Source organism: Physeter macrocephalus, chromosome 2 (assembly GCF_002837175.3).
Source record: "Physeter macrocephalus isolate SW-GA chromosome 2, ASM283717v5, whole genome shotgun sequence".
NCBI lineage: Eukaryota > Metazoa > Chordata > Mammalia > Artiodactyla > Physeteridae > Physeter > Physeter macrocephalus.
The window spans coordinates 11,324,751-11,395,166 of record NC_041215.1 but is presented as its reverse complement, the minus strand read 5'-3'; the positions used below and the strand labels follow the sequence as shown (position 1 = coordinate 11,395,166).

Sequence of the window (70,416 nt, the reverse complement as noted above, 5' to 3'; positions counted from 1 at the left end):
CCCTAGGCCCTGCGAGCCAGACCCTGCCAGTCCCCTGTCTCGAGACCCAGCCTCCCCCAGACCTCACTATGGATGGAAGAACTAGCCTGTGCTCTGCACCTCAGCTGCTGCCCCCCCAATGCTGTAAACACATCACAATGCTCACTCAAAGCGCCTTCAGGGGTTATATCTCCAGAGAGGGGCACAGAACCTGCTGGTGGTGCTGGCTCTCTACCCCCAGAGAACTCACCCACAGCTGGATGTCTGCAAATGATTATTGTGTCCTCAGAGCTTCCTTTAAAAAAACAAACAAACAAAAAATAGACAGGAAGGAGCATGTGAAAGATACATGCACAGTTTAAAAAATAAGATGGATTCCTGTGTAATCCCCAGGTCACCGAATTTTCCTTCCTCCTGATTCTGTTCTCCTGGTTTGGTGCCCCCACTCCCTTGGGAAAAGGAGGCATCTTCAGGCCAGACAGGTATGGGAGGCCCAGGGTGGGCACCTCAGGGGAAGGATCCCTGCCCTTGGCAGGAGACCTGTTAGCCAGGAGGTGTCAGGCAGTTGCCTAGAGAAAGTGAGGCCCCAGTGCCCACCAGGACCTCCCTGCCCCCTTCGCTGGAGTCCAAGCGATGGAAACACGGATGGACAGAACAGGGTGCCTACCCAGCTTTGGCCAGGAGGGGGCGAGGTGAGCTGGCTAGAGGGCTTGCCAGTATCCATGGCCACCTCCATTGTCAGGCTCAAAGCCCCCAGCCCAGATCCTCACCTTCAGCTTGACCCACGCCAGGGGCCTGGCTGGGGTCTGGCGTCAAGTTCCTCCCCTCTGGGGGTCACTGAGTCCAAAGACAAGGTCAGACACAGGGATGCTGAATAAGAAGGCCCCCTGGGAAGGGTGGCTAGAGGGACAGAAGTACCAGCAAGAGCAAAGGGGCAGAGGCAGGAGAGAGAGGGAATAGGAAAGGCCAAGACCCCAGGCCTGGCAGGTACCTCATGCAGCTTCTGCGTGTGGCACCTGTGAGGTGGACAGCATTTGCGCCAGGTTATTGGCAGTCAGAGAGGTTGCAAGCCCCCCCAAAGTCACACAGCTAGGATTGAGCCCCTGGAACTCGGACCCCAGCATGCCTGTTGCCAGCACCTTCACTATTCCTCTGGCCCTACCCTGCCTCTGGAGACATTGGAGCTTCAGTACATCTGCAGGCTGCGACATTATCTTGGACTCCTCCAGTGATGGGGAGCTCACTACTTATGAAGGAACTCAACGTCCAGGACCTGACTGCAGAACTTTATCCTCTTATAGAGTTCCCTGGATGGGGGTGGGATGGGGATGGGAGTTCTCTGCCTACTTGCACTCCCCTACCTGCTCCTGGCTCTGTTGGGCTGGCCTCTATAGAATTCCTGAGCCCAGAGGGGACCCTGAGATAGGCTTCTGTCCAGATAGAGGTGGGGTGTGGAGAGGGCCACACCCTTCCCCCTGCTCAACTCAGATCCCTTCTTCTCTAGGCGCACTCTCCAAGCCCACCCTCCTACATGTCCCTCCTGGTGCAGATGCAGGGATTATTACAGCTATTCTGATGGTGTGAGTCACAGGAGGGGACTTACACACCCCCCATGCCCATTTTCCTGCCCCACCCCTGGGCAGCTCTGCCCCTTGTCCTGGGCCTGGGCTGGAGTCTGGGGGTTGCCAGGTCATGTGGGAAGCCTGTGGTTGGCACAGGGGTGGGCTCACCCAGAGCCACACAGCGGTCAAGGGGCAGTGTGAGTACCCCCATAGCCCAGTTCCACACATGTGAGAGGGCTGGCTCTGGGGTCTCTCTCACCTTCGGACCCTTTGAGCATTCCTGCTCCTGCCTCAGTTTCCCCATCTCATGCAGGCCCCTCCCTCCCTGCATCCTCACTATGGCCCCCTCACTCTGGCCCAGCTCACAGGGACAGGCCAGGACCATTCCCCACCCAGGGCCTTTCTCCCTTTGCCTGGGGCACTGTCTGGGAATGGGCGGTTCCTGCACGCTCACCTCAGCTCTCCTGGGCACCATGGTCCTCCCTGGAAGCCCAGCTCCACTGGGCAAGGATGTTTCTCACCTGGTTCTCAGCCTCACTCTATGCCTGGGCAGACAACAGGTAAGGCGCATACAGGGAGCCCCGCTCAGTGAGCCTCTCACAGGGATGCCAAAAAGCACGTCTTTTTTTTTTAGGACCCTCTAACTAACATTTAGCTTTTCCTCCCATTTTGAATATAGGTGACATTCCCAAACATCAGTATGTGCTGGACCTATGACGTCAGCAACAGAAACCTCAAGACATTTTCATGTTGTGTCATAGCTGTCGCAGGAACCATGAAATCTTGTTTCTGTTCCCTGCTCAACTGAAATTACAGAGGTTGTCAACCTGCAGCCAGTCTTTTCATCTCTGGTGCTGGTGACAATGCTGCATGCCGTGCCCCTTTCTGCACAGCGCTTCACTTCCATATCTTCTGGCTTTATGGAGGTGAACACAGTTAGAAGGACACACTGGAGGTGTGTGGTCTGGGAAGTTCTAACCACACTTAGTACGTCTTGGAAGCCATCCCCCTTGTCAAGGTAATGGAAACCTGTTGCCCGTGAAGTCACATGCCACAAAAGTCTTAAAGCTTTTGATAACTGGATCTGTTTCTTTTGTGATGGTGCATCATTTATTTTAGGCAGTAATAAAACCTTGTTCTGAGAAGGAGCCCATGGGCTTCACCAGCCTGCTAGGAGGTCCCTGGTGCCTACCTAGCCTCTCTGCTCTAACCTCTGGATGAGGTCAGTAGGGGTGGGAGAGAGGCCCCACTTGGGGATATGTAAGACAGGCTGCAGCGCAGGGGGCCAGCAGAGATGTCTGAGCTGGAATTTGAGGGTCAGGAGGAGCCCCAGTGACCCGGGGGCTTTCCCTGGTGGCTCCTGCAGTGTGGCCAGGGAGGGGCTGGAGGCCAGGGAGTCAGCAGGAAGAGGTCACCAGGACCAGGCTGACCAGGGTGTGGAGCCACAGCACCCAGCAAGGTGGTGGGTAGGGGAGGGAGGAAGGGTGGGGCCCTCATGGGTCTGGGGGTGGGGAGACACAGATTGTGAGGGAGCACGCAGCACTAGTCTGCACCTGGACCAAGCTGTTCTCTTGGGACTCACCCCTAGGTTTGAGGGGGCTGGTGTCTGTGCCTCTCTCTGGGGGCCCTTCTCCCCTTTCAATCCCCAGACAGAAGACAGCAGGAGGGAGGGACCCCACCTGGCCTGGGAGGCATCTAATGAATTCAGGGTTCCAAAAACCCTGGGAAAGGGAAAAGTTGGTCCCCGCCCATTCTGCGGTCTGGTGACAAGTTCCACAAGTTCCACAAACTTTAGTGGCTTAAAATGACTGTCCTTATATATGCCATCTTCTTGGGGGTTAGGACCTAGCGGCATCTTGGCGACATGTACTAGCATGAAGTCTTGCGTGAAGTGCAGCCAGACAGCGGCAGTGCCTGGGTTTACACCACAGGCTTTGCAGGGGGTTAGAATTGCGTCCCCCAAAATCACACCCATCCAGAATCTCTGAATGGGATCTTGTCTGGAAATGGTATCTTTGCAGTTGTAATTAGTTGAGAATCTTGAGATGAGATGACCCTGGATTAGGGTGGGCCCTGAATCCAATGACAAGTGTCTTTATAAGGAGATTTGAGACACAGACAAGGGGAGATGGCCATGTGACAACAGAGGCAGAGATTAGGGTGATGCAGCCATAAGCCAAGAGACGCCTGGGGCATCAGGAGCTGGAAGAAGCAGGAAGGATCTGCCCCTAGAGTCTCTAGAGGGTGCACACTCTACCTACACACTGATCTCAGAGTTCTGGCCTCCAAACCTGGGAGAGAATAAATTTCTGTTTTTAGCCACCACGTTTGTGGAAATTTGTCATGGCCTCCCCAGGGCCTCATGTGGGCTGGTTCCTGGGGCTGAAAGGATGGGGGCCCCTTGGACACCCCTCTTTCCTTTCACCTGCCTGTCCGGGTGGTATCTGCACACATCAGCCTGAGGGTGGCCGACTTCTAGCAAGTGGCCACCTAGCCTGCCCAGCTGGGTATGTGTCCCCACGGGGCATGTGTCCTCTGCTGAGACCGCCACACCTTGAAGTGGTTCTGGGTCTTGGGGTCAGACCAGTCCCTTCCCAGGTGCTCCCTGTCCTGCAGCCCTCAGCAGGACTAAGGGAAGGACTGGAGGCAGTCCGTGCTGATACTGAAAGACACTCCCTCACCCTGCTTCTTTCACTCATCGCTCCCAAAGCCCCGTGTCTGGAGGAAGCCAGGTGTGGAGAATGTCAGCCCCGTAGCTGCAGTTATTGCAAAACTGCCCTGAAGAAAGATGGGCAGCTGTGGGGGCGGACTCATGTGCCTGCCTGCCACCGCCTCCTCCAGCCAGCTCCAGGCCCAGGCCCAGGTGTGGATTATCCTCAGAAGAAGGAGTCAGGATTCACAGAATCTATCAAGGACTCATGAGCATCTTGCTTGCCATCCCACTGAGCAAGGCTAGGGAGCCTGGACAAAAAGCAGATTGGCATCTGGGTTATGGAGGGCTCAGGCACCCTGGTTCCTGGCACCTAGCAAGTGGCCCTGCTCAGAAGCTGCATGTGGTCCCTGTCTCCCTGAGTGAAGCTGAAAGCCCCCCATGCCCACGGCCTTCTGCCGTCTGGCCCCCTCTCATTCTAATTTGCAGGTATCAGGCAGCTCAGCTGTGCCCAGTGTCCTGTCCCGGGGCCTTCGCACTGACTGCTCCCTCCCAGGTGAGCTCGCTCCCTCCTTCCTTCCTCCTTCCGAGGAAGGAGGTGCTCCTCTGTACCCCCTCTCCATTTGAAGCAGCCCTCCCTGGTTCTCTCAGCCCTTCACTCCACTCTCCTCCATTGCACATGAACATATGTAATACATTTGTTTCATTGTTTTTGTCTATCCTCCACCACCCAGCAGGGCCTTTGCAGTGGACACACCATAGATGCTCAAAGATGGGAAGGAGAGCAGGGGGGCAGCCGGCAGGGAACAGTGGCTCATAGAGGAGCTGCCTGATCTTGGGCCACACGGACTGGATAAGAGGTCACAGGCTCTGCAGGCGCCATGCTGTGTCCTGCCTGGCCAAGGGCAGGCAGTGCTCACTCTTGCCATCTGAGGTGTGCCATCAGCCTTTGGAGCGAGATTGGAGCTCAGGCGGTCAGGCGGGGGCGCTCCTGCCTAGGCAACTGCTACCCTGGTGGGAACCTTCTGTGCTTTAATTAAAACTCATCTCTCTGCCTGACCCCACTCTGCCATCACATTCTCCATTTAATTGGGGCCGTTCGGAGTGGCCAAGGTTAATTAAAAAGCCCAGCCAAAGGCATCACGGTGTCCCAGCATCTGCTGCCAGGGTCTGCCCGCGTGCACCCTGCCTCATACCCCAGAGGGCTGGCCTCACACCTGCCACCCCACCTTGGGGTGCAGCTCCATGATCCCCACTCTGGTCTCTCCAAGAGTGTGAAAATCCCTCAGGGATCCTGAGGCTCTGAAGTGGCTTGCTGTCCCCCCCAAGTGAGGGCAGCCTGGCTCTGGGGACACCAGCCTGTTTGTGCCAGGTCCTGACTCCAGCCTGTGGGGCTGGGTGCTGCTTCTGGCTCCCAGGTCGTGGTGGGCCGGCCCTGCCCTTTTCAGCACCCCATCCCTACCTGCAAGCCCAGCTGGGCACCTGCCCTGGAGAGCCCCCTTCTTGGGAGGGTGTCTCAAGCCTTTTCCTGCACAGGCAGCTACCTCCTACCACCCCTTGTTAGGACTGTCTGTGAAGGACAGGCCAGGGTCTCTCTGGAAGGCACCTGGATCCCCAGGTGTGCTCAAGGGGGCAGGTGCCCTGTGAGGGAGGCCAGTGGGCAGGCAGAGGCCTGCCAGATGAGAAGCCAGGGACATCAGGATCTGGGATCTGATCCTTCAAAGGCCTGGCTCTAGAGAGGGAGACATGGATAGGCCGAGGAAGGTGAGTCCCTGACAAAAGCAGGCCTTGTTCTGCCATAGACGGGAATAAAGAAGGCCTGAGTGTCTCACCGCTGCCTAGAGCCTGAACATCAGGGCAGCAGGCAGAGTCCAGGCCCGGAGGCCCAGCAGAGCTAGGCTGAGGGCTGGGGGAGCCTGAGCAGGTGGGCCAGGTGGTGTGAGGAGGCCCAGCATTGCTTCTGGGCCTGGAGAGAAATTATTCCTCATAACTGAACAAGGAAAATATAAAAAGAACACCTGACACTGGGACAGACCCAGAGCTGGAGACTGCTGGCCATGCTGGGGTATCAACTGGGCCGGTGCTGCTGCCTGCCAGCGTGTCAGGCCAGGCTGGGTTCGAGCTGCAGCTGGAGAGCTGCAGAGGTACCCCTGGAGAGGCCTCTGGTCCTATTCCAGGGCCCAGGTGTGTCCTCATGTCCCTCAACCCAAGGGCCTGCTTAGGGACCCCAGGCCCTGTGGTAGGGGAAATAGGAAGTGGTCGCACCTGCTCCTGAGCCTGCTGGCTGAGGAAGCATATCAGAGTGGATGGTGGCCTGTCCCACTTGTCATGTCAGCCTTGGGCTGGGTTGCAGGATCTGGACCCTGTGGGTCAGCCCCGACTGGCTCACAGTCGAGGGTCAGCCCAGGGGAGGGGCTAAACCTGGGATCAGGAACAAAACTCCTCTCTTGGGCTTCCCTGGTGGTGCAGTGGTTGCGCGTCCGCCTGCCGTTGCAGGGGAACCAGGTTCGCGCCCCGGTCTGGGAGGATCCCACATGCCGCGGAGCGGCTGGGCCCGTGAGCCATGGCCGCTGAGCCTGCGCGTCCGGAGCCTGTGCTCCGCAACGGGAGAGGCCACAGCAGAGGGAGGCCCGCATACCACAAAAAAAAAAACAAAAAAAAAAACTCCTCTCTTTTTGTCCACCATAGGGCAGGCCGTGTGACAGGGAGAGGCAGAGAGCGGGTCTGAACCACCTGTGAGTGTGTCCTAGCCTGAGGTATCCCACCTGTGCTGTGTACAACCCCACCTGTAGTATGCTCCCTCGTATTGTCCCCACCTGCAGCATCCACACCAGCAGGGTCCCCATTTGTATCCTCCCTACCTGTACTCTCTCCTTCCCACCTGCATCCTCCTCACTTGCAGTGTCCTTCTCACCTGCAGTGTCCCCAGCTGCACTACCCTCACCTGAGTCCCCACCATACCTGTTACCCTCGGCTACTCTGGGGCAAGCTGAGCTGAGCTGTCTGGGGGAGGAGGCCACACTGTCCTCCTAGTCTGAGTGGGTGGGTGCTGGGTTGGAGCCCTACCAGCTTTCTCACACCAGCTGTGGGCTGGGGTGTCCATCCTCCCCATCTGAGAGGCTAGAACTCTCCAACCTCCACAACCCCCAAGAGTAGTTGCCAAATAAGCACTGGCAGGGCTGTGGGTCACTGGGAAGTGCCAGGGCAGCTCCCCAGTGGTCCAGTGGGTGGGAGACTTGGAGCTGAGGCTCTTAGGCATAGGTTGGGGACCAGGAAGCTGTTGCTGCACCTGCAGGGGTGTCCAGGAGCCTGGGTGAGGCCACCCATCCCCCATACCGTGGGGGACATCCATGAAAACCAGCTCTCTGGAGACAGGCAAGGGGCAGTCCCAGACCCAGCTCTGAGCTGCCAGGCTGACTTCTGACCTCAGACTGACCCTGATCCTGTCCCAAGCAACACCTGTCCTTCCTGGACACTTGCCCGGCTGGAGCTGCCCACGCTGGATGCAACCCCTTCCTGGTGGGCTTCCAGGGCAGGGGTGACCCAGTGTATGGATCCTGCCTATCCTCAATGTGCCGTTGACTCTGAGAGGATGGGACAAGGCCTGCCTCTTTCCCAGCCTCAGTTTCCCTGTTTACAATGTGACCTGAGACCTGGGACACCTTTCCTCACGGCCACCTCCTGGGGACCCTGATATGGGAGCTGGGGTGAGGCTCCATGGTGGGCATGCACACAGGGACCCCCTGGTATCTCTGCAGAGACAGCTGATACTGACGCCACATGTTGTAAGGGTGGCCCATTGCAGGTGTCCCAACCACTCCCAAATCTCCTCCCAGATAAGGGGCATTCCCCTCAGGCATTCTGATAATCTGGCTTACTCAGACTGGCCTGTGTGAGGGCTGGAGCTGGGGAGGGTGGATCTGTTGGGAGCTGGGTCTAGAGCTGGGGAGATAGCTGAGCCCTAGGAGCTGGTCAGGGCCCCTGCACTGGCCTGTAGCCCTGGGGACGGGCCAGCTTGGCATCAGATCCCCCCACCGCCAACCCCCACATGCAACACATACACAGCTTCTCCTCTGCCTTGCATGGGCCCCTGAGGTGTGGCTGGCACTGACCTTCCATGTCCCCAGGGGACAGTGATACAGGAACCACAAAGGTTATGGCAGTGAGGTGGTGAGAAGGCTGCAGCAGAGGCCAGGGGATGCTTGAGACTGGAGGGACGGAGGCAAGGGTGAAGGAAGGTGAGAGTGAACTGTCGGTGGGACCAGAAGGTATGATATGAGGTCTCAGTTTTCCTTAAGACTCTGTCCTGACTAACGTGCTGAGTACCCTTGGTCTAGTCATGTCTTGCCCAGGTCAGTTTCTCCATCCATGGATTAGAGGTCCCCTTTTAGCTCAGAGTGGAACCAGTTTGTGATGGGTGCAGGCTGAGGCACTCCAACTCCAACTCATGGGCACTGGGGAGCCATGGAAGTTTCTTGAGAAGAGGAGGGGGCTGGCTTGGGGATGTGCGACCCATGTTCTCTGTTCCTGAGGTTCCTGTTCTCTGGCCCAGACCTGGGAACTAAAAGCACACTGAGGGAAGAAGCACATGTGATCTATGGGGCTCCTTCCAAAATCCAAACATCAAACAGCCTTCCCCAAGGCTCCCGGCTTTGCCTCTCTGTAGGTTGCAGGCTGACAGGCTGGGCGAGCCAGTTGAGGTGAAATGAACCCCTGTAACCTATAGGCAGCACAGGGAGCTAAGGAGCCGGGAGGGCTGTTGAGCCCTGCTGGAGATTCTGCATGGGCCTGCCTGCCTCTCTGCAGTCTGGTTGTTAGGCAAGGGGCAGACAGTTTGGGAAGTCCCCCTTCTCTCCCAAGACCTTCCCATTGCTGTCCTGGAATTCCACCATTCAACCTCTTGCATTAAGGCCTGGGCCTCCCCACATTCCTGTCTTTAGTTCTGCAGATGGCCTCTGGGGTTGGGAGGGGGTGTGTGTGTAGAGGGTCCTGACATCTGCCATAGGGACTTGGAGAAAGTTGAAGGAGATGGAAGCCTGAGAGGAGCTTGGACAGGAGCTGTGATTGGACACAGAGCCCTGCGGAATCTGAGGGTGCTGGTGAACCTTTGGAGCTCCCCTTGGAGGGTCCTCTCTTTCACAGAAACTCACCTCCTCCTAGAAGCCCTCCTGGATTAATGGCAATTCCTCAAGTGTTGGCCACCTCCAACCACACAAGTGCCCAGCTGGCAGGATTCTGGCCAGTGCTGGCCCACTGCCGGTGGGTGAACTAGCTGGGTCCTCACCTCAGGCTGGGATGCAGGCATCAGGGGTTGCCAGAAGCAGGCCTGCCTCCTCCTTTAAGAGTGGAGGGAAGGCCCTCCCAGCGCTGGGCCTCCATGGGCAGGAGGGCGTGCCACCCCTACCAGCCCAGCACCTCCCTCCCAGCCTGCCGTGTTTGGGTGGACGACTCTTGGTCCTTATACCATAAACACCAATTTGCAGGGCCCTGAGAGCCAAATGACTGTTTACTGTGTGCTCCAGAGACTCAAATAAAAAAAAAGAGAGAGGGAGAGAGAAAGAGAAAGACTGTGATTGAGGAGCCAGCCTGGATCTAAACATCAATTAGCACCTTCTGACTAGCTCCTGTCCCAGCTGCCAGGCCAGGCGGTGGTGGCTCCCAGGCTAGGGCCCTCCCCAGGGTTTCCCCAGTGCCCTGGGCACCCCCCCTCATCCTGGCATCTGTAGGGATGGACTTCTCAGTAGTATAGGATGCCTAAGGGGCCCAGACTGAGGATGTCAGAGCCATAGAAACAGCACCACATGCTCGCCTCCTCTTGGGAGCCCTCCCAGATGACCCAGAAGATATCAAAGGGGCCGTCACCCAAATCTCTGGGGCCAAGGTGAGGGGGTAAGGCGGGATGAGGGGTGTGGCAGGTGGGAGTGCCCTCTGTTAGCTGCTCCCCGTCCCCCTACCTTATGGTGGGAGAGGGAGGGAGAAAATGGGGTAGTTTTGCCTTCGTAAACTCACACTGGGGAGAGAGACCTCACCCAGTAGGTCTCAGTTTACCTGTCCGTGCCTATGAACAGAAGGGCTGACAGCGTTCCCACCCCTGCAGGGATGCTGTCTCATTCCTCCAAGCCTTGGACATCACCCTGGGAGGCTGTCCCCAGGGACAACTTCAGGCCTCAAGTCCAGCTTCAGTCTGTTCAGTCCAGACTGAAGCTGGACTTGAGGTTGGAGGCTGGAGGGCAATGTGGGCGGGTAAGGTGTCCTGTTCCTGCTCAGGCCAGGAGGCCAAGGGGCTGCTGGAGAGGAAGCTGCTGACTGCCAGGATGCCTTGTCCTTGGGTGTCCCAACCAGAGGTTTCACGAAGGGACACAGGTTTCTAACAGGGAAATGAGTCACAGGCAAGAGGGCCAAGCAGCTTGGGGAGGCACAGGAGGCTGGAGTAGGGGTAGGCCCCTGAAGGGGAGAGCTGAGGGACTGGGGCAACCCCAGGCCATCAGGCCAGACCCCAGGATGGGCTGTGTCGTGTCCCCCAGACCAGACCCTCAGGACAGGGGCAAAGGCCTGGCCAGTAGGACCTTAAAGCCCATCCAGCCCAGGCTCTGCTGTAGGCAGTGGGGGCCATCACTGTGTGGGACCAGGGAACCTGGCCAGGGGTCCTCAGCCCTCTGTACCAGGCTTGGTGATCCAGAGCTGGCCCGGCACCTGTTGCTCTGGGGGTCCCAGCCCTGGAGGTTCTGGCCCAGCATAGGGGTGGGGAGATGGGGTGCTTCAGAGCATTATTGAAGTGTGTGGAAACTGAGGTCCTAGGACCCAGAAAGTGGGAGTATGGGGAGGAGGGGGGAGGGGAGGGCCTGTGGGGGCCCCAGGAGGAGGGGGCTGGCCACACACCCTCCAGGACTTCAAAGCTGCTGCCCTGGGGGTGTGAGATTTGCAGGGGGCTGGGCCAAGGGGGGCCCTGGTGGGATGAGGCCCTACTACCTCCGGGCCTTTAATATGGTTATTCCTCTCCTATCTCAACTACCTGTGAACAGGCCCACCAGGCCCATTTCCTCCTTCTTCAGGGCTGGCGGGAGGGGCTGTAAACTCCCTGGAGAGGTGCTTCTGAGGCCCAGGCAGGCTGCCCTGTGTTCTGCCCTCCCTCTGAGTTGAGGGTAAAGGGCAGGGGCTGAGGGGCTGGGCCAGGGTTCATGGGGACATGCTGATCTTGGCAGGTGAGGGGGGCCAGCTGGGCTCTAGAGGGGGCTCCGGATAGAACATCCCACGTCAGCAAAAGGCAGGAGCAGAGAGGCCCTGGGGAGCCCCCTCATCCCACTTCCTCTGGCACTGGAGGGAAACTGAGGCCCCGGGTGGGGCTTGCTCCTGGCCAGCAGAGAGTTGAGAGTTTTGCCTTCTCATTCACACAGGCTCTTGCTAGCTCCCCTCGCCCATGTACTGGGGCCTGTCCTGTAGATCTATGGGCCTCTTCTGGTGGGGTTCTGCCCCTCTCTGCCCAGGAGCCGTGGCGATGGGGAATGGGAGGCTGGTGCCTCACCTGGTAGACAGCTGAGACCAGGTAGGCAGAACCTACCTCTGCATCAACTCCCAGTGTAGCTCCTTTCTTGTTTCTGGGTATCTGGGCTCTGCTCCCTTAGGAGGCCCAGCTCTGTCCCTGCTTCCTCTCTTGGCATCTCACCCTTGTGACCTTGTGGCTATGCCTCCACCCTCTGCCCAACCTGTCTCCCCTACCCTTTCATCTGAGGAGCCCCTGGCACCTGTTTCCCAGCAGGTACCAATTAGGGCAACTCCTGCCCGTACCCTAACTTAGAGGTGCTGCACCATTTGTACTGTCTGTGCACTGTGGATGTGGCCCATAGGCAGCTCGAGTGGGGCACCTGTCACCCCCCACCTCCAGGGCCGACCCCCTGTGTGGAGTGTCTGACCTGGCTCTATTGCCTGGTGGGCTGTGAGGGCTTGGGGGGTCCTCCCTGCTGGTGACTCACACCCGTGGATGAGATTGGCCACCTGCACTCCAGTCTCGGACACTGTCCTGTGCGCTTAATCACTGTCTCCCTCTTTATAGAGTGTCTGCCTGCAGTCTGTCTGGACCCAGCCAACCCCTTGGAGCCCCATTTGGGAATTGCTGGTGGTCAGCTACAGTCCCGGAACAGTGGGTGACCTGGCCTGAAATGGGCCTGGTGGTGGGGGAGCAGTGAGCCCTGAGCCAACAAGGCCGTGGGCTTGGGGCAGGACGTTGGTGTGCTAGCCCAGGAAGCTGATGCGTGATTTGGAGTGTGAAAGCAGGGGCTTTGGGGGTCCAGAGCCCTGCGTCTCTCTCTAGTCCCTTAGCCTCACTGGGCCTCTTCTGGCTCTGTCTTCAGTGGCTTGGAGCCTCCAGCAAAGACCACTGCGGCCAGTAATGTGGTGGGGTTGGTGTTCCCTGAGTCCTGTCTTGGGGGATGAAGCCATGTTTCCTTCTCTCCTCCCTCCCTCCCTTGATGGGCTCCCACTCCATCCACTAGGCAGCTCCCCATACCCTACCACAGCTCTCTCCCACTGCAGGGCTCTGTGTGGAGTGGACATTCTTGCCCACTATGGGTCTGCACAGCCCTGTCCAGGACCCCTGCCCAGCCAGCCATGACTCTCTGTTGACAGAGGGTGGACCTTCATTCCCTGCTCTCAAGGACACCATGTGGCCCTGATGTCTAGCCATGGAGCCAGCTGAATTGGGCTTCCATCCCTCTGCTCTCAGCAGGCACAGGCCTCCAAATTACGAGGCTCCTGTCTGTTCCCAGCCCCCTCCCTTCCAGCATATGGCTCATGCAGGGTGGCTATGCTGGGCCTGACCTTTGAGAGGGTGGGGCTAGGCCTCCTCCCCCTCTCAGCTCCAGCATCATCCCCCCACCCCCGGTCCCCACCTGTCCTAGCCTGTCCCTCCACCCCTGCCTCCTCAGCTTTCTCCCTCCTTGTGGGTCTGGCTGGATATCAGGGCAGGGTTCAGAGGTGGTAGTAGTAGTGGGGAGGGGGGCATGGAAGGACACAGAGAGAAGCAAGGACCCTGCTCCTGGCTTGGAGAGATGAAGGTGTGGCCTTGAGAAAGCCACTCCTTCACCCCCTGGCTCCTGCAGCCTAAGTTTGCAGAGGCCCACCCAGCTCTGCATACCCCATACCCCGAATACCCTGGACGGATGGATGTAGGCAAGAGCCATGGAGGGACAACGTGAGGCTTCTGCCAACAGAATGCCTCGTTTGTCCCTGAGGCTCTCCCTGTCTGCCTTGGAGAGATCCCCATCCCAAGGTTCTGAGCATGATGCCAGGATTTGGCCAACCATACATTGAGAGACTGCTGACCCCTGCCAAGACTTGCACTCCTGAGCTATGCCCTGTGGTGGAGGGGAGGCAAGGGGTCCAGTGTCAGCTCTAGCCTCTGGCCTGAGGATGGACAGAGGCAGGAGGGAGCCCCTGGGAGTTCTTGGGTTCATGCAGCAGCTCTCTGCCAGTGAGGGATGTCCCTCATGACCTCCCAACTGGATTCCATCTGCATGAGCTGGACTTCTAAAGTGGCCTTTGCAGGAGGTAGAAGGAGGCCAGGCCCAGAGAGAAGCGGCTGCCTGATTTCCAGGCTTCAGGCTGGTGAGCCTCAAATTGAGGGAACATGTCTGGCCTCCCAACCAGACTGGGCTCCTAGAATGCCCCCTGGTGGGCTGAGAAGGGGACCCCACACAGGGGCCATGTCCCCAAGCCCAGGGAGCATGGCCACGTAGCTGGTGCTCAAATGTCAACTGAATGAAGCATGTTGTGGATGTCTGGGGAAGTGGCTTTCAGCTGACTTGGTGGATGTCCTGCAGCACCACTGACTTGTGTGGGGTCTCCCCCCTGGGGCTGCCATGGTTCCCTGCTCACTGCACTGTACATTCCCTGCAACAGGCAGGCCTCCTTTTCCCTTTCTCTGCACTTCCATTGGGGTCTTCTGCCCTGGTCTCTAGTCTACCCCGCCCCAGACTTCAAGACTACTAGCTGTTTCCTCCTTTCTTTGGAGTGACCATCCTTCTTCTTTCCCCTGGAATTCTGGCTCTGGAGGCCATTGCAGAGGCCCCAGGAGTCTCTGAGCTAAGCCTGCCCACCCCACCTCCCATCGTGGCCCCTCCCAGAGGGTCACGACCAATCCAGGCACCATGCCTTGCTGACCCACCACCAAAAATCCAGCACAATCCACAGGTTTGTTTGGTTGTTTCTTCTTTTCGTTTTTGTTTTTTGTTTGTTTGTTTTTACTTTCCCCATAGTTTGAAACTCACAAGCTATGACTAAAATAATTTCTTTCATAGAAAGAAAAAGAAAACAACAATAACACATCTGTTTGTCTAGTTCCTATGTATGGTGGATATAGCAGCATCGGAAATAAAATTAAAACCAAAAATGCAAAATTCAAGGCAGAGGAAGGTCGTATCCCTAGCGAGCCGTGCAGCTTGTCCTCCCCACCCCCTGCCCCAACTGTCTCTTCCCCCTGCCTGGAGGGTAGGGCCTCAGGGACAGGGGGCTGGGCAACATTTCACAGTGGCAGAGGCTGAGGAGGAGAGGTCTTGGCATGGCAGCACCTGGCAGGAAGTCCCTGTGGGCATTGGTTGAGAGGTCCATCAGTCTCGCTCTTCCCAGACAGGATGGATGAGTCAGACGTGAGAAGGGCCAAGTCAAGCGGCCAACCAGAGGCTCCACAACAGTGGCCAGTGGCAGGTAGGTCTGGTGTACCATAGCCACAGCAGCAGGACCTGGGGGTCCGTCCTGGCTACAAGGGGCTGGGAAGGAGACCAGTCCGCTGGGGTCTTTGGGTCCTCTGTCTGTAGCACCAGTGTGGGATCATCCCGCGACTCCAAATCTCCCAGACAACCCAACCCAAAGTGAGCCTCCAAGGCAGGGTATGGAGCTGAGTACGACCTGGACAGCAGTACAGGCCAGTGGCTCCCTTCTTGCCTTCCCCTTACAAGGGGCTGTGAATGAGGGAGGTGGAGAGAGGTGCTAGGCCAAGAGGGAGGCAACAGCAAGACTGGAACAGGAGGTTTTGCTCCTCTTCTGTGGATGCGATGGGGTGCAAGTGGGAATGTGAAGACAGGGAGGAGGGAGAGCCAGGCGCAGGAGTTTCTGTCAGCTGCAAAGTAGAAGGCACAGCAGACCAGGCTGAGTGGCACCTTGCCGGGGCCTGGGTGACAGTAGGACGCCACTGGAAAGAGGGCCTGGGTGTCTGATGCCCAGCACAGGGCAGCCAGGACAGAGCCAGGCCTCGTGTTCCAGGCCCTTTCTCAGCCTACTGCCATCAGGCCCTATCTCCTTCACCCAAGCCCAGGTGGTTCTTGCGGTTCTGCACAGCAAAGGCTCTCCCTGATAGGGTTCCTGGTTGAGAGCGTTGGCAGGTATCAGACTGAGGGAGGAGAGCCACAGGACTCCAGGCACCTGGATCGTTGTAGGATGGGCCTCAGACCTTAGTGGGAGGGGTAAGGGGACAAGATGCCCCCCACAGGTTCTCCACAGCTCATTCTGCCAGGAGATACTGCTCTATACGACGAGGTCAGGTGGAGGGAAACATGGTCTTTGGAGGAAGGTAATGGCAGGCTAAATCCCCACCCCTGGAGCCCCGCCCCCAGAGAGGACCCCGCCACCCTCCAGGAGCCCCATCCCTGGAGTTTCACCCCAGGAAGGGCCCAACACCTCTCGGGAAGAACTCCATCCCACTCATGAGCCTCACCCCTGCCCTACCACGGAGGACCCCGCCACCCTCCAGGACCTCCATCCCAGAGCCCCGCCCCATCCATGGAGGAGTCCCCCCGCCGCCGCCGGGAGGACCCCCAGCCCGGTGCGGCGTCCGCTACTTGCAGGTGTGCACGTCGTAGATGCGCGCGCACTCCTGGCAGCTCACGTAGCAACACCAGTGGAAAACGCAGTGGCACTTCTCCCTGCGCCGCTCGGTGCGCGCGTTGTGGCCGCGACCGCAACACAGCAGGTCGCAGCCGTCTATGCCGTGCGAGCTCACGTTGCAGGTGCGGTCGCGCGTGCCGAAGGATCCCGTCTCGGGGTTGGGCTCACAGAAGTTGGGCGAGGCCTCGTAGTAGACCAGGTCGCGCTCTGTGGGCACCTTGAAGTAGGTGTAGCGTGGCCGCAGGGTCTCCACCCAGCCGCGTGACTCGCGGTGCTTCTCCACCACCATCTCCGAGGCGCTGTCATACTTGTCCTTGAGGAAGTCACCAATGGCACGGAAGTCGGGCTGCGACCACCAGCAGGTCTTCACCTCACAGCTGCCGGAGAGCCCATGGCACTTGCACTTGAGGTGCATGTGGCTGGCGATGGCCTGCAGGAGCGCGTGAGCGGGGGCGTCAGGGCAGGCCCTCAGTCTCCCCACCTCCCGGAGGATGGCTGTACTCCTTGCCTGTAGTCCCACTCCGCTCACCTGGCAAACCCAGTCCCCCCACCTGCTCCATAAAGCTCCGGGACTCCCAGGTGGAGCAGGTGCCCTCTCCCAGCACCACCCTTCTGTGTGGTGCTGCAGGTTCTTGTGCCATGTGGCTCCCCTGGTAGACCCAAGATCCCTGGAGGGCAGGGCCTGGGAGGCCCCCTCCTGGGCTGGGTCTACTTCTAGGCCATCTATGTTGAGTGAAGGAAAGAAGGGGCTGTAACGTGTGAGCTGTAAGTGCCGGAGTGCAGGAGGGAAGTCGTTCATTCTGGCTGGGGAAACCCAAGACCTCCGTCTAGAGGAGATGTACATGGGCTGGTTGGCAAGGCTAGGGGCTGACTTGAGCACGGATAATGGTAGTGGCTTGAGCAGGGTACCTTCAGGGCCCAGGAAGCTGGTTTTATCGGATTGTAGGGGAGTTGCTGAGGATTGTGTGTGTTTCTCCTGTGGGCATCCCAACGTCAGGTCGTCTTCCCTTCTCTCTTTGGGGGAAGGAGTGGGGCTGGGGGTGAAAGGTCCTGTGGCATAATCAGAACTAAGGCTGAACTGGCCACTAAGATGGGCACTGGTCACATGTGATGTCCTGAGATGCGGCTGGTGGTCCAAACTGAGAAGTGCTGTTAAGTGCAAACCACATGCTGGGTCATACTAAGTCCCCAGACTTCGTAAAAGAAGAGGATGTAAAATATCTCATTCAAAATTTTAATAGTGATTGCATTATTGCAATAACATGTTGGCTATATTGGGTTAAATAAAATTCATTATTAAAACAAATTTCACCTGTTTCCTTTTTAAATGTGGCTACTAGAAATTGATAAATCTAAGGCTTCATGTGGGCTCTGTGTCCAGATGCTGCCTCTACCCTGTGCCCCTCTGCCTGCTCTTTCTTCAACCCTTCCCTCTCATACTGGCACTTTTTTAGGGCCATCTGTAAATTACATTCCCCCACTGCAGTCCAGTTCTGTCTAATCTCCATTCTCTTCTCTTTTGTGACCAAGCTTTTCCAGAGAGGAGCTGCCACTTCCCATCTCTGCCTCCTCAGTCTCTTGTTTTAGTTTTACTTTTTTTTTTTTTTTTTTTTTGCGGTACGCGGGCCTCTCACTGTTGTGGCCTCTCCCGTTGTGGAGCACAGGCTCCGAATGCACAGGCTCAGCGGCCATGGCTCACGGGCCCAGCCGCTCCGCGGCATGTGGGATCTTCCCAGACCGGGGCACGAACCCGTGTCCCCTGCATCGGCTGGCCGACTCTCAACCACTGCGCCACCAGGGAAGCCCCCTTAGTTTTACTTTTGATCAAAGTTATATATGCACATACTTTGAAAAGTCCAAGAGTTCCTAAGACCTATTAAGAAAAACAGGAGTTCTGCCCCCACACTCTCATTCACAGCACTTTCCTGACCACTTGAGGCAGCACCTTGTACCTCTACACCTCTGATAAGATGCTTGTCTTGCTACTTCTTGATTTTTCAGTGTTTGGCATTGTCTATGGACCTCTCACCATGGAGGTCCCATGGGACCTCACGCCACAGCTCTGATGCACACTTTTCCCAACCCCCTTCCTACACTAAAAACTATAGCATAATTCCAGTTAGATCAAAATTTAGTGCTGACAGTATTGGGGCTGTGGTAAATGTCATACTTAGTTGAGCCACGTGCCATGATAGCTTTTCCTTTTCTACAAAACGTTTTGTTGTTGCTGTTTTTAATGTACTTATCACAGGTTCAGTAACCCGTGTCCCCTGCATCGGCAGGCCGACTCTCAACCACTGCGCCACCAGGGAAGCCCCCTTAGTTTTACTTTTGAGCAAAGTTATATATGCACATACTTTGAAAAGTCCAAGAGTTCCTAAGACTTATTAAGAAAAACAGGAGTTCTGCCCCCACACTCTCATTCACAGCACTTTCCTGACCACTTGAGGCAGCACCTTGTACCTCTACACCTCTGATAAGATGCTTGTCTTGCTACTTCTTGATTTTTCAGTGTTTGGCATTGTCTATGGACCTCTCACCATGGAGGTCCCATGGGACCTCACGCCACAGCTCTGATGCACACTTTTCCCAACCCCCTTCCTACACTAAAAACTATAGCATATTCCAGTTAGATCAAAATTTAGTGCTGACAGTATTGGGGCTGTGGTAAATGTCATACTTAGTTGAGCCACGTGCCATGATAGCTTTTCCTTTTCTACAAAACGTTTTGTTGTTGCTGTTTTTAATGTACTTATCACAGGTTCAGTCTCACTAACTCCTTTCGTTGTCTATTCTCTTCAAGACTTTCAAACACACCAGCTGATCTATGGATTTCATCTTCTTGGAGACATCTTTTTCAAAGGACTTCTGGTAAATTTTGTGAAATGTGCATGTCTGAAAACAAATCTTTTCTACTTAAAGTTGAAAAGATGATTTAGCTGGGTATAAAAGTCTTGGCTTAAAATAGTTCCCCCTCTCAGGATTCTGAAAGCATTACTCTATTTTATTCTAGCTTTCACTGTTGTTCTTAGAAACTCTGATGACATTTTGATTCCTGATCCTTTGCGTGAAACCAGAGCGTTTTCTGGGAAGCTTGGAAGGCTTTTCTGTGTCATAGGCTGTGAATTTCACAGCGAATTTTGATGTGGGTCTTCCCCTTTCTTGTGCTAATCACTTATGGGGCCTGTTTTGTCTGAACTTCTGCTCTTCAGCCCTGGGAACCTTCTTGTCTTATTTCTTTACCAAATTCTTCATCTTCATGTTCATCATTGTCTTTCTTGGACAGACCCTCCATATTTTCTATTCTTTCCTATTTTCCATCTCCTTGTCGTTTTTTCTCTACTTTGTGGGAAGGGTGTCTCAACTATCTTCCAACCTTTCTGCTGAGAGTTTTGTTTTTGCTGTCCTATTTTTAATCTCTAAGAGCTTCTTTTTTCCCCTGAATGTTCTTTTAAATTAACATCCTGTTCCAATTTTATGGATGCAGTGTTTTATCTCTCTGGGGATACTGATGGTTTTTTGAAGTTTTCATCTCTCTTTATAATGTCTCTTGCCCATAAGTTTGGGTTTTTTTTTCTTTATTTTGGTCTTTACCTTTGTGGCTGCTGGAGGCCTTCCTCAGATGTTCAGTGATCCTTGGCTGCCTGCTCATACTTGAAAGTGGGGCGCCAAAAATCTTGTTGGAACCTCCTGTACATGGGAGGGACTCATCTACTTGGGCCCTCGCTGTAGAGTGATCTGGCCACATTGCTTTTGGGGGAACCCCCACCTCAATATCTTCAAGTTTCTCCTCTTGGGTTGGTCTGATTCTCAGGGGAGAATCTTCCATTTTCCTGCCTAGAGCATAATCAAGCTTCACTGTGGCACTAGGACATTAGGAAGACAAATGTGTATGTAAACAGACTACTTTCACTTGGGCAGCCTCACCCACAGCAGTCCAGACACCTTCTGCTTTACCCTTTTTAGGGAATAAGCCTCCAGACTTCTGCCATGGTGATGGAGGGGTGCTGTCTGGATGCAAGAGGTTGGATAGAAGAGCTGGTACATTAAAAAGTGCTTTTTAGGGCTTCCCTGGTGGCGCAGTGGTTGCACGTCCGCCTGCTGATGCAGGGGAACCGGGTTCGCGCCCCGGTCTGGGAAGATCCCACATGCCGCGGAGCGGCTGGGCCCGTGAGCCATGGCCGCTGGGCCTGCACGTCCGGAGCCTGTGCTCCGCAACGGGAGAGGCCACAGCAGAGGGAGGCCCGCATACCACAAAAAAAAAAAAAAAAAAAAAAAAAGTGCTTTTTAAAATAGACTTTAAAATGAAAACGCAGCTCACCATGCACACTTTTTCCCCAGACAAGCAAATGACCAGTCTTTCTGTTTTGAGCCCCATAACTATCTCTACTTCTCAAGATATCGGATACTAGAAATTCCTTGGTTGATTCTTAGAGTTCTCTACTGCTTAAGATTCAGCTTTCTTGAGTGTACTAAGATATTGAGTATTCATCTATCTGCTTTTTGCTTTCAAAATTTTGTTGCCATTGTCACCTTTTCTGTTTTCCATGTTCTCAATAGTTTATTTATGTATCTTAAAATTAACTCATTGTCATTTTAGTAGAGTTCTAGGAGAATGCAGAGGAAAATATTTGTATTTTGTTTGTCATCTTTAAATGGAAACTCCCATTCATTCTTCAGGTCTACAATTTCTATGGGATTCTTTCCCAACTCTTACATTTTAGCTTTGTGAACATAAGTAAGCATATTTTTTCTCATAATCTATGTCTAATAATTCCAGTATTTGAGTCTTGTTTCTGTTTTTTGTTGTTGTTGTTTTGTTTTGTTTTGTTTTGCTGATTATCACTCATTTAACAGGTTATCTTTGATTACGTGTTGAACATTGTGTTTGAAAAGTTGTTTGTAGAAAAGAATTTCAGGCTGGCATAGGTTATCATCCTCCAAAGAGGATTTATCTGCTTTCTCCAGGTACATGGGGATACCAGCAATTTGGGATCACCTTAATCCATTCAGTCTAGAGATTTTACTAGCCTGTACATGTGCATAAGGGCTTGTCTACTTCTGATTTTCCTTTACTCCTCAGGATCCCAGCCTAAACCGAGGAGTTTTTTCCTAGACATAGCACCTTTGGTGGGCCCCTTTTAGCTCTGTGAGGCTGCTGGAAATGCAGCTCAGTATACACACTTTTTTCCCAGACCAGCAAATGATCCCTGGACAAAAGCTGCCCCAGGCACCAGGTTCAGAGTCTTGTCTTCTCCTGGACTTTGGACTGCTAATTCCTCACTATATGGTTAGTTATTTGACACTTACCAATTATTATATGGAAGTGTAATATACATGCAAAAGTTTATATATCATAAGCATGGAATATGACAAAATTTCACAAATTACCAGCCTCAGAACACCAGCTCCTCAGAAACTCCCACCATGCTCTGTTCCAGTTGTTATACCCTCCCCTCTCCAGGGCATATATTCTAACAGCATCTCCTTTATAACTAATGATATTGATCACCTTTTCACATATTTATTGGACATTTCTAGATTTTCTTCTGTGAAGTGGCTTTCCATTTTTCAGCCAACTTTTCTATTGGGTTATCAGTCTTTTTGTTCTTTTGGTACGAGAACTTTCATATACTTGTTGGGTGTACATATTGTGAACATCTCCTCCTGTGTGGATTGCCTTTTCAGTTTCATGGTGGTGCCTTTTTATAAATTTTAATATAGTCCACATTATTACATTTTTCTTTCATTGTGAGTGCTTTTTTGGCCTGTTTAGGAAATCTTTGCCTACTCCAAGGTCACAGAGATGTTCTTCTATGTTTTCTCCTAAACATTCTTTGTTTACTCTTTCCCATTTGGAAATGGGAAATTGATTTTTTATGAGATGCGAGGTAGGGGGTCAAGATTAATTTTTTTCCACATTGTTATCCAATTGACTGAGAACGATTTATTGAAAAGACCATTTCTCCACCTGCTGCACTATCTTCCCTGTGATAAATCAGGTAACTTATACAGGTGAGCATTCTATACTTTTAAAGGGTACTTTTTACATTTCATCCTACATTTGTACCTGTCTTTAGCCGGAAGATTAATGTGAGTCACCTAGTTCCCTGTTGCTGGAAGTTAAATGTTCGCTCTTCAGCTCTCTGCAGTGCCCTGGTTCCACTGGCCAAGGCCAGGGCCAACTCTGTTGAACACTTTTCAGTCCCTACACATATCACTTCCTATCAGCAGTGCCCCACTGAACCTCTGACTAAGTTCACTAAGCCCCCTTTTCAGAAGGGCTCACAAAGCCCTGTACAGCTTGGTCTCTGCCAGCCTTTCCATCCCCCAAATCTTTTTCTTCCTCTGTTCTCCATATTCTACCTGGACTAACTCACATGCATTCTTTCACCTCTGAGCTACCCAGAGGCTCTCTTGGCTTCCCTTCACCTAGATAACTGCCAATTATTCTGCTTGTCTCCACTCACCACCTCTGCGAGAAGTCTTTTTTGAGACTCCAGCCTGGGTCTGACCTCTCCACTGTGTCCAGATCAACTTGTGTGTGTGCATTTCTTCATCGTAGAACTTACCACACTGTGGTGTAGCAGCCTGGCTGTCTCCCTCCCTGGATGTGCAGGAGCTCCTGCAGGGCAGGCCTTTCTCCCATCCCTCCTTCCTTGCGACCCCAGCTGCACAGGTGGACCTGCCATACTGTGGGAATGCCCTAGACCTCGTGGAGCAACTGGACAGCCCTGTGTTTCAGACACCACTGGGCAGGAGGTGAGCAGACCCCCAGCCTGGCCACCATATACATCCCTCCCACAGCCCACCACCCTGCCTACACCATGCCATACTCCTCAAGGGACCAGAGCACATACCCTGCTCAGAAAGCTTCTATTTCCAGGGACCCGCAGGGGTGTGGTCTCAGGGCTCTCGGGTTCACAACCCAGGATGGGGGCGGGGGCCGCGGACGTACCTGGCGCCCAGCCTCATTGTTGTGGCGGTTCATGGCGGAGCGAGCGTCTGGTCGGTTCTCCCGCGCGTCTGCGAACTCCCGAGACACCATCCCTCCGAACTCGATGTCCTCACTGCAGCCGCCCCACTTCCAGCCCTCACCCGGCGAGCCCTGGTGGCGGCTGCTGCAGCCGCAGATGGCAGCGGAGCCCTCGGCGCACGAGCGTGTCACAGCGAAGGCTACGCCGGCGGAGGCGATGGCGTGCACAAAGGCGGACTCCCGGGTGGCTGCGGAAAGAGGCGACGTGGTTGGCAGGACCCGGCAGGGCTGAGGTGGTGGGAGTGGCGTGGGGGCGTGGCTGCCTCTTCCCGGGCTGGGTCCTGGGTACCTACAGTGGGCGTGGGGTGCTAGACTCGCAGCACGGTAACCGCGGTACAGTAATCGGAGTCGGGGAGGCAGGGCTGCGGTGGGACAGGAGCGCGCGTCCCCGAGGGAGGACCCAAGGAGGAGGGAGAGCTTCCCCAGAGAAAGTATACGGAGAGCTAAGGAGCCCAAGGCAAGATGCTGGACATAACTTGTCATGGAGAACAGCAATGACGGCTGAAATCAAAAAGTCAGATCATAACCAGTGCTGGTGAGGATGTGGAGAAATCAGAACGCTGTACACTGCTGGCTGGAAGGAAACTGGTGCTGCCCCTTGGAAATGGGTTTGGCAGCTTCTTGAAAACATACACCTACCCTATGACCTGGTCATTCACCTCTGAGGTATTTACCCTGGAGGAAACCTGTGTCCCTGCAAAGACCAGGAAGCAAATGCCACTGCAGCTTTATTTGTAATAGCCCCAAACTGGCAGCTCCAAAATGGCCATCCACAGGTGAATGGATGAAAAATTGTGGCATAAAGTAAATAAGTCGTGGGTATGTGATGTACAGATGGTGACTAGAGTTAATATTGTATATTGGAAAGTTAAGAGCGTAGATCTTAAAAGTTCTCATCATAAGAAAAAATCTTGTAACTGTGTGGGGTAATAGATGTTAACAAAACTTATTGTGGTGATTGTTTCACAATATATACAAACATTGAATCATTATGCTGTACACCTAAACTAATATAATGTTATATGTCAATTATATTTCAATTAAAAATTGTGGCACATCCATGAAATGGAATTCTATTTAGCATACCAGGAAAGAGAGCATGGATGAATCTCAAAGCAATCATGCGGATTGATACAAAAAAGGCATACAAAAAAGGCTCCTTCTAGTGTCCCACCAACCCACGGTGGAGCCCCCGTGCCCAGATGTCCTGGTTGGAAGCTTCCCACAGCCCTGCCCAGGGTATGGCTCCTGGTCCACATGCTGCCCACTTGTGCCTCTTTTTCTTCCTGCACACCCTTCCCCTCTTCCACTCCGGACACCAGGTACTGAGAGGCCCAGCTGAAGGGCTGCCTCTTCTGGAACCTTCCGAAGGTCAGTGCCTCCATTTGCACCTTGCCTCCTGCTGGCCCCACGTGCTTGGGTCTGGAACTGAATGCCTGCCAGGAACCACATCCAGGCTGCCTCTGACCTGGTATTGGAGCTGCCGCCTGAATGCAGCCTTCTCTTTCTACACATGGAGAAAATGAGTCAGGGGATGTGGCATTGGTTTTCAGAATGCCAGTGGGGGATGGCTGGAGCTTGGGAAGGAAAAGCCGGTGGGGCCGAACTGGGTGAGACAGGCATGTGAGGGAGTCTAGGGAGGCCTGCCTTGGCAAGGCCAGCTGCAGGGGGTCGCTGGGTGTGGGAGGCCTAGCCTGACCCTGGTAGACAGAAGCCTAAAGGAGCTGGTCTCAAAGGACAGGCAGGAAATCGACAGAGGAAAAGCAGGGGGCAGGGGTATTCTGCATGGGGAGGCCCACAAGGGCAGGGCCTCAGGTGGGCAGGGGTTGGGCTGGCAGGAACAGAGGGAAGTACAGGGCATGTGGGGGACAGCCTGGACTTTGCAGAGGCTGGACTCCCAGCCAGGCTTCCCCAGACGGGATGAATGAATGCGTCATGCCTCCTGAGTGTGTGTAAACATTTCTTCAAGGGCACCAAGCCACGATCCGCTCCAGGTGGAGGACAAGGGCCTGGGGGTGCCCTGGGTCCCGCGTGAGCTGATAGGACTCACTCCTCGACTCGCCACTCCACATGTGTGTGTGGGAGTAGCTGCTGTTTGTCAAGCCCTGCTGGAGAAACATCAGGGAGCAAGATGACCTCGTGGAGCTTACCTGCTGATTAGCAGGAATTTTAAAATCCTAGGTTAAAAAAAATGCTATGGGCTGTGGAGTGAGCAGGAGAATGTAGGAACAGGACCATCTAGGACCTTCTGTGCCAGGCAAGGGGTGTGTGCCCTGCTGTGTCCCTGAGCTCCTCGTGGGCAGAGGCCCCACCGCAGGCCTGGACACTGCTAGGGCTCCAAGTGGCTACAGGAGAGTTATCAAAGGGGGCTTCTGTCTCCTCACCCCACATCAGTGCCCTGGAGGCTTTTTTCCCGGGAGGGGGAGGGACAGGTGGGTGTCACCCTGGGGAGTGAGTAGAAGTTTTGGGTTACTCCCCACACTTCCTCCAGCTGCATGGTCTCGCCTGCTCCCAGGTTTGCATCTGAGCATGTGTGTCCCAAAGCTCAGGTGGCAGAGGCAGGAAAATGGTAAGATAGAGTTCCAGCCAGCAATGTGCACACACTCAGACTCATCCACACAGCTTCGTACAAATCCACACACACCTGCCACTGCAAAAAGCACATTCACTCCTATACCAAGAACACAGAGAGTGAGATGTGTCTGAGGAAGTGCCCTCTGCACGAGCCTCCCGATAGCTGTCAGGCCCCACCCTGCTTTTGGTGACTCTTTCTGTGGATTTGCCAACAGTTCTGGATGGTCCTCTGCAGGCCCCGGCCAACCTGTGTACTCCCCATGTTTTGCCCAGAGCAGGAAGCACCCAGCCACAAACCCAGAAAGGGACTCCCCATTCCTGGCCCATCCTGCCTCTCCTGGCTCTTCACCATGAGTCCAGCCCGCAGTATCTCCCAGTTGCACCAGAAGAGGTTCCTAGTTGGGACAGGCACCTCCAGCTTCCAGCTTCCCCCACCCATCCACATACATGTAACACACACACACACACACACACACACACTCACTCTCTTATCAATATATGTATGCACACACACACAGACACACATGTAGGCACACACTCTTACACAGGTATGCACTCACATGCCCATACACACACTCACACATACTGTAGGAGGAGCGCTTTGTCCAGCGCCCATCTGGCCCTGCCCAGCCCTTCTCCGGTTCTTGCCACTGTATCCTTGCTTGACTCATACACAGGTTGACTCTGCCCCACCTCCTGCCCTCTCAGCTCTGTCCACCACTCCCTGGCCTCCAGCCACACTCAGCCCTCATCTTTCCCTTGGGTTCTTTCCAACTGCTTCCCTGCTCATGTGCATCTGCCATGTCCCCATCCCTGCTCTTCGAGGCACACGCCAGGGTCCTGACCCTGCAGTCTGGGTTCGGTCCACGCCTGGCCCTGGAGCCCCCGGGCTCCCCAGGTACTTCAGGAGCGCCCTCTTACATCCATTCTGCCTGAAAGCTCCCTGAGCTGGGGGCTGTGTCCTGTTCACCTTTTGTTTCTAACCTGGAGTCCCAGCCCATCCCACAGATGGTTGTTGGGGAGTGAGAGCCTGGTCAGAGGAGAGGGCACGGGCCCTGGGCTGGGGCAGGGAGTCCACGAGGGTCTGAGCCCACCTGGGCAGGCCTACCCCATGGGACCTGGCTCTCTGCCCCTCCCTACTCAGCTTGTTCTTGAATGAATTCAAGACAGCTCCCCTCACCGTTCCCTTTCCCAAATGTCAGCCAGGCAGCTGCCTCCTCAAGACACTTGAAGCCCCTGCCCCGTTCTCCTTTTATAATACAACTGATTAGTTACAGGCCAGCCTGGAGCCACCTTCTGCTGACTCAAAGCACCATGAATAAACAACTGCATGGACACAGACCCCTTTCCTTCTTGTCCCTCCACTCAGAAGAGCCCCTGCCCTTATTTTGTCTTCTCAAGGACTCAGGTTGTCCCCCACCTCCAACTCCTCACAGGGTGGGTTCAGATCCTGATTCTCACCCTTCCAGGGCCCTGGTCTGGTATCTGCCCTCCTGCCCGTGCAATGACCCTGGGTTAGGGGCTGTGAGCTGGTGGCCTGGGGGTTCCTTACCACCCCTCCCAGGGCAGGGTAGGGCCAGTATGTCCTGGGCTTTCCTGGAACCCACTGCACCCTCTCTGGTGGCCCTTCTCAAGGCTCAGATTCTTCAAGCCTTGAATATGCTCCCCCAACTCCCTCTGAGTCTGCCCCCTGAGGGCCCAGGGCTAGCTCCTACAGGAGGATCCTGCCTGTGTCTCTGCCTCTACTCTGCCCCCTCCTCTAGCCCCTCCTCACCTCCCCTTCTCCAGCTTCTGAGATAAGGGGAGAGAAAGCAGGCCTGGGGCTTTGCTCTGCCCTGAACAGGGCTTGGAGATCTCTGCTTATCGAGCTCAGGCAAACAGTCCAGGGCTGCCAGACACACTTGAGGGGAAGGGTGTGCGGGGGTTGGGAGGGGTGTTCCCCCTTGAACTTGGAGGAAAAAGAACTCATTCCTGCCCTGCTCTGTCACCAACTAGCTGTGTGACCCTGCACACTTCTCTTTCCTTTGGGGGCCTCAATTTCCTCTTCTGCTAAATGAAGAGAGGGCCTCCTCACAAATAAAGTCCCGAGGGCCAAGGACACCTTGGAGCCGGCCTTTAAATTGCTCATGAGGAAAAGAAGCCTTTACGAAGACCACGAGCCAGAAAAACTTTGAGGTGGTTCATTCTGGCAAAGAAAGTCCCTTTTAAAATTGAAGACACAGGTCTTTAAGTAGTTCCCCGAGATACTCATCAATCACAAAGGGAAAAACTGAAACTCTGCATTGGAGAAATCGGACAGACCCCCGCCTTACCAGAGAAATTGGGGTTGTGGTCACCAGCAACGGGACAGAAGACGGATGGATGCCACATGCCTCCTAAGAGGAGGCCCCCACCAGGACATTCCACCTCCTTTGAGACATTCTAACCAAAGAATGGTAACTTGCATCTAATTATCAGGAAACATCAGACAAACCAAACCCAAAGGCCTAACCAAGCTCCTCCCAGTCTCAAGGGCATGAAGGGCAGGGCTGGGCTGAGGAGGAGCCTTGGGACCTGGGATGGGATCCTGGACAGATAAGGGACATTGGTGGAAAATTGGGTGAAATCTGGGTAAAGTCTGGAGTTTAGTTAGTAGTGATGGATCTTAGTTTTGATGGCTCTAGCTGGGTTTGTGTAATGTCAGCACTGGGGAGGCCTAGGAAGAGATCTGGACTCCTGCAGTATTTCTGTAAGTATATAATTATTTCCAAAGAAAAAGTTAAAACACACCCTGAGACTGTGCAGAAGGAAGACCCCCTGAATGACCAGATGACATCCCACAGTGGTGGGGCTTTTAACCCAGGAATCCATGGGCAGGCTTTAGGGGGTTCATACCCTGCCAAAATCATGAGCTGGAATTCCAAGGCATGTCTGAAAACTCATGTGTTTTTCTGGATAGATTGCTTTTATCAGATTTCCACAGGGGTTTGAACCAAGAAGGTCATGACTGACTGGCTGGAGTAGCCTCAGTTTACAGAGGAAGGGGGACAGGGCTCCCGTAAGGTCATGGGTGGGGCAGGCACAACCCAGACTCAGACCAGGGTCTGAAGCCCAGCAGCTGCCCCAGTTACAGCAAAGTTTTTAGCCACAGACAGCAGCCTTGTCAGAGATTATACAACAGAGGCAGCTAGGGAGGGGGAGAGAGAACCATCCTGCCTGTGGGAAGAGAATTGCATCTTGGAGATGAGATTGGAAATACCTCTGTCACCAGCAAAATGTCTTCTTTTGAATGGGCTATGGCAGGTCAAGAGAGGAGGAGGGGACACGGGCTATGAGAAGGGGGTGCTTAAGGACCAATGTTGCCAATTTACCAAGTTGCTGTGGTAGAGGCTGCATGAGCTTTTTTTTTTTTTTTTTAGTGGTATGCGGGCCTTCCTCTGCTGTGGCCTCTCCCGTTGTGGAGCACAGGCTCCGGACGCGCAGGCTCAGCGGCCATGGCTCACGGGCCCAGCCGCTCCGCGGCATGTGGGATCCTCCCATACCGGGGCGCGAACCCGGTTCCCCTGCATCGGCAGGCGGACGCGCAACCACTGCGCCACCAGGGAAGCCCCATGCATGAGCTTTTTGAGCTAACTCAGTCCTGCTCTGTTCCAGCCCAGGACTCTTATCCCACACTGCAATTAGGGCTTGGGAAAAGGAAGAAGAAAGGGAATCTTGTAACAAAGTCTTTCTGTAAGACAAGCATCTTCCATCGAGAAAACCACCTTCCCCAGAAACTTGATGTTGTCTCATTAGCAATTATTTACTGAGTTCATGAAAAGTATCAATGTTATACCCTTCCTTTCATTCTTCTACCATCTAGCCATCCATCCATCTACAATCCACCCATCCATCCATTTATTCTTCTACCATCCATCCATCCATCCACCCATCCAGGACCTGAGAGTCTATAATGATCCATACACTAGGAATATAAAATAAGTAAGATGCAAGGTGCCCATTCTCAAGAATCAAGGTAAGAAGTCTGCAAGAAAGTGGATTGCTGCTCTATCTGATGAAATGTCTAACAACCCAGGCTTTCTGAAAGGTTGAAGGAGCTACCTGTTCTTGTGGTAATCAAGCATAAACTGGGATGACCCACTGTTAGGTGGAGGGAATCCCTGCACTGGGAAGGAGGAGGGTGAACCAGAGGAATCCTTGCATTCCTTTAGTGGGAGGCCCTGCTATTGCAAGTCAGGTTCTTTGCTTTGGGCTGTGCTGAGTCACCTGCCTTTGGGAGCTTACAGTTTATGATGAAGAGAGTAAGGGGAACAAGGACACACAGTAGGCTTGGCAATGTGAGCTGTGGGGCCGGCCCGGGATGGATGGGTGGCTGAATGGATGGATGGTGGATGGGTGAATGGATGAATGAATGGGTGGATGGTGGAGAGTGGGTGGATGGGTGAGTGGATGGATGGATGGGTGGTGGTGGACAGAGGATAGTGGGTGGATGTTGGCTGGATGATGGATTGATGGAAGGGTGGATGAATGGTGGATGGATGGAAGGGTAGAGGTAGAGTCTGGGGCAGGTGAAGGAGTACTATGTGGCAAGAGCTGGGAGTCTGGGGAGGGCAGGGTTAGTCGCCTGGCAGGGCTGCATCATCACTGAGGCCAGCCCAGCCCTGGGTATGGGGGTTGAGTGTCACATGTGAGATGGGCTTTGGCAGTTACTTCACTTCCCTGGGTCTCAGAACTTTAGAACTAGAGGGATTTTAACAAATCTTGTCTCCAGATTTGGATTTCATAGGCTTGGCAAGTACTAGAAATTACTTGGGGACTGAAATAGGACTGCAAAATGTTGTTACTTTTTTGAGAGAATAAGACACATAAGAAATGACTATCATAATTTCAGGAAAGGACCTTTTATCATTAAAAAGGGATACAGTTCTAAAGTCCTATATGCTGAAGAAAGTTCAAAAAAATTATTCCAAGGGCCTCGGCTTTAACATTTCACCATGAAGCTGGTGGTTGGCAACTACTTGTTGAGCACTGACTGTGTTCTAAGCGGACAAGAAGGCTGCAGCCTCCGTCCCAGAGCTGATTTTCCCTCTGGGAGATTACCCAGAAGGCCCTTTTATCAGGGATTGATAGAAGAGCACCGCCCAGAGGCCTTCCTGCCCTGGGCCCTGCGCCTCTTTTTATAACTGCTGAGAGGACTGGTCTGGACAGAAAGAGAGGGCTCCTCTCTGCTGAGCCACCACCATGGGCCCTGCAGGCCCTCTCAGTCCCAGTGATGTGTGAAGGCTCAAAATGGGTCAGCTCCGGTCCCAGGCTGCCCAACAGTGAGTACTGAGCCCAGACAGGGGTCGCAGGAGAGGCTCCTGCACGCCCCAGCAGTGGGTCCCATGACCACCAGGCTGTTTCCGTAGTTGCAGCTTTCAGGAGGTGAAGGGCCCACCTGCCCTGCTGGGCCCTATACTTCACAGCCACAGGGAGTGAGGAGAGGCCCACCTGTCCTCTCCTGGAAGGGGAAGGCTATGGGGGCGTGATACCAGATGAGAAGGAGGGGATGGCCAAGGGCTCCTGGGATAAGCCCGTTGGCCTGATGGGGCGCTGGAGCGCTTTTCGGAGGATAGAGTGTGACCCCTGGCAGTGGAAGTTCCTGGAAGAGGATTGTGGTTCAAATTCGACCACTGACCAATGAGATCAAGCTCCTGGGTGCTCTCTCTGTGGAGTCCACCCGTGGACCCTTTGAGAAGCTATGCAGGTAACCAGGTGCCCCAGAAGTGGTCACTGCAGACCTACCAGTGGACCCAGGCCCACTGTTCTGGGTGGGGGGCATCTATATCTGTAAGGAGTCCTCTAGTGATTCTGATGCATACCTGAGCTGAACTCAGCCTCCATTATGGTATCAGATTCCTAAGCCCCCTCCTCTGGAAGTTGGCCAGACCCAGGAGGTGTTTGGGAGGGAGGTCCCAGGACAGGATTCTGCAGGGAGAGGGGAGGAGTTTATCGTGGCAAGGGTGTCTCTGACACACTCGCCCCCATTAGAGGGACGTGGAGGTGGCTAACACAGAGGGTCTCACATACTCCCCCTGCTGCGAGCTCCTGCAGTGGGCTGTGCATCTCTGGCCTGGCTCCTATGTGAAGTGAGGCCCCGGGTCCGCTGGGGCCTGGCTGCTATCATCTGGCGGCTGGGTGGGGATTCAGCCTGGGGCAGGGTGGGGTGTGACCTCCTCCTTGGGCACTGTAGGACCTGCCTGTCAAAGCCTCCTCCTGGCTGAGTTCTGGCCTGAGGGACAGCCCTCTCTCTCCTGGGCGTGCCTGCCCTGTGGCCCCTGGAGACCTGGGGCTCCACTACTCCCCTGGGCAGTGTTGACTTTTGGGTCAGACTCCGTGCCTTGGTGCTGGGGTTGGTCAGCAGAGAGGGTGCAGCCCTAAGGCAGGCTCCCTTGTCTCCATGGAGACCCCCCTCCTCCCTGTCAGGACCAGGGCTGCAACCACAATCACCTGCCCAGGGTGGGGAGACCTGGACCCCAGCCCCACCACTCTACTGCCCTGCAGGGAAGCTTCTCTCTGGCCAGGTATGTGAGGAGAATCCCCCATCCTACAGGCTTGTCCCCGCTCCGCTGGGGGCCCTCTGTGAGTCTTCCCTGGCGTTCCAGGTAAGGAGAGAGGCCAGGTCAGGGCAAATGGCTCCTGTGGGCACTGGGCCTCCATGGGAGCCTCTGTGGGGGCCTCTCTCTGCTCCTACCTGCCCACAGAGCATCACTGGCAGGACACAGAGAGAACTCAGTGCCCTCACTCATGCCGCATCCTTAGCACACACTCAAGGGCAGCGACTGTGGCTCCCTGTCAGGCACCACTCAGCCTCCTTGGGCCAGGCCTGGGCCTCTGCACACCTGGCAGGTGAGAGGCTGTAGGAGGGGGAGGATGCAGAGAGGGTGGTCCAGGGATGGCCACCCCCCAAAAGACAAGCAAGCCCTGCAGTGCCTGTGCAAGTGCAGAGAGGTCAGCAAATGCTCGGTGTCTGTCTCTCTGGCCCATGAAGGCCTCAAGGGCACTCTTAGAGCATTCAGAGGTTGGCACCTCTTCCCCCTACCAATGCCCCAACATGAGGGAAGGAGAGATGGGAGACTGGCCTGAGCCCCTGGCCGGCAGTTTGCTCCCTTCCCACACAGCCCACCTTCCTTGGTCTCAGAGCTAGCGGGGCGGCCAGGAGGGGGTGTCGCAATGGGCAATGGCATTTGGTAATCCTGTCGGCCCGTCCTGCACAAAGGATGGAGCCACCTGAGAGCGGAATGCAGCTTGCGCCCCACTATAGCTGCGGCCCCTGACACTGCCCGGCCGCCAGCACGGCCGGCGTCCTGATTACCTGCTGGGGCTAATGAATCTGGCTTTGTGAGCCACTGTCACGCCGCGTTAGGCCCACAATGGCTCTCGATATTTTATATGAATTTCCCCCCTCGTCGGCGATTAGGCCATAGCAAGCCAGTCATAGCAACCGGGAGGTATGCGCAGCCCAGGGGCCTGGGGCGCGAGGGGAGCTCGCTATTCACACGCTTTAACACAGCACTCCCGAGGGCGTGTGAATCGCCAGCAGCATTTTCACTTTTCTCTTGTGCTTAATCTTGTCGTCGTCGTGGGGATATTGTTTTCTGAGCCGGGCGCGGCAGGGTGTCGCCGGGGTCTCTCCTGGCCCCTTTACACACACCCCCAACTGGGGAGAGTTAATGATATACGGGGGAGGCCGCAGAGACAGTCAGGAGCTCCCCAACCACCGTGAACCGAAACACTTTCCGATGAGGGTCAGGGGTTGCAACCTGGATTCAGGGATGCCGGTTCCCTCAAGGGCCCCTTCTTCTCTCTGACCCCTCCTGAGCCCTGTGGCTTGTGCCGTCCTGGCTGTCCTGCCCCGGCCCCGTGCCTGCACGCCGGCCCTCCGCAGATCAAGCCGGGACACACAGGGAGGTGGACAGACCACCCCCTGGAGCCTGGCCAAGGGAAGGGGCTCTGCTGGGGAGGGGACAGGCCACGCTGTCCCCCCTCCTGCTCCTCCACAGCCCAGCCCCCAAGGAGAATGGGGAAGAAGGCAGGCAGACATGGGTGCTTGTCCCAGGGCTGTCCAAGGGCACGGGCGGAGGGTTGCGAGGGGATGAGCACTGTCTGGGGAGCCAGAGAAGGCAACAGGCACCCGGAACACACTTGCAGAGACCTTGATTGGCACCCACAGACCCTGCCCCTAGGTAACCAACCAGGACTCTGACATGATGTGCTTTGAGGGGGTCAGCCAGGGCCCCCAACTCAGCTGCCCAATGGGTGAGGTCCAAGTGCAGACCCCACAGTGAGAGTCGGCCCACTTCTACCAGCAGCAAGGCTCCTCCTGCCAATGGGGATGCCTCACCTGGAATGCAGATGTGCAGGCCCTGTGTCCTCCAGGTCCTGAGACCCCGAAGGGAGCTTTGGAGGCACATATGCTGGAATCAGAGCCAGGGTTGGGTGGCTCCCCCAGTCTCTTCTTTAGGGAAGCCATTGTAGCCCAGGCTTGGGGGTGCCTGGGAAAGCCACTGCCAAGGGCACTATACTGAGGGTACTAAACTAGTGGAGGATCACAGGCTGAGGTCCGGTTTCTAGAGGTCACTGATGATGGAGCTGGGGACCATGCCCCACCTGTTCGTGCTGACGAGCTGGGACACTAGCGGGAGAGGCATCAAGGGTCCTGCTCCCCGCTGTGTATGACTCACCTCTTTACGGCCCCTTCCATTTCTGTAAGTTGCAAATGCCCCACCCAGCTGAGACCCAGGTCCCCCCAAAGTCATGTGCCACCCACAAACCCACTGGCCTGGACCTTGGACCGGCTGCACCCACTGTGCTTCCCTAGGGGCATGGCCCTGGCTGGGCTTCCTCCAGGAGTGTCTGCTAAGGCACTGAGGTCTGGGACCTGCCTTCCCTGCCTTTTGGCCTCCCCACCCCTTCACCTCACTGGGGGTCAAGAGTGGGTGTCGGCCAGCTCTCAGGGAAAGCAGGCGCTCCAGGTGTCCAGGGGCCTGCCTGGAGGGACAGATAAGCCGCAATCGTGTGCCAGCCTTCATGCACTCAAAATTCTTCAAATACTTTCTGGCTAATGCAGGTTCCATGGTTCTGCTGCTGTGGAAAATGAGGGTGGAGGGTACTTCTTCCGAGCCCGGGCTCACCTCTGTCACCCAACCCCACGTTCCTCGGTGGCAGCTTCTCAGGGGTCCACCTGGCCCACCCAGCCCCCAGCCCCAGGCCAGGCAGATGGTGGTGTGTGTGTGTGTGTGTGTGTGTGTGTGTGTGTGTGTGTGTGTGTGTGTGTGTGTGAGCTGGAAGCAGGAGGTACGAGCACACGCTCTTTCCCTCTTATCCTCACCGCACACGCACACACTCGCACACCTCCACACGGGGCTGGGGCCCTCTGCTCGGCTGACAGTGTTAAGCTTTGTTCAACTAGGCTGTCTCGGCAGGGGTGGTCAAGCACCCCACGGACCTTGCCACAAAGCCTGAGTGACCTCTGACACGATTAGGGTCGCCCTGACCCTAATCCAATCAGATTGATTACTGTGAGTGTGGCCCGCTGGCCAGGCGGGGGCCTCCACAATGGCCTCCCAGAGCTGGCCTCTCTCTGGGGCACCTGGCAGGCTCCTTCCTCCTGGGTCATTCAGCTCAGCGCCACAATGAATCCGGCCATTTCTCAGCCCCGTGGCAAGCGATGGGGGAGAGAGGGCTTCCTCTTTCCCATTAGACAGAGTGGTGAGGCCGTATGGGAGCTGAGATGACTTTCATCCAGCTGAAAATGGAGGAGGGAGGGAGGGGCAGAGATCAGGTCGGGGGAGGGGGCAGCAGAGGGGGCAAAGGGCAGAGGAAGGAGCATGGACACACGGGAGTGGACATGAAGGGGAGAGCATGGAGGAGAGTGGACACGGGGGAGAGAGGACAAGAGGGGAGAGTGGACATGGGAAGGGTGGATATGTGGGGAGAGGGACTGGGACACCAAGGCCACATGAGGGTCCCAGAGGCCTGCTGGAGTCTTGGTTCCCCCTGAGAGGCTTTCAAGGAAGTGAGGGAGTGCAGAGGAAGAGGGGGAACTCCCTGGGCCCCCAGCCCAGAAGCTAGTGACTTGTCTGTTCCTTTGGGCAGGCCCTGGGTACCTGCAGGGCCTGTTCTCACCTGGAGAGCCCCTACAGACACCCCTCCCCCCCACCACAGGCTGGCACACTCTTAGGAGTCCTGGCCCAGCCCTTTCTTTGTGCCTCAGTTTCTTTAACTTGTAACCGTAGTGCTGGCTCATGAGATGGGTGCTAGGATTCAGTTTACTGCTGTGTGTAAAACACTTAACACATGGCTCCAAAAGCACTGTGTACATGTTTTAAAGAAAGAGAGAAAACCCTTTAAGATCCAGCTCAGACGCCCCCCTCCCCAGGGAAACCTGCCCATGTGGGCACCCTCAGGCATATGTGCTCATCCTTCAGTCACTCACTCAGCACATCCTTATAAAGCACCCATTCTGTGCCAGAGCAAACCTTGGTACTGCCCTGTGTGCCTGCTGTGTGAACCTGCTGCGCATGGCAGGGGGCCCCACACCAGACCTGAGATCACCCTGCAGGGCTCAGCTTTTGTCCCGGGAGAGTGATGTTGAGGTTGGAGGCAGGAAACTAGGAGCTGCTCTGGAGGCCAGGAGCAGTCCCCCAGGTAGTTCCTGTGGGCTGACAGCTAAAGATAAGAAGAATCTGGAGAGGATGAGGATTGCAAAAATGGGGGCCACAAAGACTGACCCCATTTCAGACTGTGGGGTCCAGTGAGGGGCAGGCGCAGGCAGCTCTGGACTGGCAGGGAAGGTCCATCTACAATGGCGATGTTGGAAAAGTCGCCTGGGAGAGAGCATGGCTGCCGTGGCACCCCAATGTGGGTAACACAGAAGGGAGCGTGGGCAGGGGTCAAAAGGCAGGCCACAGGGCCTCCACAGCTGTCCTGACTAAGGTGCTTGTGTGTTTGACCATAGCTGGAAGATTGCGGGTTTGGAGCTGAGCATGACAGGATCCTGTGTCTGAACGTGCAGAAAAGGGACGAAGCCTGTGGGCCTGTGAGGGTGATGCTGTGCCCCAGGGGTCTCCAAGGCAGGTTCACATATCCCTAGGGGTGCGCAGAAACAGGCCAGGGCCTGTGGGTCGGCATGGGTGATTCCAAGGCAACCTCACTGGCATCGTTGCTTCTTCTCCCGCCTCCCCTTCTAGGACCACCCATCTCCCACTTGACCCATGAAGAGACTCCCAGTTTTCCTGGCATATGTCCAGCCCTGGCACCATCTATAAAGACTGGGACACCAAGCTCTGTGTAAACCAGGTGTTTCCAATTTCTTGTTTCAGAATGAAAGAGGACCCAATTGAATGATGAGCTGACAAATTTTAAAAACTTTTTGATAATATATCACTGTGAGATTTTTGGCATAGGTAACTCAGAAAAAATTCAAAGAATCAAGAGACATTATATCAAAACTCTCCCCTTTTATCTGTTTATTTTCCTGAAGGATGATCCTCATGCCTAGATCTTTAAATTTTAAGAACAGAATGGGCCCCGAAAGCTGTTCCTCTAAGATCAGGAAGAAATCAGGGGCACCTGCTCTGCTCACTGCTATTCACCATTTCCTGGAGGCTCCAGCCAGGGCAACAGAGCAAGAAAAAAATAAATAAATAAAGAGTGTCCAGACAGGAGAAAACTGTCTCTATTAGCAAATGACATGAAAATTCTAAGGAATGCATGAAACATCTATTAGAATTGATAAACCTTCAGCAAGGTAATAGAGTATGAGATCAATATTTGAAAATCAACCATGTTGCTATACACTAGCAATGAACAATGCAAAAATGAGATTAAGAAAACACTTCCATTTATAATAGCAGCAAAAAGAAAAAAATGCTTAGGAATAAATAGAAGATTTGTATGCTGAAAACTGCTAAATGTCATTGAAAGATGTTAAAGACCTAAATAAATGGAAAGACATTCCATGTTTACGAATCAGAAGACTTAAAATTGTTAAGATGGCAATATTCCTCTAAGTGATCTGCAGATTCAATGCAATCTCTAAAAAACCAAGTTTTTGTTTTTTTTTTTTTGCAGAAATTGATGAGCTGATCCTAAAATCCCTATAAGGAGCCCCAAAAAGCTGAAACAGCTTGGAAAAGCAGAACATAGTTGGAGGACTCACACTTCCCTGTTTTCAAACTTACTGCAGGGCCACAGAAGTCAAGACAGTGTGGCCTGGGCATAGGACAGACATGTGAACCAATGGGGTAGAAGAGAGCCCAGAAATAAATCCACATTTCCTTCTCTGGCTTCCAGGTGGGGCCTGACCCCACCTGACACAGCCTTCCTCCACCACCAGGATGGCAGCCGTTTCAGGTGTACAGGTTTCTGCCTTCTTCCCGAAATCCCTGACATTTCTTCTTACTTAGGAGAGTGGGAACCCTAGATACCCCCATCAGGCTCTGGAGCCAGGAACCCAGATGGCACCATGATCCTGTCTAGGCCCTCCCGGGCATGGTGAAATTGATGAGCATACCTCCCTGACCATGGCACAGCATGGGACCCTGCACCACACAGACACTACACACCACACACACACGTACATAAATGCACACACGTACTACACACAAATATGCACATGAACAAATGTGAACACATACGTGTTCAAACACACAGGTACACACTCGTACACACGCATCCACACACGCACACACGTGCACACACAACCCACAGATGACCCCACACGTACAGGCACCACACACACAATCATGCACATGTACATGCATGCACACACACACTTGCACACACTCACACACACATGGCCCCACACTCAATGTGTCACATCACCCTGCGGCCCTAACTTCTCCCACACATGTCAGTGGCCATCCCCGCAGAAGCTGATGTGCTGATGTGTAATTACCCCAGCCAGTAACTCTGTGAAGTTGGCTGAATGGCAATTATTCTCTCATTTTATAGATGGGGATGCTAATGCTCCAGGAAGTGAGCTGACTTGCTGGTCAAGGTCACATGGCATGACTCTCCCCTGCCCCTTCCTGCCCCTAGAGAATACAGGCCAACCTTGAGGGGCATGATCATGACTGCCTGATGTTGGAGAGCCCCGACCCTACCTGCCCTTAATGCAATGCTCAGTTGCACTCTCAGGACCTCTGCCCACAGTATGCCAGCAGTCTCAGGGCCTGGTGTGTCTTCCTCCCAGACATCTTTTGTTCTTCCTTCCTCTGCATTCTGGCTGCCAGGTCTGACCAAGGCCATTTGTTCCTCCCATACGTACAGGCCACGTGCTGGCAAGACAGACAGGGCAGCTGGGGTGGGCCTCACAGTACTCATGGGGTGGTTGATGGATGTGATGGTAAAGGACTGAGGACAACGGGGAGCAAGATGTGATGCCAGGTGACGGTGATAGAGAGGGTCAGCATGGGGGAATGCTACATGACACAGGAGACAAGGTGGCATTTAGAAGGAAACTGAGGGAAATGGGCGGGGAATCACACACAAGGCAGAGAAAAGAGCAATGGCAGAGGGATCTGCAAAAACAAAGGTGGAGATAGAACTGTACTCAGTGTTTGGGAGGCAGCCAAGAGGCCAGTGGGGCTGGACAGGGGCACAGGGAGGATGAAGAGGAGGAGGGAAAAGAGGCAGCAGGGCCAGAGGATTCGAGAGAGCTGGGAGCCCTGGAGGGCCCAAGTGAAGGAGGGGTATGGTTGACACAGCTCTTTTGGCCTCAGGGACATTGGGAATGGGACTGAGCAGTTGTATAGGAGCTACTTTGATCATGCAGGGTGTCAGGGTGGCTGGGCTTGGTGGTAAATGGTTGGATTCAGGAATGTCTCTGAATGTACTGCTGATGGGACTTGCAACAGAGAGGAATCATGGGTGACTCCAAGTAACAGAAGGATGGGGCTGCCCTTTACAAGATGGGAAAGCAGGTGTGTGGAAGAGGTGGTACATGGCCTTGGCCATCCTGTCACCAATGCCCCTTGGGACTACAAGGCCCCCAGCAGATCTTTGCTGATGTGACCCACCCTACCTCTGTCCTAGTAGCCTTCCTTTGGCATCCTCTCTTCTTATGTCTTCTGTGGCCTACTCTTGCTAGTGACAGCATGTTCAGCTGTGGCCCCTGGGGACCCACCTCAGCCATCAAATCTCTGTTGGCCCATCCTAGATTGGATGGCAGTTCCATAGGTGGCCACACCAATGAATGTCCCATCCTTAATGCTCATTTCCCAAGGTGACCTTGACATGCTATCAAGGGTGGAGACTGTGTCCCCTACCCTAAAATCTGGGTGGGCCTTTGTAACTGCCTTGACCAACAGAATGTGGCACTGCTCAGCCTTTGAGGCTAGGTCTCAAAAGATGATACAAAGTGGCATCAGCAAAATGGCAGAGTGGGGGCCTTTTTCTTGTTGTTGTTGTTATCCCAGGATATTAAGGAAATCTCTGCCAAACCATTAGCTGACCCTAAGCTAAAGCAACAGACTTCAGAGAACCACACATGACATAGAATGCAGTAATTAAAAATAGTTTAGAAAAGGCACTAAACAAACAAGCAACAACAAACCATAGTAACAACAACAACAGACCCTGAAGAGGAAGAAGAATCTAATTTCCTGTTACCATATTATAATATTCAAAAACTACATACTTCAACAAAAAATTACTAGGCATGCAAAGAAACAAGAAAGTATGGCCCATCCATAGGAAAAAGAAAGTTAAATTAACAGAAACTATCTCTGATGAAGCACAAATACTGAACATACTAGACAATGACTCTAAATCAACTGTCCTAAATGTTCTCAAAGAGATAAAGGAAACCAGGAGAAAAATGTCTCAACAAAGAGAGACTGTCAATAAAGAGACAGAATTTATAAACAGAATCCAAATAAAATTTGTGGAGCTGAAAAGTACAGTAACTGAAATGAAATGTTCACTTGAAGTTTTCAACAGAGTTGAGCAGGCAAAAGAAAGAATCAGTGAACTTGAAGGTAGTTTAGCTGAAATTATACAGTCTGAGAAGGAAGAAAAAAGAATGAAGAAAAATGAACAGACCTGTGGGACACCATCAAATGTAGCAACAAACACATTGTGGGAGTCCCAGAAGAAGACGATAGAGAGAAAGGAGCAGAAAGAATATATTTAAAGAAATAATGGCCAAAAGTTCCAAATTTGATTTTTAAAAAAACCTCGAAGACTCAAGATACTCCCAAGAAGCTCAACAAACTTCAAGTTGGATAAACATAGAGAGCTTCACATTGAGACATTTTAATCAAACTATCAAATGGTAGAGACAAAGAGAGACTCTTGAAAGCAGCAAGAAAGAAGTTATTCATCATGTAAAAAGTTCCTCAATAAGACTAACAGTCAATTTCTCATCAGAGACCAATGAGGCCAGAAGGCAGTGAAATGATATATTTAAAGTGATGAAAGAAAAACACTATCAACCAAGAATTTTATATCTGGCAAAACTATCTTTCAAAAATGAAGGACTAACCTAGATGAAATGGAGAAATTCCTAGAAACACACAAACTACCAAAACTGACTCAAGAAGAAAGAGAAAATCTGAACAGACCTATAACAAGTAAAGAGATTGAATTAGAAATGAAAAACCTCCCAGCAAAGAAGAACTTCACTTGTGAATTGTACCAAACATTTAAAGAGGAGTCAACACCAATCATTCTCAAGCTCTTACAAAAAAATGGAAAAGGAGGGGATGCTTCCTACCTCATTATATGAGGTCAGCATTATCCTATACCAAAACCAGACAAAGGCACTACAAGAAAAGAAACTACAGGCTAATATTCCTTATGAATAATGATGCAAAAGTCCTCAAAAAATACTTGCAAACTAAATCCTCCAGTATATTAGAAGGATTATATACCATGACCAAGAGGGGTTTATCCCAAGAATGCAAGGGTGGTTCAATGTATGAAAATCAACCAATAATAATATGCCACATTAATAGAATGAAGGTGAAACCACGTGATCATCTTAATTGATTCAGAAAAAGCATTTGATGTAATCTAACACCCTTTTCATGATACAAACACTCAATAGATTAGGAATAGAAGGGAATTTCCTCAACCTGATAAAGGGCAGTTATGCAAATCCCACAGCTAATATCATATACTCAATGGTGAGAGACTGAAAGCTTTCCCCCTAAGATCAGGAAGAAGACAATGGTGCCCACTCTCACTGCTCCTATTCAACATAGTACTGAAAGTGCTAGCCAGAGCAATTAGGCAAGAAAAAGAAATAATAGGTTTCCAAATTGGAAAGGAAGAAGCAAAAATGTTTCTATTCACAGATGACATGATCTCATATATAGAAAATCCTAAAGAATCCACACAAAACTCTTAGAGCTAATGAAAAAATTAAGCAAATTTGCAGAACACAGGATCAAAACACAAAAATCAATTGTACTTCTATACATAATCAGTGAACAATCTGAAAAGGAAATTAATAAAACAATATTTCATTTATAATAGCATCAAAAAGAATAAAAATGCTTAGGAATGCATTAACCAAAGATGTACAAGACTTTTCACTAAAAACTACAAAATACTGCTGAAAAATTAAGGAAGACCTAACTAAGTGGAAGACAGCCTATGTTCATGGATTAGAGGACTTAATACTGTTAAGATGGCAATACTTCTCAAAGATTCAATGCAATCTCCATAAAAAAGTGAGAGAGTGGCATGGACATATATACACTACCAAATGTAAAACCGATAGTTAGTGGGAAGCAGCCGCATAGCACAGGAATATCAGCTCAGTGCTTTGTGACCACGTAGAGGGGTGGGATAGGGAGGGTGGGAGGGAGGGAGACACAAGAGGGAAGAGATATGGGGATATATGTATATGTATAGCTGATTCACTTTTTGTTATAAAGCAGAAACTAACACACCATTGTAAAGCAATTATACTCCAATAAAGATGTTAAAAAACAAATTCCAATGGCCTTTTTTTCAGAAATGGAAAAACCATCCTAAAATTCATATGGAATTACAAGGGATCCCAAAAAAGCCAAAACAATCTTGTAAAACAAAAATTAAGTTGGAGGACTTATACTTCCCAACTCTAAAACATACTATAAAACTACAGAAAACATAATAGTGTGATATTGGCAGAATGACAGGCATATAGACAAATGGAATGGAATTGAAAGTCCAGAAATAAACCCAGATATCTATGGACAATTGATTTTTGACAGGAGTGCCAGGACCATTCAATGGGGGAAAGACTAGTCTTTGGAACAGATGGTGCTGAAATAACTGGTTTCCCACGTGCAAAAGAATGAAGCTGGACCCTTACCTCTCACCATATACAAAAAATAACTAAAAACAGATCAAAGACCTAAATGTAAGAAGTAAAACTGTAAAACTCTTAGAAGAAAACACAGGTGTAAATCTTAGTAACCTTAGATTAGGCAATGCTTACTTTGATATGACATCTAAATAGGTAAATTGAATCTCACCAAAATTTATAACTTCTGTGCATCAAAGGACACTGTCACAAAAGTGAAAAGACAATCTATACAAGGGAGAAAATATTTGCAAATTGTATTTCTGGTAAGTATCTATTGTCTAGAATATATAAAGAACTCTGGCAACTCCACAACAAAAAGACAAACAACCCAATTAAAAACTGGGCAAAGGACTTGCATAGACATTTCTCCAAAGAAGACATTCAGATGTCCAACAAGCCCATGAAAAGATGCTCAACATCATTAGCCATCAAGGATGTGCAAATAAAAATTACAATGAGACATCACTTCGCTTCCACTGGGAGGGCTAAAGGAAAAAACAGACAAAGAATAACAAACATTGGCAAAGATGTGGAGAAACTGGAACCCTCATGTGCTGCTGGTGGGGATATAAAATGGTGCAGCTGCTGTGGATAACAGTTTGGTAATTCCTCAAAACACAGAATTATTATATGACTGAGCAATTCCACTTCTAGGAGTATACCCAGAAGAATTGAAAACAGGTATTCAAACAGATACTTGTAAAAAGTGCTCATATCAGCATTATTCACAATAGCCAAAAAAGGTTGGAAACAACCCAAGTGTCCATCAACAGATGAATGGATAAACAGGTGATCCATCCATACAACAGAATATAATTCAGCCATAAAAAGGAATAAAGTGCTGAAACATGCTACAGGTGGATAAATCTTGAAAACATTTTGCTCAGTGAAAGAAGCTTTTCTCCCTCTTTCTCTCTCTTTTTCTCTCTCCCTCCCTCTCTCCCCACTTGCTGGAGGGCCTGTCCTCTATATTTAAGGGAACACAGGTCACGTGAAGAGGCTACTTGTGGGTGTTCCTGCTGACCGCAGCATTGGCCACCAGATATGTAAGAGAAACGAGGACCAGCGGAGGTGCAGAGACCAGCCCTGCCTACTGCATCTGCCTACATCTGCAGATGTTGGGACATATAACACACGATTATTATTGTTTAAACTACTAGGTTTTGTGAAAGTTTGCTCTTCACCGTAAGTTAACCAATACCCAGCGCTCCTGATCTTCCCCTCCTTCCCAAAATAAACCCCTGGCTCCATGACCGTGAATAACTTCTGCTGTGTGCCTCTCTGATCTCCAACCCTCTCCCTTTCTGTGTTTTTTGTTGGTTTTTATATTTTCTCTCTAAGATCTGCCTGAAGTCCTGGCTCCTGCAGGAAACCTGCAATGGTTAATCTTGTCCCCGTGGAACTACGTAATTGCTTTTGGGAAAGGGGAAACAGGAGGAATCTCTGCGTGATCGTACATCCTTCCCGGTGTCAAGAGCACCCTCCAGAGTGGGTGAGCATTGGAAAGGACCCACATGGGAGATGCTTATGGTAATGAGGTCTGTGCAGCACTGCCCCCCTGCTGGAAGTGCTGTTCCCACACTTGAGCATAGGTGAGACACGAAGGCAGAGAGGAATGTAGTGGCTTGTGTCCACCCTCACTGAGGGGGAAGCTGGCTTGGACCCTGCTGCACGCACATCCCTGGGCTGCCACCTCTGCCTGAAAAGCCATGACGGGTGCCACGTGTACCTTTGTCCAGCACAGGGCCAAAGATGGCCAGGCTGTTGTTGACAGTGGTGCAATTCCACCGGCGGCCACGGAACTGGTGTTGGCACTCCTGGATGCTGATCTTGATGCCCTCTGCCACACTGGGCATGATCTCCACGTAGTTCCGGCAGAAACGCAGCTGCTTGGGTACCAGGCCTGGGATGCTGGCGCAGAGGATGGGCTGTGTCCCCAGGGATGAGTACTGGGGCCCGACAGCCAGGGACCTGGGGGAGGAGGACAAGGGGGCCTGGTTAGTAAGGGGGGTGCACTGCTGGCCCATGAAACAGGAGCAGGAGCCAGGCTTGCCTTAGTGTGAACCTTCTTTGGAGGACACACACAGGCCCTTTCCTTCCAAACACTTGTGCATTCCAGGGCAAGGTGTGCTTCTACCATGCAGGAAGCCTGTCCCTATCCTGTACCCGAGACTTAGCACAAAACATCATGATGTGCACATGGATCGACAGAAAGTAAATCAAGGAAGTGATGGAGGCCTGCCTACTTCTCTGCACAACTGCAGGTGTCCCCCGTTCTGTTGGGGTGGAGACAGTAGCACCCTGAAACTGTTCAGGAACGCAGAGGACGGAACTCGAGGATACAGTGTGATGCTGGGTCAGCACAGAGAGGAGCTGCTGGGTCTACGGTAGGAGGGAGGAGGACCACTTCTGGAGCAGCGGTGAGACGGGGTACGGCAGTGGCTAAATCATATGGTTGAAAATCACTGCTGAACTCATACCGACCATGCCAGCTGGCTTTTGGCTATTTACCCAACAGATATAAAAGCATATGTCCACAATAAGATGTGCTCAAGAATATTCACAGGGCTGTGATCATCAGAGAAAAACTTGGAAACCACCCAAGTATGCATCCATAGAAGCGTGGATGAACAGACAGTGTTTACTCTTGCAGTGGAATTCTCCTTGGAAACAGAGAGGAGCGGACTACTGATGCAAAGGGCAGGGATATCCCTGGCAGGGCGCTGAAGAGAGGTCTGACACAGCGTGGGTGACCACGATTCCTCTGATGGAGACCAAGGCCAGGCAACACTGCGGGTGGGGACAGAAATCAGGGTAGTTTTCTCATTCATAGGGAGTACTGGCCTGACCTGAAGGCAGCATGCATGAGAGAATGTTTCTCAGTCTGTGCTTTGCAAAATTGTTCCCACTCACCACACATGCCTATGTAATTTAAATTAAGCAAAATGACAATAAATGAGAGAAAATTTTGGTTTCTCGGTCACACCAGCTACACATGGCCTGTGGCTACCACAATGGATGGTTAGATATTTCAGTCACTGTGGAAAGTTCTACTGGACCATACTGGTCTAGGGTGAAGGAAGCGCTCTGTGTTTGATGGAGGTGTTGGTTACACATGTGTTTATGTGTCAAAACTGATGGAAATGTGGTCATTTTACTATATGTGATTACACCTTGATTTAAGAGGAAGAACCACCAGGTCCTTTTGGGGCAGAGGGGAAAGAGCTTCTTCAATCCCATGGTGACATGTTGTTATATCTGCCCATCCTGACGGATGACCCACAGTCCTGTCACCTGTGGATGCATCTGTCTTTGTAGTGGGGTGATGGGCTCTTGCTGGCAGAGCTCTGCTTGATTCCTCTGCGTCTCAGTGCTTCCTTCACCCCTGGGTGGATGTCCCATGTGAATGACTGTGCGGCCAGTGCTACTCTTCAGGGCCGGCTGTGGAAGCCTGCCCCCCATCAACCGCTGCTATCACAAAGGCTCTTCAGCTCTCGGAAGGGGCTAGGAAGACCCGTAGGGTGGTAGAAGACCAAAGCATGGGAGGCCCCACGGATCTAGAAGGACGACTGGGAGTGGGGTGGTTCCAGGGAAACAGCATTCTGCGCCTTCTTACCTAGTCCCCAGAGATCTGTGGACTCTCTTGGCACAGAGAGGTGCAGATGCTGCCCATATGCTCACCCAGGCCTTTGGCCTCTGCGCTCTCTCCTCCTCCTCAGGGAGCCGTGTCTCCTCCTCCCTCTGGGTTGTCTGGTGTGGTGTGTCCCAGTCCCAGAGTGGCCCCTCTGCCTGGCAGGACGGTCCCTGCTTATCTGGTAGCTTTCTCTGGTGGGATCCAGGTGGAAATGTCTGTTTCCCCTTCCTTTGTTTGGTGGGGAAACCAAGGCAATGGCACCTTTATAAATGTTTCAGCTGCCCCCCCGTGAGAGGTTCCTCTTGTTTGGCACCTCCTCTCCCCTGGGAGGGCTAAGCACCCCTGAGAAGGTGGGACAAAGGTTTCTGTGTCCCTCAGCAGGCCACACACCTGCACTATGATCCTGACTTTCAGTAAGTCCTACTCTGAGTCTAACCCAGTTCCATTCAGCTGTGGTGAGAATGGTAGGAAACAGAACCACTGTCTCTCAGAGAAACAAACCTACTCTCCGGAAATACACATCATATCCTAACAGGCTTTCCTCTTCGTCTTCAAAATCTTCAGAGGCTGCCTTGCCTTAATGCACAAAACCCACGCCCTTCAGTACCTGGAGATGCCTCACTGGATGACCCAGAGAGAACATTTCCTCACTGCACAGTCCTGTTAGAATCTGGACCTGTCCAGCTCACTCCTCTCACACCCTGCTCCTGTCACACCAGCCTCCCCGCACACTTCCTGTCTCCACCCATCTCTCAGCTGACGTGGGGCTTCGTCCCATGCATCTCCATGGCCACACGGAGTCCCTGGTACCCCCCACAGTCCCCCCTGCCCTTCTGTGTGAGAGCCACCCACTACGCCTTGCCTCGCAGCATTTATGTAGCTCTGTATTCAGTCAGCTGGTTGGGGGAGGGCAACTTCTCCTTGAAGTCCTGAACACAGGGTTTCCACGTACGGTATCCTCTCATCCCGTGCCCTCCTGCCCGCCATTTCTGGGCAACCATGCAGCCCTCGTCCTCTGCTTGCTCTCCCTTCCTGATCAAGTGCATCTCTCAAGAATTAAAACCTGTCTTTCCCCAGGGACTGTCCATGACACCTTGCAGTCAGGTGTTCAAGTGGAGCTGAGCCTTCTTCTAATGGGTGGCCAGCCCTAGAGTCCCCGTTTCTGGGGAAGGCCCGAAGCCTCCAGACCAGAGTCCTGGCCTCCTGGGTCCCTCCCACATCCATGCTCCAATATCTGACCCCCCTCCCTGGGCACACTCCCCATCCTGTCCATCCTCATGACTTGATGAGCCAAAAACCAGCCATGACCTCATGCCAGATATCATGGATGTCCCCATGCTGCTGCCTGAGTCTGTATTCCCGAGTGGCATTCAACTGTGGGGCTGGCTCATTCCCTTGTTTGTTCCTTCACTACCTGCAGAGCCTATTGGGTGCTGGGTGCCCGGCCAGGCCTGACCCTCCCCAGCTCTCTCTCACACCCACCCCACAGTCTGGGACCCCAAGGTTTTCAGAAAGGCCAGCCCTCTGCTTTCACCCAGCTGTGAAGTCTTTCCTCTCTAGGAAGTAGTTTGTGATCTGAGCCTCGCTCTCCTGCACCCTGTCCTGCACAGACGGCTCTGAGTGGAGACCACAGGGGCTGCTCTGCTGCTTCTCCGGGACCCCTGGGCTGGCCTAGGTGCTTAGCTTCCGGATGGACCAGCACAGGCTGAATGCACGGATGGGAGGATGGGAGGGAAGCTGGCCCTTGGACTGAGAGGTGGCATGCAGGCCAAGGTCAGCAGTCTGCTCTTGGAGGCACCCAGAGGACAGGGTGAGGATTTCAGGGTGGAGAAGATGGGCCAGCTCTGCCCACTCCCGGCTGAGGTCAGATGTCCAGGACGGGTTGGTGGTGGGCGGCGGGGGAGGAAGGCCGTGTCTCACTTGTGTGCCTGCTGCCACTCTCAGCCCCGGCTTTCGTGGAGAACCTCCCACCTGTAAATCAGAGGGCAAAACTCCCCGGGCCCCAGTCCTCCTTCAGAACATCATCACCTCCACTTCCTACCCAACTTACTCCAGCCAGTTTCTACACCCCTCCACCCACTGAGACATCCCATCTCGGCCCCAGTGACCTGCCTATATCGGCACAGGTGGCTGGCCTCCGACTGCCCTTGGCTGAGGTCGGCTATCTGTTTCCACCATGTGGGACCCCTCACAGTGACCCTGAATCTCCCCGCCTCCCACCTTTGCCCAGCATTAGTCCCCCACTCCACTCGGCATTAACAGGATGTAACCTGGAACTGGCAGCACAAGAGTTTGGGATGACATCTTCTGTAAAGAGTGGAGAGGCTCATGGGGAAGGGTCATGGGAGCTGAGTAGCCTTGTGAAGACAGCAGGTAGAACACAGGGCAGGAGCTGGATTGGGGGAGAATCAGGACTCTGGCTCAGGATCCTTCAGCAGCTTCTATGGCACCTCCCATAGCTCAGAGTCCATCTCTGGCCAGCCTGGTTGGTCACTCACCAGGTTCCTTCTGCCTCAGGCCAAGAAAGGGCTGCTGTGGCCAGTCCTGGAGGCCTCGACGGAGTGCCAGGCCAGAGACGTGACTGTGGGGGCCAGGCTAGTGGTTTTCGATCTATGTTCCCTGGAGCACACAGGAGCCCCAGCAGAGGTGCCTCAGAGGCTGGCAGGTGAGGTGGGGCTGGGACCAACTGTCCCAGTTTGCCTGGGACTAAGCGTTTCCATTTGGAAGCAGGGATGAGCTGTCACTCCAGGCGAGGCTGCCCTGACAGGCTGGGGCTCTTCCACTCCGTGAGCCAGGGTACTTCACATCTATCTGTGCCACATTTTGATGCTCCACATGGGATGTGATTTGTAAACAAATGTTGAACTCTAGTTAACGATGAGCCAGCCAAAGTGTTCAGGGAAAGAGTGGATTGAGGGCACATAAAACATGAGATGAATAGGTGGGTGGATAGAGGAATGCTTAGGTATGGAATACACTGGGTCAGGTAAAATGTGAGTTGTGGGTACATAGATGTTCTCTGTCGACGTCCTGCATCTTTTCTGGATGTTTGAACATTTCCTGATGGAACATTAGGGTAAGGTTTGACCTTCATGGCTCTGGTCATGGAGCCTTTCTGAAGGGGCTGGCTTCTGAGGTTTATGGGGTTCTCTCCTTCTTCTCTTCTGTTGCCGGCAGCCTGGCTCGAACTGGAGAAGGGACGAAGAGGGTCCGTCAGAAGGCAAATCCACTCAGTTGATTTCTTTTTACTGGCTGAATGTACTCGGAGACTCAGAACAAGTGGAAAAAGAAGGGGTCACTTCATTCAGACAGAAAGAGAAAGAAGACTCAGTCTCTCTCGGTCCTCACCAGTCCCAAGGTGCTGGTCCCCCTGCCAGACGCCAGAGGCCAGGACCCATTCTGAGTGGGGGTTGAGTTGCCCATCCCCAGAACCCCACCACCACCCACAGAAAGCATGGAGCCTGCCCCCACCTCGGCCCCTCCCCACCTCCCTTCGCGCCGCCGCGCCGCAGCTCCAGGGAAAGCAGAGTGGGACTCCCAAGTTCACAGCTTCTCCCCAGGCTCATTCCAAGGTTGGGGTGCTGAGTCAGCTCCCCTACCCCTGTCTCCTCCCGGACCTCATCCCAGTCAGGCCCCGTGTGACCACCTCCGCGAGCAAGGCCAGAGTACTGGCAGCCGGCTCCCAGCCCAGATGCCACTCCAGCTGTTCTGGCCTCCACCAAGCCTGACTGCGTCCCTCTCCCACCCCCTCTGGACCTGATGGCCCCTTTAGTTCCTTGAATTATTTCCAGAAAGTTTCCTCTGTTCCAGAGCTGGGCAACCAAGAGGATCCGGGTGATGCCGACCCTGCCCAAGGAGGGCAGAACGTTGGGGGTGTCCTGTCAGACACAGGAGGGCCCAGTGTGTGGGAGAAAGTGGGCAGGGAAGGGTCAAGGGGGCCCAACTCAGGTCACTGAATCTTGCTGGGCCTTGAAGGATAAATTGGTTCCTAAAAAGTTCATATTAAAGTTCCAAATTGTGTTCACTAACCTTATTGTGGTAATCATTTTGCAATATATATACATCACTATGACATGTAAATACATCAAATAATTACGTCGTACACCTTAACCTTACACAGTGTTATATGTCAATTATATCTCCATAAAGCTGGAAAAAATTCCAAACTGGACATATGTTATCTCCTTACCACCCCCAGGATTCAAATTTCTAATCTGAGAAGAAGGTAGTTGCCCCCAGTCAATTAATACTTGGAAAACCAAGATTTGTAACTCCTTCCTCCTGTGCCCTTCCAGGAGGAAGTGGAGGGTACACTGGCCTGGGGCTGGGGGCTGGACAGGATGGTGGGGAGCAGACCCCAGGGATAACCACATACTGTCCTGTCTAAGGGTCTGGCCAGGGACCAGAGACAGCTTAGTGGGAGAGGAATGCTGTAAACTGAAAAGTGCTGCAACTACAGGGCACCACCATCTTGGTGTTCTATGCCTCCCCAAGTTCTCAGAGCGCATAAAATGCAATGACACCAAATGCGACCTGGGCTCCCGAGTCAGATCCTGGAACAGAGAAAGGGCATCCATGGAGAGACTGGTGAAGTCAGCCTGTGTTTGGCTGTGCACTAGCGTGGTCTCCATCCTGATAATTATATAAGATGTGACCACAAGGGCAAGTGGGTTTGGCCAGAACAAACTCTGCACTATAGTCAAGTCATCATCCCAGACCAAGTGGAGAAGAAAGAAACAGCTACAGGAAAACAAGCAGACTGACATAGGGTTACAACAGGGAACAAGCTTGTGATTCAGGGCTGTGTGTTTCTTTACTGAGCCTACATGATGGGCTGAGAGCTCAATGGCATTTTGTAATCTCTGAACAAACTGTCACCTGAGACGAAAGTACCTGCTTTCTCCTGGTGATAGCATCTGAGAAGCCACAAATACTGCTGCAGTTTGTCACCTCCATTCATAATTGAAGGTGAGTTCAACTGCTGTTAGTGGTGGGTACAAATAAAGATGTCATTTTCTTGTCCCAGGGGCCTGGCATCCAGAGGGGGACATCTAAGGAGCATTTGGAAGGGGACATGTAGTTTGGGGGGATGGGACAGAGGGCGGCTATGCACCCCTGGAAGGAGGTGGCTGCTCTCCTGCTCTCCCACCCACCAAGCCCAGATTCTGATGTGGCATCAAGAGTGCCCACCTTCCTGTCCAGAACTCTTAATATAGACAGATCACACTTGCTATGTCTGCAGGACCTGCAGTGGACAGCAGACATAAATCAGGGCCACCAAGCTGAGTTAATCTATCCACATGCATGCTTTCAAAGCAGAGCCTCCAGCTGGTAGCAGAAGCTGGAGACATCAGCAGCGTCTGAAGCTGGTGCTGGCTCTGAGATGAAGGGGCTGCGTTCTAGGACCAGAAAGTGGCCTCGAGGAGCTGAGAACCACCCTTGGCAGATAGCTGCAAGTACATGGGGACTGCAAGGACCAGAATTTGACAGCTGGGTGAGGTTGGGAGTACATTCTTCCCCAGACTGGTCAACACTTTGATTTTGGCCTCTAGGGACCCTGAACAGGGAACCCAGACAAGCTGCGCAGACTTCCGACCTGCAGAGCTGTGAACTCTGTGAATGCACAGGTAATGTTTGAAGCCATAACTCTGGTCATTTGTCATGCAGCGAAGACTGAATATTCCCCATCTCCCTCCTCTGCTCATGCTGGCTCTTTTCTCTCACCCTCCAAGCTGCTCAGGCCAGAGGAACTGAACCTCGCAAGGAGGTGGCCCCTCCATGTGTAGCCCAAGGGTCTGCCACCTTCAAGGGCTGGTTACTGCAGCCTTTAGACAGCTCTTCCCTCCCTCCCCCTCCTCTGCTTGTGTCCCCAGCACCACCCCTCCTCAGGGACCAGTGCCTCTCTCTTGGAGGCTGGTTACTTCCTCCTTCAAAGCCCCTGGCATCACTTCTGCCACCACCTGCCATTAGCCACTGCCTAGCTACTTAACTGGCCTACCTGCTCCATCACCATCACCTGTGTGGTCCTGGCTCTGGCCCTTCCCACTATATGACTCTCTCCAACCTACACAACCTGGTAGGTGGAACCCCGGGGAATCTCTTGGACCAAAAAGCTGGGGCTAGAGGAAGACACCTGACCAACGTCAACGAGTTAACATGGCAGGATGGGGTTTTGGCAGGTTGGCTTCCCAAGGCTCCCCCTTTCTGATATGCTATTATGCTCTTAAAATGTATTAAATACCAGTACATACAAGACAACATTTATGGACAATTATCTTGGTCAGTGTGGGCCACCACAGCAAAGAGTACAGATAGGATGGCTGAAACAACACACATTCATTTCTCACGGCCCTGGAGGCTGGAAGTCTGAGATGCGGGTGCAGGCATGGTGGGGTTCTGGCAAAGGGTTCCTGGTTCACAGATGGCCCCCTTCTCGCTGTGTCCTCACATGGCAGAGAACTCTAATGTTTTCTCCTCTTCTTTTAAGGACACCATTTCCATCATGGGGGCTCCACCTTCATGACCTCATCTAACCCTAATCCCCTCCCAAAGGCCCCACCTCCTAACACCATCACACTGGGTGTCAGGGGTTCAACATATAAATCTGGGGGAACATGAACATGCAATCCATGACAGAGAGTAAGATAAACATCATATTAATAAACAAATCCCACACAGACACCACTAAACCCAAAGGCACAGAACACTATTGGTCTCCCTGATCCAATATGACCCTGTTTCCAACACAGAACTATCATTGAAGGGCGATGTGTGTGGTGGCCCCAATCTGTCCCCTGGCTGGTCAACTTTGCCTGTTGCTTTGGGCCCTTTGCACCTTGGTTTCCCCAGCTATCATGCCAGGTCGCTGGGTGAGAGGTGGGTCCTATTAAGGTGGCCCCTGGGCAGGCAACAGGTGCACCACAGAACCTGTCAGAAATGCAAGTTCCAAGGCGGTGCCCCCCCAGACCTGCTGAACCAGAAACTCGGGGCTAGTGCCCTGTTTTGACAGGCCCTTCAGGGGGTTCTGATGCTTGCTGGTGTTTGAAAACCACCAATTCTGGGATCACTGAAGGTAAGCCCAGCTTTGAGTCCTGGGACTTCGAGTCCAGGGAGCCTCCCAAGGCTTCAAGTCCAAACCCTTTGGTCTGGCAGTCAAGGTTTTCCTTTGGTTTCTGCTTCTGAATCCCAAGGCTTCCAGAAACTTCCAGTGCTGCTCTTTGAGAACACGAGGTCCGTTATAGAGGCAGGGGACAACGTGCTCAGCCAGGCTCAGGAGTGGGGCCAGGACGTGAGCCCCCGCCCTCCACAGCCCCATCTGTCTGCATGGGGCTGGCCACTTGCTTCCCTCCAGCCCAGTGTCCCAGAGCCAGCAATAAGCAGGGGCCGGACCCCACGTCTCTCTTCCGGAGGAGGTGAAGATCCTAAAAAGAGCAAGGTGGTGACAGACGAAGGAAGCAGCAATAGTGAACATTCCAGAAGTGTGGTGGTGGCAAGGGGGATGTTGAGGCAGGGCACGGACCGCCCGTTTCCAAACCCTGAGGAGGCAAACTCATGGTCTTCTGTCCAGTGTTGCTGAGAGGGGTTCTCTGGAGGGGTAACAAGCGTGGACCAGGCCTCATTAACCTCCCAGGAACCCACTCTGAGCTCTCACCTGGGTGTCTGGGGCTTCAGGTTAATTTTCCAATCTCCCCCTCAGCCTCTCACATGCTTGACAGGTGTGCAAACCGGGGACCAGATGGAGATGGAAGGGGCTTGACTTAGGGCCACTCACAGGAGGGATGGTGGTGTTCAGGTGAGTGCTGGGGGTGGGAACCCCATAATCAGTCACCCCTCCTTTACCCTCGGGCCCATGTATTGGGTCACCGTGAGGTTCTGACCCTGCCTCGGGATCACCATGCATCTCCTCCTCCTCACGGCCATAGCCAATGCAGGATGTTCTAGCCAACAATGACCTCAGGGGTCACTGGCCCTGCCCTAATGGGCAAAAGCTGTGTCCTGTGGCCTCAGGGAAAGCCAGGCAGGACGGGGGTGTGCTGCCATTCCCTTGGGGCGGTGGTCCTGGGGGCCCTGCACGGCCTGCAGGCAGAGCCCAAGAGGCCAGCCTGCCCTCACTGCACCCATTTCCTTCACCCTGCACTTGGCCACCACAATCCACCCTACGAGGAATTTGTTCCATTTCCCTTGTCGCTGCCAACCTTGAAGTGCAGGATGGCAATCCAGGAAACACCCACACCCCCACCTTCAGCCGCCCCCTGGCTGGGAGCTAGAATTTTAAATGCTCAACTGGATGTCACATCCGATGTCCCGAAGGTCCCTAAAAACCAGATTGTCCCAAACTGAATGCACCCTTCCCTGTGCAGATATGGGAGGATCCCCCCTCTGAGTCCTGAGCCTTTACCCCAAATTCCAACTCTGGAGAGATCCTCCTTGCAGGGCCATCCATACAGCAGAAAGGGCCAATGGTCAGGCAAGCAGATTACAGCACGCTCACACCACAGGCCTGAGTAACTGCTAGCACCATCGCTGAGAAGGTCCCACAAATGCAAAATCTTTAATGGGAGATGGTACGCCTTAAATAACAGACCACAATCTTCTCTGCACACTGTTATTATGATCATGAAAAATGTGTGAATGCAATAAGAACCTAAAGTGAGGAAAATGCCTGTATTAAGTTGGTAAGATGACGAACTTTTTTTTTTCCAGGTTTTTGTGAATGCTATTGTTGGTTAATTTTTTTAGTAATAATTTTTTTCTGGGTGGGGGTATCATTTTCAACCCAAAGCAACCACGTGTGCAGTTTGCAAAGTGGCTCCTAGACTCCGGTTCCAGCCTGTGGCTGGGGCCACGTGAGCCACGCCTGCCTCCTGAAAGCACTAAAGGTTTTTCTCCCTCCTCCCTCGTTCGCTCCGGTTGAGGACTGCACTGTTGCACTGTTGAAAGGCCAGGAGCCTTGCCAGACAGTCTTACTCAAGACAGAGCAAAGGCGCTGGCTGTGACATGCAGGCGAAGGAGGCCACTCGGGACCCAGCCTGGGCCAGCTTTGCCCCAACCTGAGCTGATGGCCTTCACTCAAGCGGATTTTACTGTAAATGTGCCGCGAAACCAGAGGACAGAAGCCTCTTCTTGTGGACAGAGGCTGGGGCAAAGGCAGGACTTGGAGCAGGCCCCCTCTCTACCCGCCCCTGCCTGGCTCCTCTGGGGGTGGATCCTCAATCAGAGAGGCTAAGTGCCTGTGCACCGTTACCTGGCAGATCTTAATGGAGTCATAGGCTCTTAGTTTTCTTGAGTCCTGGTTTGATTTCTTTTTGCAAGACCAGCAAACACAGGGTACCTGTGCACTGTGGGCACAGCTCTGCCCTTGCCTATGGCTGTGCGCATTTTGGAGGGAGAGCTGGGACTTCACAGCAATTCTCAAAGAGAGAGGGGTTCTGGGGAGAGGACAGCTTGGCTGGGCCTGGAGGGCAGGATGTGGTCATCAGCTGTGTTCTTCACTGAGTTAACTGTTTTTGCCCTTCCTTCCTGGGCCTCAGTTTCTCCGTGTGTCCAAGGAGGTGGTGGACCACCTTCTATCAGAGGCTCCTGGAGGGGAAGTGAGCAATGGGCATGGCAGGTTCATTCACACCTTGGCGGGGCCGGGGCACATTCTGTCCACACGTCATCCGGGGCCCCCTCTCCAGGAAGTGCTCTGTGCTCCCAGCCCTGCTAGCCGCCCTCTCTGGACCCTGCTGAAGCTTGCCACTCCTCACGCACAACCTCCCATGTCTGGGCCATGAGGGGCTACTCCCAGAGAGCAAGCCCACATCTTCTCTTGTCCTTCGAAGGCACAGATCTCTGTTCAGTCCCAATCTGGGGGCCCCTGTTCTGCACTCTGCCTGCAGGGCCTCTGCTGAGGAGGACCCTGGTTGGTCTCATGGGTCTTCCCCTTGGTGACACATGAGGATTCCAGAGTGCCTGTCCTGTCCCAAATTGCTGTTTTCTAAGGTCAGGGCCTCTCCACAGCTGGACCAGGTTGCTGTCCTGAGACCAGAGGCCTTGAGTGTGGGGCTGGTTACCCTGTGGGTTGATGGCTACCCAGCTTGATGGGTAGGCTCTGTCCTTTCTGGATGGAGCTGTCCAGGAGGCTCACAGGACCCAGACGCCCCCAAGGGTGCTCACCTGCCCCAAAGCCCTCCAGGTTCTGCCTTCTTTTTCTACCCACTATGGCGTCTCCGAGAAAAGCCCACATGCCTCCATGCTCTCTCTCTCTCCTGCCTGGAAGACCCCTCCCCAGGAGCTGGAGCACCTTTGGCGATGGGAGGGCCCATGGGGAGGGGTCCCAAGACCTGGGTCCCTGGTGCTGGGGGCCACCTCTTCCCAGCCTCTGGGCTGCATGGCCCTGCCTGCAGCCCTCCCAGCACCCCCTCCTGCCCCAGCGGGCCGAGCCGGGATTACTGACACATACTTTGCGCAAGTCCCAGCAGGCGGGCAGAGGCTCCTGTGCCCGCGGCCATGCATTTGCCCGCTTCCCTGGGCGGCAGCGGCACGTTTTGTCGGGGATGGAATGTGGAAGCACCAAAGTGTAAGACACCTCCAGGGTGTCACCTGGAGAGGCTGGGAGGGAGACCGAGGCAGAGCTGCTCTGGTGCATGGTGGGGACCCAGCCCCAGAGCCGGGGCTCAGTCAGGGGGATTGTAAAAACAGTCAGCTGTGCCCTTATGTCCCCAAGCACAGGCCACCTGATAGTTTCTGGTTTTCACAGGAAAGATTCCATCCGTTCATTCCTTCATTCATTTGTTCAACCAAATCTTATCTAGGAGCTACAAGGGGTGAAGGGTCAAGAGGGGAGGAAGGAGAACAAATACCCCATGGGATTTCACAGCCTGGTGATATAGGTGCCGTCCTTGTGACAATTCTACAAAGGGAAGGACAGGTTCCCCTGGGATCAGGCAGCCTGGCCGGAGTCAGAGCCTTATTCTCCATCTCTTCATGTCACCTCACAGCATCCAGCCCAGCCAGGTGAGAAGTGAGGAGGCGGGTACAGTCAGATCAAGGACCAGCTGAGCGAGGCTAGGGGGAAGTGGGATGTGATGCAGGTGCACTAGGTGGGGAGGGCATGCTGCTGGGGGGTGGCGGGTAAAGGCATGCCAGGATGGGGTCATCGATTGCTGTGAAACTGTGAATCAAACTACCCCAACTGTGCCTGGTGGAGTCTAGGCGACTTACCAGGAAGACTATTAGCTGCAGTGCTGACCATGGTGGGGGTGGGGGGAGGATGTGGGCCTTGTAAACCTCGGATTCTCAGCCGCTGACGTGTCCGTGGGAACCCTCCACCCAAAGCAGGCTGCTCCTTCCTCAGCCTCTGTTTCTACCCCTCCAGGGATGGGCAGCTCACCACCACCACTCTCAGACCCAGGAAGCCTTTCCTATACTGAGCCAAAATCTGCCTCTTGGTCACCTGTAGCCTCTGCTGCCAGCCTTCGCTGGAGCCACACAGAAGTCCAGTCCTCCTTCCCCAAGAGCCTCTCACACACAGAACAGCAGTGTGGGGGGGGGGGGTCTTCCCCTGACACTTCTCAACAATGGGTGGCTCCAGTCCTTCAACTACACTTAAAAGGGGCAAATACAAACTCTGGCATTTGGTTCCAAAACGCAAATGGCAAGTGCTGGGTGGCAAAGCCTTGAGGGGATGTGGTCCACATGGATGATCCCGGACTTGGGCATAGCAGGGGTTGCCTACCGTGGGGGGCTTTGGCTTCTCAAACTAGCTAGAGAACTTGGTTTGGGGTTTTTTTAAATTTTCTAACCCATTCTTATAGATTGTATTAAAATCCTGCACAAAATAATACATAATACATTTTAAAAACCGCCATGACGGTTCCCAAACACCTATTTTCAACTTCTGTTCTTGTTTCTTCATAGACAACCATTCATGGAGGGGCTCTGGTCTGTGGACTACATTTTGAGTATAACTCATACTTTCACGGACAGGTGGTACATCCAAGCCCTGCTTTCCCTGTCCTGGGCCACACCTGCAGGACGGTGGCAGAGCCCCTCTGGAACAAGGCAATTCCTATTCCTGCAGGCTGGAGATTTGTAATTGGGACTCACCGTGGAAAGTGTGGTTTTACAACCCCTCCAGACTGTATTCCTCCTCAACTGTATTTATTCACCCTCTTCCCTGTCACAAAGAATTCCAGCAGGCTTGTGCAAATAAAACAAAATCATTTTTTTGAAAAATGACAAGAAGCCCAGTAAAATGCAGGGTTAGCCAGCTTGGGAGAAGCTGCCGCACCTGAGCCCCAGACAGAGTCCCAAGTGTTTAGGTGGCCAAGTCAGAGAGAGCTGGATGTGAGAGGAGAGTGATGCTTTTGTGCTCTGGAAGGAGTGTGTGCCGTGGTGGGCTGTCAAGGAATCAAGATGATGGGTATTGAACTTGGTGGTACAAAACAAGTTTTCTGACCACACATATTTTACCTATGGTTGTTTCTAACATTGCTCCTCAAGAAAAGGATGTGCATTGGTGCTTCTGTGGAGGAACATCGTTCCCAGCACCCTGAGATCCTACAAGGCTGGGGGTGTCGAACCGGTGTCTGGATTTCTCTAGTTTCATAGGCTAGCCACTACCATCACCAGCCTCAGAGCTGCAGAGAGAGGCAGAGAGAGATAGAGACAGAGACACAGAGAGACAGAGGCAGAGATAGAGAGGGATAAATACAGAGAGACAGGGACAGACAGACACACAGAGAGACAGAGAGATAGACAGAGACAGAGAGGTAGAGAGACACAGAGAGAGAGAGAGAGAGACATAGAGAGGGACAGACAAACAGGGCAGAGGGAGAAGGAAGGACTGGAGGGAGGGACAGGGCTGCCCTGGGGAGGGGCTCGCAGTGGTGCAGGCTCACAGAGGCAGGGCAGCTCAGGGAGTTTTGCTTGCTTGGGCCCTGCCTGCCTGAGAAGCCTCAGAGCCTGGCTCAGCCCTACCAGGTCCCGTGTCATCCGACGCAGGCAACCTCTCACCTTGTGTGGCTGCTCTTCCCTTCCTCCTCCTCCTCCTCCTCAGCCCCCACCTCACCCACCCTTTGAGGCTGTGGGACCTGGGCAGTGCCTCCAGAGCCCTTGTTCACTCTCCCTGAACTCCACGTGCACCTTCACCCCCAAATAGTGGGTCCCACTGAGGGAAGCCTATATCCCACCCGGGACTGAGAAGACCCCTGGGCCTGAAGAACCGGTGGGGCTGGCGCCAGGGAAGGCTGTGCAGAGAGGAGGTTCTAGAAGGTGGGGGGCAGGTGACAGCTGAGCTGGCCTTCCTTGGGGTCTGGACACATTCTCAGAGCGGGGTGTCTGCGTGCACATGAGTGTGGGGTGCCGGGGGCTAGTGAGGAGGGTGAAGAGGCAGTGAAAGAGGGGAGAACCAGAGAATGCTGCACTGGGAGCATGTCTCAGGCTACTGAGCTGGCCCAGGGGTGGGAGAAGACGGGACGTGAACATGGGAACTTCCCGGGCCAGCTGGGGTGATGTTCATTCCAGGTGCCACTCAGTGCTGGGGAGCCCTAGGTCCAGCAGAAACTGGTGAGGAGCTGGGTGGCAGGAAGGGGGTCCCGATAGGGAAAGGGGGGCCGGGCTCTCTGGGCAGGTAAAAGCACTGCTGCTGGAGCTCTGGGAGAAGTGAGGGGATGGGGTTAGAGTGGAGGGTGGGAAGGCAGTGAGAACAGAGGCAGAAGATGGTGGGAATGGAGCACTGCAACCTGGTGGGGGAAATGAAGGGGCCTGGCCCCATGGTGACGGGGCAGGGGAGAAAACAGGCTGACCTCCAGGGCCCTGGCTAGGCCACAGGGGGATCGCAAGATGCCATCAGCCCAGACACGGGAAGTAGGAGGTAGGTGCCCAAAGCACATCATGGAGCACAGGTGCACACTGGGTATTGTTCTTCAAGGGTTCCACGTGTTCCCCTTGACCATGAGGCCTGTTCTGTGTTCACATGGATCCTTCTGATCAATTCTAATTAAACAAGAATTCAGTCTGGACACGGGGAGTGAGTGGGAGGGGGCTAGGGCCTCCCCGTAGGTTTGCAGTACATGGCCCTGTGAGGAGCTGGCGTCTGGCCATGCTATGCCTCTGGGGTCACGTGCCCAGGCCTCTGTCCTGTCACCTCCCAGGTGTCTTCTCTGGATCCCACCCCCCACCCCGTTGTCTGTCACACAAGGAGCACAGACCTCTTGGAGGTCTCTGTAGCTTTCAACATTCTGGTCTTAGGGCTGTCCCCCTGTGCCTCTGTTGGGACCTGCCTTTGGACCTTGAGCATCTAGGGTGAAGGACACTTCCCAGACGGTCCTGGGGAGGCAGTTGGCTCTTTAAATTCCCACAGGATGCAGCACCACCTCCTCCTCTCCTTCCACCCTCCCACCAAGACCACACAAACTTCAAAGCCTAATTACTCCCAATTTGGGCTGTTTCCTTGTTTCTCCAGGTGAGGAAGTCCCTGTCACTTTCACTTTCATATGCGAGGAGCTGGGGGTGGGGTGGAGAGAAGTGATGAGAACAGTGGCTTTATTTTGGGGAGGGAAGGTGAAACAGAATACCAATTAGGGAGGCTGAGTGTGAAGGTGAGAAGTTATAAAGAGAGGGTCTCCCTCCAAGGCCTCACTTGGGGAAGGGAGGGAAGCGGGAGAGGGGGAGGCCAGAGAAAGAAGGAGCCACCTGTGGGAAACTCCATCAGGTAGGGTATGAAGATAGAAAGCCTTCCGCCTGCTGTGAAACTCCATTTCTTTCTCTGTGAGCCCTCCTTTTCATTATGCTCACGTTCACTGTGGAGACACCACGTCCTTCCTGTGTCCAGCTGGCCTGGGGGCAGAGGGGAGGAGGAGAGGAAACTGCTGGTCCCCAGTAAGCCCTGAGGTTGTGGCCACCGAAGATGCTTCTTCCCAGAAACAAGAGAATCACTGAATGTGAGAATACTATGGAGAGCAAAGTGGGGGGTTCCATGGGGCCGTCTTCCCTCTGGGGCCAAAAGGTTGCTCTAGACTCTTGATTGGGTGGGTCACTGACCGGGAGGCGGTGGGGAGAGGACGCCCCTCCCCACGGATCTGGAGAATGCCGGATGCACCAAGCATGTCCCAGGATCCTTTCAAATGGAACACATACGGCCCAGGTGGAAAGGGTGACATACGTGTGTTGAGGAGAGCAAGGCCAGGGACACTCAGGGCCAAAAGGACAAAGATTCCACCGCGTAGGGTGGCCAGAGGCTGGTGACAGGGCCCTTGTTGATAGAAGAAGCGCAGGGGCGAAGGCGCTTCCACTAGCGCCCAGGAATGCAGCGGCGGCGGCGGGTTCTAATTAGAAGCCTGCGAGGGAGCGGGCGGCCGCGGGGCTCTCTCAGTCGCGCTCCCTTGGTTCCCGGGGCGTCAGTGTCCCCGCATCGGGAGGCCCGCCCGCTGCATCCCGTGCTCCAGAAGACGACCGGGCGCTGCAGGTGCCGCACGGGTGCGGGACGCGCGGGGGTCCCCGAAGCAAGTCCCCGCCGCCCCGCCACCTCTCCCAGGCCCTCGTACCCGCCGGTGCCTCCTTCTTGCCCCGCCCCGTCCCGCCAGGCTGCGCCTGGACCCGCGCCCCACACCTAGGGCGTCCCCGCTCCTGAACAATCTCGAAGAGAAAAATTATTATCGGATTAGATGTACTTCGGCTCACTCAGTCTCCCCCCGCCCCAACTTCCCCTCGGCGTAATTATTATAATTCCAGGCAAGCCGTCGGAGAGAGTTCCTGGCTGTGTGTGTGTGTGTGTGTGTGTGTCTGTGTGTCTGTGTGTGTGTGTGTGTCTGTGTGCGCGCGCGCATGTGTGTGTGAAGGCTTGTCTCCGATCTGGGTCCCCTCCAGCGGCGCGCCCAGGCCGCTCGGCTCCCGCATTCCCCCCAGTTGTGTTCGTCAAATGTTGGGCATCTCAAAGCGCCCCTCCCCTCTCCACTAGGGAGCTGGGGTGGCCCTTGCCTGTGGGAGCTCTCTACCAAATTCGCTTCCCTCCTCCCCTCATGATATGTGCTGTAGACCCTCAGGACCCTTCCCTTGGTTTATCTGCACTTCCATCGCCAGATTTAGGAGGGTCTCACGGGAATGTGTCTTGTCTGGGGTGGAAGACGGAACGCCCCAGCCCTCTCAGATGTGGGTTCGCGGAGCCTCTCACTAAGGAGCCTTCAAACGCGATGCTTTCTCCCTCTTTACCTCTCCAGAAGCCCCTCCTTACCATCGCGGTCGGGACAGCGGCAGGAAGGCGCAGGAGGGCCGGGTGCTGGCCCCAATGCGCCCGCCACTCCCGGCCGGGTCCCCGCAGTCTTTACGTAACTGCGCTGCTCCGAGCTGTTCGGTCTTGTCTCACTGACTTTGTTTTAAGGTGTGTGTGTGTGTGTGTGTGTGTGTGTGTGTGTGTAAGACATGTCCTTAAGGAGTCTCCGGTGGATCTCCCTCTCCCAGCTCGCCCTCCTGGCTTCTCTTGGCTTCTGGCTGCCCGAGCTTTCATGCCATCTGTGCTGTCCCACTTCCTGCCTCTCCCCAGCTCACTGCTCGCCCCGTCCGACGCCGGAGCCCCTCTATGCCCGAGGGATCAATGTCCGCGGAAACTCCGCCACCCGCGTCCCAGCCCCGGCCCGAACAGGTCGAAAGTGGCCGGCAAGGAAAACAAACCACCCTCGGAACAGGAGGGCTGGGTAGAGCGCGGGCTCTGGGCCACCGCGGGGCCCTGCCCGAGGGGACGGCGGCTGGGGGACGCACAGAGGCCGGGGAGAACGTGAGGAAGGCTCACTCACCACCAGATCGGGTAGTTGCCCAGCGCTTGCTTCAGGCCGTAGAGGAATATGAAATATCCGAGCGGGGCCATCGCCGGGCGGGAGATCTCGGAGGGCCAGGAGTCCGCCCCGAGAGCGCGGGCGCCGGAGCGGGCCGGGCCCTGGGAGCTCGCGGGCGGCGGCGCTGGGCCCTCCTGCGGCCGCGGGGTGCGCGGGGTGCGCGGGTGTGCGTGGGTGTGCGCGGGTGCGCGCGGGTGCGCGGGCTCCGAGGGCGGCGCTGCGCCAGGTGGGACGGCGGCCGGGCGGCGGGCCGGGGCCCGGGGCGGCGCGGGACGGCGGGGGCGGGGCAGCGCCGCGGGGGGCGCCCGCCGGGGCCTGGGCCGGGGCGGGGCAGGCAGGGGGCGGGCGGGGCCCTGGGAGCTAGCTCGGTGACGGCTGCAGCGCGGGCCCCTCCCGTGGCCGCGGGGTGCGCGGGGGTGCGCGGGTGCGCCGGCTCCAAGCTTTGCGCTGTGCCAGATGAGCAGCTGGCCTGGCGGCCGGCCGGCACCCGGAACTGCATGGTCCGCAGGTATCCCCTCCGAGCTCCCGGGCCGCGCCCCCTCGGGTCTCTTGGGCGGCTCCTTAGGTGTGGAGCCCCGCGCGCCCTGCGCTCACCGTGCGACGCGCTGTCCAGCTCTCGCTCCTGCCCCTGCTCTGTCGCGTGCTCTGTCCCTTGTCCTCTAGGTGGTCGGGCTGCGCCTCCCTTTCGTCCATCTCCTTGCTGGGGGTCCGTTCGTCCGAGGCTTGTCTCCTCGAACGGCCCCTCGCTGGTCCGCTGGGAGCTGGGCCGATAGCGAGCGGCCAGAATGGGGGCGGCCTGTCTGGGGACAGCTGCTGGGTGGGCATCTAGGGTGCAGCCACGTTTCTGAAAGTCACTATTGGGAAACAGTCCAGCTCTGTTTAGGGCCCAGGTGTTGACGGCTCCTCTTTCTCCCCCACACCCCACCAGGGAAGGGAACGGCAGTCCTGGTGCTTCCGGCCCCCAAGGACAGTGTAGCCGGTTAGCGCCCTGGCTCTGGGACCACTGACAGCGGGGTCTGCCCAGGGCTGCTGGCCTCTTCAGCCAGAAGGGATTTCTGACAACTTAGAAGGGAAGACCAGAGAGGGAAAGTGACTTATCCAAGGTCACAAAGAGTGACTAGCCAGTTCTCCAGCTCCCAGTCCAATGCAAAGCTCTGTTTGCATATTCACCTGCAGCCCAGGGAGAAAGGAGCCAGGGTTATTTGGGGAGAGGAAGATCCAAGTCAAGATGTCTTCCCAACTTCCCTTCCCTCCCCCACCTTGTGCATTAGCAGGAGACCCAGTCAGTCTCAGTGACTGTGAAGAAAGGGTAGCAGGAATCCATGTCACCGTTTCGCAACTGAGGGGAGGAGAACCGTGAATAAAAATCCCAACTCCAGGCTCTTCTATGATGTCTCTTTTCAAGTGGACTATCTGCTCCTCCACAGCCCCTGAGCCTTGCCTTACCATGTGACCTGCAGAATGTGGGGGCCCGATGGAGAGGCCACTGGCCGGCATGTGGCTGCTTCTCGGGGCAGGGAGTGACTCAGCAACCCTCCAGGTTTAGCAGTGGCTGGAGAACTAGAGGCAGGCCGTACCCCACGGCATGCTGCCCCCATCCATCTTGGTTTTCCCATCTGTAAAGGGAGCCAGTGGGGTCCTGTGGACCCTGGACCAGGGGTCACCTCGGTGACTGCATCAGGGGCTTCTTCCCAGATGTGGAGCGAAAGCCATTCTCTTTCAAGGAATGTTCCCTTTTCTCTGCACTGCCAATGGGATCCAGTTGAGTCTACACATGCCTGGTCCTTCTATCCTCCTCTGAGTCACTGTGCGCCCTCACCCGAAGAAGAGGGAAGGATGGAAGAATTCTGGAATGAGGCGGGGTGGGTAGTTAGCTCGTCTTCCTCTGGACTTTCCCTCTCTCTCAGTGAAAATCCCACCCAATTATCGCATTACTGGGGACCTGGGCTGTGGGAGTGGGGTGGGGGCCGATCCCAGCGCAGCAGGCTCCCAGCCCCGCCCTCCCAACTGTGGGGCCCTAGGATTGGAGTTGTTATGAAGAGCCCCCAAGAGGCTGCTGGCTTCTCACACACAAAGGGGGGGTGGCTGTGCCCTACCGAAGGACCAAAAGACCAGCTGTCCCGCTGTGATGGGCTCTGCAGAGAATGGAGCAGGTGGGCGCTGTCTCCTCAGTCCTCCCTCCTGCCACCTCACTTGCCAGGCCCCTTCTTTCTGCCTTTTGCTGCTTGCTTCTCCCTCATTTGGTCCCTGCCCTCTGCCTACACTAGGTGGTAGGGAGGGAGAGTAAGCTGGGCACCCTGAGCTTGGGGGAGCCTCCCATGGTGCAGGGAGAGGGAGAACTGAGAACTGCCCCGATCCCGCTCCCACGAGAAGACTCCCAGTTCTTTAGAGTTCCTTGAAAAATGTGCATCACAGCGTTCCTTTGGGAGAGCTGCAACCAGGGCAAGCTGCATGATGGCACTGGTCTGGAAGCTTCCAGAGCTGGCCCTTTCCACATGGTGATCTTGCAGGGCGCTCTTCCTTTGCCCCCATCCTGTGGTCTTTTTGAAAGCTTTGACCTCAAACAACTCATGTGAGTGCACAGAAGAGGGGGAGCAGGGATCTCCAGACAGGTGGCGGGACCTCAGAGAGAAGGCTGGAGAGTGGTGCCACCTGAGCCTGGATGGCAGGGGCCTCCAGCCCTCCACAGACCCTGTGAGACTTACATAGAGGTTGTGGCACGGGGGAACGGGGGTCCCACCCCATTTTCTGGGCGTGATAGAGGCTCCCTAAGTCTGTTTCCCAGAAGCCCAGGAGCATGGGGATGGGGGCCATCCCCAGGTTGGGGTAGAGAGAATGCAGGTGCAGGAGGGGGATGTTTCTATCATAACTTGAGGGAGCGGGATTCTTTCCTGCTCCCTGATGTTCAGGTGGAAATTCTGCAACCTGACTTAAGGATAGAGTCAACCTTGTGGTGTGGCATGCCTTTGCTCCACGCAGCTGCTCACCCTGGCCATGGAGTCTGGGCTCCCTCCCTGAAGGTGAAGGGGAGGATGCCTTCCTGGCAGCGCCCTCTGCTGTCACACAGAGGGAGCTTCCATGACGGACCCATGGTCACAGGTCTAATTCAACATTCTGAAGAATTTATGGATGCCCCTGGAGAAAAGATCTTTTTTTTTTTTTTTTTTTTTTTTTTGCCTCACCATAGGTCTTCCGGAGGCCCCTTTGGGGCTGTGTTCCTTCCAGAACAGTCCTGGAGGGGAAGGAAGGTATGGTCCCAGGAGCTTTGGAGGCCCCTGCTGGGAGGTGGGGGAGGGAGGGCAAGGACCTTGTGTGGAGGAAGGAGGCCACATGAGAGGGCACTTTGCTTTCTGAAGTAGTGAACCGTCATCTGTGGTAGCATTTGAATCCCTGCCTGGTAAGTATTAGGTAGTGGTCCTTCCTGTACTGGGGAGAGGGGAGCCAGACTTTCAGACACTAACTGCCTAATTATTCATTCACTTCCTTCTTTTCTAAAAAGTTGAGGGGAGGCAGGAAAGGCTCTGGGTAGCCAGTGGCTGGAAGCTGAGGAGCCCTGCAGCTGTCACCTCAGAGGGGCCACAAGCAGACAGGATGAAGGTCTAGGGTCAGAAGAGCGGGTGCTCTTCTTACCTCCAGGCCCATTTGGTTCTAAGCCCCCTCTGGAAGCTTCCCTGACCTGCCTTGGGGGCTGTCATTCCTGGAACACCTGCTCTTCAGGGGTGGGCTGCATGTACTCAGAGGCAGACTTTCTGTCCATGCTCTGTTAATTTTTTCACAGTGCCTCAGGCCAAAAGAAATGCCTAATAGTTTTGTTTAGCAAATAATTAGGTCCAAATAATGTATTAATTAGTAGCTCTTGGGAAAAGAAATTTTTATAAGTTAAAAGAAAAAATACTATTTTTGTTTCATTCTCACATAACTGCAGTTACTTACCAATGGGAAGTGTGTGCCTGCAGCCCCAGGGAGGACAGCTTACTTCCTGTTCTTCAGCAGTTTTCACCTGGTACTTGTTTTTTAATCACAGCAAAAGCCAGAAACTCAGCTTCACAAAGGAATGTGCCACCGTCCAAGCTGAAACAGAACTGCCTGGAGCCAGTAGGTGTCTGTCCTACGGAGAGGACCATATCGCCATGTGTTCCTTGAACATTTAAAATATCCTGCAGTACCCTGGGAATTTGCTGTGGCACCCCAGGGTGCCCTGGCACAAAGTTTGGGAACCATGATTCTTGGGTGGCCCTGAGATGCATGGGTCATCTTGGCTTTTCTGCCTCCCCCATCCCTTTCTTTGCTGCAGGTGCACCTCTTCATGTGTCCTATCTTGTGTCTAATCCTGCTGTGTGTTCATTGGCTCTTACTATTGTCCACATCTTTCTATCTTAGTCTGTAGTTTTTTTAGTGTTCTAAGAGCCTCTCCTCTCCAGTTCATATCCCTGGTGAAATTTTCACCTCCTCTTGTCTCTCTGGAAGGTTCTCCTTGTAAAGGCAGGCTGTTGGATCAGATGACTTCCCCACTGCTCTTCGAGATGGTGACAACACCACATGCGCTGGGTGCCCGGGGCTCTGCCCAGTGCTGTGGGGCCATGGTCTCACCCAGCACCCCCTGGAAGCATCTGTCTCTGCATTCTGGGCAAGGAGGCTCAGTGAGGGTTATGATACAACTCTCCCTGGGTCCCCAGAGGGAGTCAAGGCAGGATTGGGGTCTCAGTCTCTCTGAGACTTGTGTATCTGGAGATAATGTGTTCCTCACAAGAGTGAGTCCCTCCAAGATTTGAATACTCGTGGCGGGACTCATAATTCTGAAGGCTGTGTGGCAGGAGCCTGAAAAGCTTATGGCTGGGATGGAGAGGGCATGCAGGGAGGCATGTGTCCACAGGAGAGCAAACTTGGTCTGTGTCTGCTCATCTTTCTGAGCTGACTCCTGTGGATGAAGGGTGAGGTACCTGGTGGGCTGGGTTACCTGCCCTCTGGAGTCCCTGGAGAGAGCATTTGCAGAGGTTTGAGGAAGTCCCTTTGAGAACAAATCCATCTGTCTCAAGATACCATCCCATAGCTGGCTCTCCCCTCACATGGTTACCTCTTTTCTAAGTTCCCCTGAGAGTTCCATTTTGATTTTGATCAGAGGCTCTGATTTATGGAAATGACTGGAACCTTAGGTCAGCCCCCTCTTTGCACAGAGAAAGTAGGCTCAGGGTGAGCAGCAGAGAGTGAGGATGAATGGACCCTGGTTTCTAGATCTCATACCCCAGGGATTCTTCACGCCTTTCCGGACATCTGCTCCTGGATCACCAAGCACCCAGCCTCTGGATGTCGTATGGGAAGCTATCATCAAAGGCTTGTGGGGCAAATATCCCCCATAATCCAGTCTCCAGTGTGCAGCCCTGCCTCATGTGTCTTTCTATGTTAGCACCCTAAACCTTCCATCCCCTCCACTTAGGACTTGGAGCGCAAGAGACATGGCTGGTCCTATTCTGGTTGCTGGTTGCATTATTCTTTCTGGGTTTTTTTTTTGGCCACACCATGCGGCTTGCAGGATCTAAGTTCCCCCACCAGAGATTGAAGCTGAGCCACTTCAGTGAAAGCGCCGAGTCCTAACCATTGGACTGCCAGGGAATTCCCAGGCTGCATGATTCTTGAGCCTGCTCTCCTCAGATGGATAGAGGTGGCCTGATGTTGTGGGAATTGTGGATCTCTGTGTGGGGAGCGAAGGGAGGATGGAATCCAAGAGTCATGGAAGTAGGGCTACTGAGTTTTCTAACTTCCTAAGTAGCCACGTGGTGAATTCTGCTTAAAGGAATGAATGAACTCTCTAAATGCTGGCACCACTCAGTCATCGAATCATGGGGCCCAGAGCAGCTGAATAAGTAGAGAGCCGTCAGATCTTGGCATCATTTGATTCTCAAAGCAGGAAGCCACAGATAGAGTCTTAGAACCATAAGAAAAAAGAATTTTAAAATCAACATCGTGGAATTTCTGGAATCCTAGACTCTCATCACAACAATTAGGATCTGTAGATTAATTGTCCCAGAATCCTGGCTTCCTGTGGGGCCTAGAATCCTGACTCTGAGGCCTCGCTCACCTGTCAAATGAGGGTATTATATTATCCCAGCCATTCTTTTTGTTTTTCTAATTTATTTTTATTTTTATATTTATTTTTGGCTGTGTTGGATCTCCTTTGCTGCGCGAGGGCTTTCTCCAGCTGCGGAGAGTGGGGGCTATTCTTCGTTGCGGTGCGCGGGCTTCTCATTGTGGTGGCTTCTCTTGTTGTGGAGCACGGGCTCTAGGGCGTGTGGGCTTCAGTATTTGTGGCTTGCGGGCTCTAGAGTTCAGGCTCAGTAGTTGTGGCACATGGGCTTAGTTGCTCCGTGGAATGTGGGATCTTCCCGGACCAGGGCTCGAACCCGTGTCCCTGCATTGGCCGATGGATTCTTAACCACTGGGCCACCAGGGAAGTCCTATCCCAGCCATTCTAATGTGCTAAGTTTTGTTGTGACAGCCTCCCCGTGGTACCATTAGTGTTTGAGGGGCCACCTGCCAAAATTCCGCTTCTAGGACAATACTGCCACCATGTGGAGATGTTGAATGAGGTGGCACGGATGGGACACCTGGGGCCACTCCTAGGTCCCTCACCTGCAGTCAGTGCCCAGCTGGGCTCAGCTGTGGGTGGAACAAGCCTCAGCACCTCCCCAGCCTTTGGCGTTCCCAAGTCTTGAGTGCAGATGATCCTCCTCCTGGTAATGGCAGTGACCACAGTCCCGGCTGGTCTGCATTAGGCAAGCTGGGTGATCACTTGGTCCCAGAACCACTTGAGAAGCGGTGTTACCATCCTCAGGACATGAGTCAGAGCTGAGGCCTGGAGGAGTTGAGCGCAAGATCCATGGGGCTGGCATTCAGAGGGTTAGGGTTAGGGACTGGGTGCCTCCTATGCAGCATCCTTCCTGCCTCCCTGTCGCCCAGGCTCACAGTCTGCAACTCC

General features: G+C 53.8%; 1 protein-coding gene across 1 annotated transcript; it reads right to left on the bottom strand.

Moving 5' to 3' along the window:
- Window positions 1-16,015: 16,015 nt before the first annotated feature.
- WNT3A (Wnt family member 3A) lies at window positions 16,016-63,475 on the bottom strand. Its single transcript, XM_007113910.2, has 4 exons — window positions 63,405-63,475; window positions 44,728-44,969; window positions 23,024-23,289; window positions 16,016-16,495 (listed from the first exon to the last, which is right to left on the bottom strand). Exons 1-4 carry the CDS (start codon window positions 63,473-63,475, stop codon window positions 16,016-16,018), a joined length of 1,059 nt encoding a protein of 352 aa, XP_007113972.1.
- Window positions 63,476-70,416: the final 6,941 nt, after the last annotated feature.

Coding starts and splice junctions, on each gene's coding strand:
- WNT3A (XM_007113910.2), bottom strand. CDS start 63,475: ATGGCCCCGCTCGGATATTTCATATTCCTCTACGGCCTGAAGCAAGCG. Junction 44,970..63,404: donor GGCAACTACCCGATCTGGTG/GTGAGTGAGCCT, acceptor CTCCTCCCCCAG/GTCCCTGGCTGTCGGGCCCC. Junction 16,496..23,023: donor ACAATGAGGCTGGGCGCCAG/GTACGTCCGCGG, acceptor GCGCTCCTGCAG/GCCATCGCCAGCCACATGCA.